Source organism: Sturnus vulgaris, unplaced genomic scaffold (assembly GCF_052056855.1).
Source record: "Sturnus vulgaris isolate bStuVul1 unplaced genomic scaffold, bStuVul1.hap1 Scaffold_609, whole genome shotgun sequence".
Classification (NCBI taxonomy): Eukaryota; Metazoa; Chordata; class Aves; order Passeriformes; family Sturnidae; genus Sturnus; species Sturnus vulgaris.
Genome location: NW_028276585.1, coordinates 51,592 through 121,061, shown reverse-complemented (window position 1 = coordinate 121,061; position 69,470 = coordinate 51,592).

Below are 69,470 nucleotides of genomic sequence, written 5' to 3'. Positions count from 1 at the left end.
ACGTGGTGCACACAAGCACGGCTCATGTGCCGCTTCGTTCACCGCCCTCTCCCTCGCCCTCGCCTGGCGCCGCTTTCACTTCCCGGCGGCCAGAAGCCCCTGCAGGGGCGCCACATAGCCAGCAGTGTGCTGGCAGCCAAGAGCTCGAGAACGCTGCTTCTGCCCAAGCCCGCCGAGGGGGTGCATCTTTGTTCTCAGAGCTCCGTGCAACAGTCTGCCTCTCTCGCACTTCGAACGGAAAACGAAAGCTTTTCGCCTACGCCCTTCACAGAGATCCGTTGCCAGGACGAGAATGACTTGTAGCCGGAGCTCGCCCCCGCCGCGAGGAAGCTGCTCTTAGCACCGCATTGCAGGGACACGTCTCGCTTCTTGACTACGTGCTTAGCGCTCTCCGAATTCGCTGCTAGCCCCACGGCCCTTCTCAGCTGCAAGTAGCAGCGCTCGCAGTACATAGAGCTTCGCAAGGACCGAAGACCCGGAGGGACATATCTCACACGAAAATGTGGCAGGACAGAGACGTGTTCTACATTGTCCCTTCTCGTCATCCACTTTGTGTTTCTGCTGCTTCTGCTGTTAGGAATTGCTCCTTGAAAGACGAGCGAGAGCGTCTTTCTGGGTGCATTGCACTGAGTGAGTGCTCGCTTGGGACTTTGCACTCGGAGCCAAGGCAAGAGGGCGTGCTTGCCAGCAGAACTGAGAACACGCTTTTGGGCAGAGCTGAAACTGACCGCTGGAGTTCAGCTCTCTCCGGACGGCAGACGCCGAAGAACGAAGCCGCTTGCGAGCGGCGCAGTGCAGCGAAGAGCGCACGAGCAGCCAAAGAGCTCCTTCACAATCGCTTTCATTTCTCTGTGCTCTTGCTGCTTGGAAAAGCAGCTCACAACCTTTGCACGCCAGGGCAAAAGCTGGGGCAGTGCCCGTCCTCACTCCTTCGCGGTGCTGTACTCCATGCAGCTAGAGCGAAGCGAGAAGGACGCGAGGAAGAAGAAAGCGTTCTTAAAGTAGCCCCCTGGCAGCAGCCCTGAAAGGGCGCATAACATACGGCATCTCGCTGCCCTCCGTTCTACATACTCGCGGCTCCCTCTGCCGACTCGCAAAAGTTGCTACCAGAGCAGAGGCGGCCAGATTGAAAAGGCAGTGCCTAGGTTCACCTTCTCCTTAGTAACTGCACGTAAGCCACGACCAGCTCCTCGCTGCACTCTGGATTTCCCCTCTCCGCGGCACTTACCGTGGTGCTGTGTGCAACTCGGCGCCTAGAAGCGACCGCCAATGCTTTCCCAGCTGGCTGCAAGGGAACCAAGGAGCAGCACAAGCAGCAGTGCTTCAGCTTGCTCCTTCCGACTGCTAAAAGCACGTGGGATGGCAAGCGAGAGTCAACCACCTTCCTCTCCTAGTAGCCTCTAACGTGGTGCACACAAGCACGGCGCTTGTGCCGCTTCGTTCACCGCCCTCGCCCTCGCCCACGACTGGCTCCGCTTTCACTTGCCGGCGGCCAGAGGCCGGCTGCAGGGGCGCCACAGAGCCAGCAGTGTGCCGGCAGCCAAGAGCTCGAGAACGCTGCTTCTGCCCAAGCCCGCCTAGGGCGTGCCCCTTTGTTCACAGAGCTCCGTGCAACAGTCTGCCTCTCTCGCAGTTCGAATGAAAAACGAAAGCTTTTCGCCTACGCCCTTCACAGAGATCCGTTGCCAGGACGAGAATGACCTGTAGCCGGAGCTCGCCCCCGCCGCGAGGAAGCTGCTCTTAGCACCGCATTGCAGGGACACGTCTCGCTTCTTGACTACGTGCTTAGCGCTCTCCGAATTCGCTGCTAGCCCCACGGTCCTTCTCAGCTGCAAGTAGCTGCGCTCGCAGTACATAGATCTTCGCAAGGACCGAAGACACGGAGGGATGTATCGTACACGAAAATGTGGCAGGACAGAGACGTGTTCTACATTGTCCCTTCTCGTCATCCACTTTGTGTTTCTGCTGCTTCTGCTGTTAGGAATTGCTCCTTGAAAGACGAGCGAGAGCGTCTTTCTGGGTGCATTGCACTGAGTGAGTGCTTGCTAGTGACTTTGCACTCGGAGCCAAGGCAAGAGGGCGTGCTTGCTCGCAGAACTGAGAACACGCTTTTGGGCAGAGCTGAAACTGACCGCTGGAGTTCAGCTCCTTCCTACTGCTAAGGGCACTTGCGAAGGAAAGCGAGAGTCAACCACCTTCCTCTCCTAGTAGCCTGTAACGTGGGGCACACAAGCACGGCTCTTGTGCCGCTTCGTTCACCGCCCTCTCCCTCGCCCTCGCCTGGCGCCGCTTTCACTTGCCGGCAGCTAGAAGCCGCTGCAGGGGCGCCACATAGCCAGCAGTGTGCCGGCAGCCAAGAGCTCGAGAACGCTGCTTCTGCCCAAGCCCGCCTAGGCGCGTGCACCTTTGTTCTCAGAGCTTCGTGCAACAGTCTGCCTCTCTCGCAGTTCGAATGGAAAACGAAAGCTTTTCGCCTACGCCCTTCACAGAGATCCGTTGCCAGGACGAGAATGACTTGTAGCCGGAGCTCGCCCCCGCCGCGAGGAAGCTGCTCTTAGCACCGCATTGCAGGGACACGTCTCGCTTCTTGACTACGTGCTTAGCGCTCTCCGAATTCGCTGCTAGCCCCACGGTCTTTCTCAGCTGCAAGTAGCAGCGCTCGCAGTACATAGATCTTCGCAAGGACCGAAGACCCGGAGGGACATATCTCACACGAAAATGTACGAGGACAGAGACGTGTTCTACATTGTCCTGCCTCGTCATCCAGTTTGTACATCTGCTTCCTTTGCTGTTAGGAATCGCTCCTTGAAAGACGAGCGAGAGCATCTTTCTGGGTGCATTGCACTGAGTGAGTGCTCGCTAGGGTCTTTGCACTCGGAGCCAAGGCAAGAGGGCGTGCTTGCTCGCAGAACTGAGAACAAGCTTTTGGGCAGAGCTGAAACTGACCGCTGGAGTTCAGCTCTCTCCGGACGGCAGAAGGCGAAGAACGAAGCCGCTTGCGAGCGGCGCAGTGCAGCGAAGAGCACACGAGCAGCCAAAGAGCTCCTTCACAATCGCTTTCACTTCTCAGTGCTCTTGCTGCTTGGAAAAGCAGCACACAGCCTTTGCACGCCCGGGCAAAAGCTGGGGCAGACCCCGTCCTCACTCCTTCGCGGTGCTGTACTCCATGCAGCTAGAGCGAAGCGAGAAGGACGCGAGGAAGAAGAAAGCGTTCTTAAAGTAGCCCCCTGGCAGCAGCCCTGAAAGGGCGCATAGCACACGACGTCTCGCTGCCCGCCGTTCTACATACTCTTTGCTCCCTCTGCCGACTCGCAAAAGTTGCTACCAGAGCAGAGGCGGCCAGATTGAAGAGGCAGTGCCTAGGTTCACCTTCTCCATAGTAACTGCACGTAAGCCACGTCCAGCTCCTCGCTGCACTCTGGATTTCCCTTCTCCGAGGCACTTACCGTGGTGCTGTGGGCAACTCGGCGCCTAGAAGCGACCGCCAATGCTTTCCCAGCTGGCTGCAAGGGAACCAAGGAGCAGCACAAGCAGCAGTGCTTCAGCTTGCTCCTTCCGACTGCTAAGGGCACGTGGGATGGCAAGCGAGAGTCAACCACCTTCCTCTCCTAGTAGCCTCTAACGTGGTGCACACAAGCACGGCGCTTGTGCCGCTTCGTTCACCGCCCTCGCCCTCGCCCACGACTGGCTCCGCTTTCACTTGCCGGCGGCCAGAGGCCGGCTGCAGGGGCGCCACATAGCCAGCAGTGTGCCGGCAGCCAAGAGCTCGAGAACGCTGCTTCTGCCCAAGCCCGCCTAGGGCGTGCACCTTTGTTCTCAGAGCTCCGTGCAACAGTCTGCCTCTCTCGCAGTTCGAATGGAAAACGAAAGCTTTTCGCCTACGCCCTTCACAGAGATCCGTTGCCAGGACGAGAATGACCTGTAGCCTGAGCTCGCCCCCGCCGCGAGGAAGCTGCTCTTAGCACCGCATTGCAGGGACACGTCTCGCTTCTTGACTACGTGCTTAGCGCTCTCCGAATTCGATGCTAGCTCCACGGTCCTTCTCAGCTGCAAGTAGCAGCTCTCGCAGTACATAGATCTTCACAAGGACCGAAGACCCGGAGGGACATATCGCACACGAAAATGTACGAGGACAGAGACGTGTTCTACATTGTCCTTTCTCGTCATCCAGTTTGTACATCTGCTTCCTTTGCTGTTAGGAATCGCTCCTTGAAAGACGAGCGAGAGCGTCTTTCTGGGTGCATTGCACTGAGTGAGTGCTCGCTAGGGTCTTTGCACTCGGAGCCAAGGCAACGGGGCGTGCTTGCCAGCAGAACTGAGAACACGCTTTTGGGCAGAGCTGAAACTGACCGCTGGAGTTCAGCTCTCTCCGGACGGCAGAAGGCGAAGAACGAAGCCGCTTGCGAGCGGAGCAGTGCAGCGAAGAGCACACGAGTGAGTGCTCGCTAGTAACTTTGCACTCGGAGCCAAGGCAAGAGGGCGTGCTTGCTCGCAGAACTGAGAACACGCTTTTGGGCAGAGCTGAAAATGACCGCTGGAGTTCAGCTCCTTCCGACTGCTAATGGCACTTGCGAAGGAAAGCGAGAGTCAACCACCTTCCTCTCCTAGTAGCCTGTAACGTTGTGCACACAAGCACGGCTCTTGTGCCGCTTCGTTCACCGCCCTCTCCCTCGCCCTCGCCTGGCGCCGCTTTCACTTGCCGGCGGCCAGAAGCCGCCGCAGGGGCGCCCCACCGCAAGTAGTGTGACGGCAGCCAAGAGCTAGAGAACGCTGCTTCTGCCCAAGCCCGCCTAGGGCGTGCACCTTTGTTCTCAGAGCTCCGTGCAACAGTCTGCCTCTCTCGCAGTTCAAACGGAAAACGAAAGCTTTTCGCCTACGCCCTTCACAGAGATCCGTTGCCAGGACGAGAATGACCTGTAGCTTGAGCTCGCCCCCGCCGCGAGGAAGCTGCTCTTAGCACCGCATTGCAGGGACACGTCTCGCTTCTTGACTACGTGCTTAGCGCTCTCCGAATTCGATGCTAGCTCCACGGTCCTTCTCAGCTGCAAGTAGCAGCTCTCGCAGTACATAGATCTTCACAAGGACCGAAGACCCGGAGGGACATATCTCACACGAAAATGTGGCAGGACAGAGACGTGTTCTACATTGTCCTTTCTCGTCATCCAGTTTGTACATCTGCTTCCTTTGCTGTTAGGAATCGCTCCTTGAAAGACGAGCGAGAGCGTCTTTCTGGGTGCATTGCACTGAGTGAGTGCTTGCTAGTGACTTTGCACTCGGAGCCAAGGCAAGAGGGCGTGCTTGCCAGCAGAACTGAGAACACGCTTTTGGGCAGAGCTGAAACTGACCGCTGGAGTTCAGCTCTCTCCGGACGGCAGAAGGCGAAGAACGAAGCCGCTTGCGAGCGGCGCAGTGCAGCGAAGAGCACACGAGCAGCCAAAGAGCTCCTTCACAATCGCTTTCACTTCTCAGTGCTCTTGCTGCTTGGAAAAGCAGCACACAGCGTTTTCACACCAGGGCAAAAGCTGGGGCAGTGCTCGTCCTCACTCCTTCGCGGTGCTGTACTCCATGCAGCTAGAGCGAAGCGAGAAGGACGCGAGGAAGAAGAAAGCGTTCTTAAAGTAGCCCCCTGGCAGCAGCCCTGAAAGGGCGCATAACATACGGCATCTCGCTGCCCTCCGTTCTACATACTCGCGGCTCCCTCTGCCGACTCGCAAAAGTTGCTACCAGAGCAGAGGCGGCCAGATTGAAAAGGCAGTGCCTAGGTTCACCTTCTCCTTAGTAACTGCACGTAAGCCACGACCAGCTCCTCGCTGCACTCTGGATTTCCCCTCTCCGCGGCACTTACCGTGGTGCTGTGTGCAACTCGGCGCCTAGAAGCGACCGCCAATGCTTTCCCAGCAGGCTGCAAGGGAACCAAGGAGCAGCACAAGCAGCAGTGCTTCAGCTTGCTCCTTCCGACTGCTAAGGGCACTTGGGAAGGCAAGCGAGAGTCAACCACCTTCCTCTCCTAGTAGCCTGTAACGTGGTGCACACAAGCACGGCTCTTGTGCCGCTTCGTTCACCGCCCTCTCCCTCGCCCTCGCCTGGCGCCGCTTTCACTTGCCGGAGGACAGAAGACGCTGCAGGGGTGCCCCACCGCCAGCAGTGTGCCGGCAGCCAAGAGCACGAAAACGCTGCTTCTGCCCAAGCCCGCCTAGGCGCGTGCACCTTTGTTCTCAGAGCTCCGTGCAACAGTCTGCCTCTCTCGCACTTCGAACGGAAAACGAAAGCTTTTCGCCTACGCCCTTCACAGAGATCCGTTGCCAGGACGAGAATGACTTGTAGCCGGAGCTCGCCCCCGCCGCGAGGAAGCTGCTCTTAGCACCGCATTGCAGGGACACGTCTCGCTTCTTGACTTCGTGCTTAGCGCTCTCCGAATTCGCTGCTAGCCCCACGGTCCTTCTCAGCTGCAAGTAGCAGCGCTCGCAGGACATAGAGCTTCGCAAAGAACGAAGACCCGGAGGGAAGTATCGCACACGAAAATGTACGAGGACAGAGACGTGTTCTACTTTATCATTTCTCGTCATCCAGTTTGTACATCTGCTTCCTTTGCTGTTAGGAATCGCTCCTTGAAAGACAAGCGAGAGCGTCTTTCTGGGTGCACTGCACTGAGTGAGTGCTCGCTAGGGTCTTTGCACTCGGAGCCAAGGCAAGAGGGCGTGCTTGCTCGCAGAACTGAGAACACGCTTTTGGGCAGAGCTTAAACTGACCGCTAGAGTTCAGCTCTCTCCGTACGGCAGAAGGCGAAGAACGAAGCCGCTTGCGAGCGGCGCTGTGCAGCGAAGAGCACACGAGTGAGTGCTCGCTAGGGTCTTTGCACTCGGAGCCAAGGCAAGAGGGCGTGCTTGCTCGCAGAACTGAGAACACGCTTTTGGGCAGAGCTTAAACTGACCGCTGGAGTTCAGCTCTCCCCGGACGGCAGAAGGCGAAGAACGAAGCCGCTTGCGAGCGGCGCAGTGCAGCGAAGAGCACACGAGTGAGTGCTCGCTAGTGACTATGCACTCGGAGCCAAGGCAACAGGGCGTGCTTGCCAGCTGAACTGAGAACACGCTGTTGGGCAGAGCTGAAACTGACCGCTGGAGTTCAGCTCCTTCCGACTGCTAAGGGCACTTGCGAAGGCAAGCGAGAGTCAACCACCTTCCTCTCCTAGTAGCCTGTAACGTGGTGCACACAAACACGGCTCTTGTGCCGCTTCGTTCACCGCCCTCTCCCTCGCCCTCGCCTGGCGCCGCTTTCACTTCCCGGCGGCCAGAAGCCGCCGCAGGGGCGCCCCATAGCCAGCAGTGTGCCGGCAGCTAAGAGCTCGAGAACGCTGCTTCTGCCCAAGCCCGCCTAGGGCGTTCACCTTTGTTCTCAGAGCTCCGTGCAACAGTCTGCCTCTCTCGCACTTCGAACGGAAAACGAAAGCTTTTCGCCTACGCCCTTCACAGAGATCCGTTGCCAGGACGAGAATGACTTGTAGCCGGAGCTCGCCCCCGCCGCGAGGAAGCTGCTCTTAGCACCGCATTCCAGGGACACGTCTCGCTTCTTGACTACGTGCTTAGCGCTCTCCGAATTCGCTGCTAGCCCCACGGTCCTTCTCAGTTGCAAGTAGCTGCGCTCGCAGTACATAGATCTTCGCAAGGACCGAAGACCCGGAGGGACATATCGCACACGAAAATGTGGCAGGACAGAGACGTGTTCTACATTGTCCCTTCTCGTCATCCAGTTTGTGCCTCTGCTGCTTGTGCTGTTAGGAATCGCTCCTTGAAAGACGAGCGAGAGCGTCTTTCTGGGTGCATTGCACTGAGTGAGTGCTCGCTAGTGACTATGCACTCGGAGCCAAGGCAAGAGGGCGTGCTTGCCAGCAGAACTGAGAACACGCTGTTGGGCAGAGCTGAAACTGACCGCTGGACTTCAGCTCCTTCCGAATGCAAAGGGCACTTGCGAAGGAAAGCGAGAGTCAACCACCTTCCTCTCCTAGTAGCCTGTATCGTGGTGCACACAAGCACGGCTCTTGTGCCGCTTCGTTCACCGCCCTCTCCCTCGCCCTCGCCTGGCGCCGCTTTCACTTGCCGGAGGACAGAAGACGCTGCAGGGGTGTCCCACCGCCAGCAGTGTGCCGGCAGCCAAGAGCACGAAAACGCTGCTTCTGCCCAAGCCCGCCTAGGCGCGTGCAACTTTGTTCTCAGAGCTCCGTGCAACAGTCTGCCTCTCTCGCACTTCGAACGGAAAACGAAAGCTTTTCGCCTACGCCCTTCACAGAGATCCGTTGCCAGGACGAGAATGACTTGTAGCCGGAGCTCGCCCCCGCCGCGAGGAAGCTGCTCTTAGCACCGCATTGCAGGGACACGTCTCGCTTCTTGACTACGTGCTTAGCGCTCTCCGAATTCGCTGCTAGCCCCACGGTCCTTCTCAGCTGCAAGTAGCAGCGCTCGCAGTACATAGAGCTTCGCAAGGACCGAAGATCCGGAGGGACATATCTCACACGAAAATGTGACAGGACAGAGACGTGTTCTACATTGTCCCTTCTCGTCATCCAGTTTGTGTTTCTGCTGCTTCTGCTGTTAGGAATTGCTCCTTGAAAGACGAGCGAGAGCGTCTTTCTGGGTGCATTGCACTGAGTGAGTGCTCGCTTGGGACTTTGCACTCGGAGCCAAGGCAAGAGGGCGTGCTTGCCAGCAGAACTGAGAACACGCTTTTGGGCAGAGCTGAAACTGACCGCTGGAGTTCAGCTCTCTCCGGACGGCAGACGCCGAAGAACGAAGCCGCTTGCGAGCGGCGCAGTGCAGCGAAGAGCACACGAGCAGCCAAAGAGCTCCTTCACAATCGCTTTCATTTCTCTGTGCTCTTGCTGCTTGGAAAAGCAGCTCACAACCTTTGCACGCCAGGGCAAAAGCTGGGGCAGTGCCCGTCCTCACTCCTTCGCGGTGCTTTACTCCATGCAGCTAGAGCGAAGCGAGAAGGACGCGAGGAAGAAGAAAGCGTTCTTAAAGTAGCCCCCTGGCAGCAGCCCTGAAAGGGCGCATAACATACGGCATCTCGCTGCCCTCCGTTCTACATACTCGCGGCTCCCTCTGCCGACTCGCAAAAGTTGCTACCAGAGCAGAGGCGGCCAGATTGAAAAGGCAGTGCCTAGGTTCACCTTCTCCTTAGTAACTGCACGTAAGCCACGACCAGCTCCTCGCTGCACTCTGGATTTCCCCTCTCCGCGGCACTTACCGTGGTGCTGTGTGCAACTCGGCGCCTAGAAGCGACCGCCAATGCTTTCCCAGCTGGCTGCAAGGGAACCAAGGAGCAGCACAAGCAGCAGTGCTTCAGCTTGCTCCTTCCGACTGCTAAAAGCACGTGGGATGGCAAGCGAGAGTCAACCACCTTCCTCTCCTAGTAGCCTCTAACGTGGTGCACACAAGCACGGCGCTTGTGCCGCTTCGTTCACCGCCCTCGCCCTCGCCCACGACTGGCTCCGCTTTCACTTGCCGGCGGCCAGAGGCCGGCTGCAGGGGCGCCACAGAGCCAGCAGTGTGCCGGCAGCCAAGAGCTCGAGAACGCTGCTTCTGCCCAAGCCCGCCTAGGGCGTGCCCCTTTGTTCACAGAGCTCCGTGCAACAGTCTGCCTCTCTCGCAGTTCGAATGGAAAACGAAAGCTTTTCGCCTACGCCCTTCACAGAGATCCGTTGCCAGGACGAGAATGACCTGTAGCCGGAGCTCGCCCCCGCCGCGAGGAAGCTGCTCTTAGCACCGCATTGCAGGGACACGTCTCGCTTCTTGACTACGTGCTTAGCGCTCTCCGAATTCGCTGCTAGCCCCACGGTCCTTCTCAGCTGCAAGTAGCTGCGCTCGCAGTACATAGATCTTCGCAAGGACCGAAGACACGGAGGGATGTATCGTACACGAAAATGTGGCAGGACAGAGACGTGTTCTACATTGTCCCTTCTCGTCATCCACTTTGTGTTTCTGCTGCTTCTGCTGTTAGGAATTGCTCCTTGAAAGACGAGCGAGAGCGTCTTTCTGGGTGCATTGCACTGAGTGAGTGCTTGCTAGTGACTTTGCACTCGGAGCCAAGGCAAGAGGGCGTGCTTGCTCGCAGAACTGAGAACACGCTTTTGGGCAGAGCTGAAACTGACCGCTGGAGTTCAGCTCCTTCCTACTGCTAAGGGCACTTGCGAAGGAAAGCGAGAGTCAACCACCTTCCTCTCCTAGTAGCCTGTAACGTGGGGCACACAAGCACGGCTCTTGTGCCGCTTCGTTCACCGCCCTCTCCCTCGCCCTCGCCTGGCGCCGCTTTCACTTGCCGGCAGCTAGAAGCCGCTGCAGGGGCGCCACATAGCCAGCAGTGTGCCGGCAGCCAAGAGCTCGAGAACGCTGCTTCTGCCCAAGCCCGCCTAGGCGCGTGCACCTTTGTTCTCAGAGCTTCGTGCAACAGTCTGCCTCTCTCGCAGTTCGAATGGAAAACGAAAGCTTTTCGCCTACGCCCTTCACAGAGATCCGTTGCCAGGACGAGAATGACTTGTAGCCGGAGCTCGCCCCCGCCGCGAGGAAGCTGCTCTTAGCACCGCATTGCAGGGACACGTCTCGCTTCTTGACTACGTGCTTAGCGCTCTCCGAATTCGCTGCTAGCCCCACGGTCTTTCTCAGCTGCAAGTAGCAGCGCTCGCAGTACATAGATCTTCGCAAGGACCGAAGACCCGGAGGGACATATCTCACACGAAAATGTACGAGGACAGAGACGTGTTCTACATTGTCCTGCCTCGTCATCCAGTTTGTACATCTGCTTCCTTTGCTGTTAGGAATCGCTCCTTGAAAGACGAGCGAGAGCATCTTTCTGGGTGCATTGCACTGAGTGAGTGCTCGCTAGGGTCTTTGCACTCGGAGCCAAGGCAAGAGGGCGTGCTTGCTCGCAGAACTGAGAACAAGCTTTTGGGCAGAGCTGAAACTGACCGCTGCAGTTCAGCTCTCTCCGGACGGCAGAAGGCGAAGAACGAAGCCGCTTGCGAGCGGCGCAGTGCAGCGAAGAGCACACGAGCAGCCAAAGAGCTCCTTCACAATCGCTTTCACTTCTCAGTGCTCTTGCTGCTTGGAAAAGCAGCACACAGCCTTTGCACGCCCGGGCAAAAGCTGGGGCAGACCCCGTCCTCACTCCTTCGCGGTGCTGTACTCCATGCAGCTAGAGCGAAGCGAGAAGGACGCGAGGAAGAAGAAAGCGTTCTTAAAGTAGCCCCCTGGCAGCAGCCCTGAAAGGGCGCATAGCACACGACGTCTCGCTGCCCGCCGTTCTACATACTCTTTGCTCCCTCTGCCGACTCGCAAAAGTTGCTACCAGAGCAGAGGCGGCCAGATTGAAGAGGCAGTGCCTAGGTTCACCTTCTCCATAGTAACTGCACGTAAGCCACGTCCAGCTCCTCGCTGCACTCTGGATTTCCCTTCTCCGAGGCACTTACCGTGGTGCTGTGGGCAACTCGGCGCCTAGAAGCGACCGCCAATGCTTTCCCAGCTGGCTGCAAGGGAACCAAGGAGCAGCACAAGCAGCAGTGCTTCAGCTTGCTCCTTCCGACTGCTAAGGGCACGTGGGATGGCAAGCGAGAGTCAACCACCTTCCTCTCCTAGTAGCCTCTAACGTGGTGCACACAAGCACGGCGCTTGTGCCGCTTCGTTCACCGCCCTCGCCCTCGCCCACGACTGGCTCCGCTTTCACTTGCCGGCGGCCAGAGGCCGGCTGCAGGGGCGCCACATAGCCAGCAGTGTGCCGGCAGCCAAGAGCTCGAGAACGCTGCTTCTGCCCAAGCCCGCCTAGGGCGTGCACCTTTGTTCTCAGAGCTCCGTGCAACAGTCTGCCTCTCTCGCAGTTCGAATGGAAAACGAAAGCTTTTCGCCTACGCCCTTCACAGAGATCCGTTGCCAGGACGAGAATGACCTGTAGCCTGAGCTCGCCCCCGCCGCGAGGAAGCTGCTCTTAGCACCGCATTGCAGGGACACGTCTCGCTTCTTGACTACGTGCTTAGCGCTCTCCGAATTCGATGCTAGCTCCACGGTCCTTCTCAGCTGCAAGTAGCAGCTCTCGCAGTACATAGATCTTCACAAGGACCGAAGACCCGGAGGGACATATCGCACACGAAAATGTACGAGGACAGAGACGTGTTCTACATTGTCCTTTCTCGTCATCCAGTTTGTACATCTGCTTCCTTTGCTGTTAGGAATCGCTCCTTGAAAGACGAGCGAGAGCGTCTTTCTGGGTGCATTGCACTGAGTGAGTGCTCGCTAGGGTCTTTGCACTCGGAGCCAAGGCAACGGGGCGTGCTTGCCAGCAGAACTGAGAACACGCTTTTGGGCAGAGCTGAAACTGACCGCTGGAGTTCAGCTCTCTCCGGACGGCAGAAGGCGAAGAACGAAGCCGCTTGAGAGCGGAGCAGTGCAGCGAAGAGCACACGAGTGAGTGCTCGCTAGTAACTTTGCACTCGGAGCCAAGGCAAGAGGGCGTGCTTGCTCGCAGAACTGAGAACACGCTTTTGGGCAGAGCTGAAAATGACCGCTGGAGTTCAGCTCCTTCCGACTGCTAATGGCACTTGCGAAGGAAAGCGAGAGTCAACCACCTTCCTCTCCTAGTAGCCTGTAACGTTGTGCACACAAGCACGGCTCTTGTGCCGCTTCGTTCACCGCCCTCTCCCTCGCCCTCGCCTGGCGCCGCTTTCACTTGCCGGCGGCCAGAAGCCGCCGCAGGGGCGCCCCACCGCAAGTAGTGTGACGGCAGCCAAGAGCTAGAGAACGCTGCTTCTGCCCAAGCCCGCCTAGGGCGTGCACCTTTGTTCTCAGAGCTCCGTGCAACAGTCTGCCTCTCTCGCAGTTCAAACGGAAAACGAAAGCTTTTCGCCTACGCCCTTCACAGAGATCCGTTGCCAGGACGAGAATGACCTGTAGCTTGAGCTCGCCCCCGCCGCGAGGAAGCTGCTCTTAGCACCGCATTGCAGGGACACGTCTCGCTTCTTGACTACGTGCTTAGCGCTCTCCGAATTCGATGCTAGCTCCACGGTCCTTCTCAGCTGCAAGTAGCAGCTCTCGCAGTACATAGATCTTCACAAGGACCGAAGACCCGGAGGGACATATCGCACACGAAAATGTGGCAGGACAGAGACGTGTTCTACATTGTCCTTTCTCGTCATCCAGTTTGTACATCTGCTTCCTTTGCTGTTAGGAATCGCTCCTTGAAAGACGAGCGAGAGCGTCTTTCTGGGTGCATTGCACTGAGTGAGTGCTTGCTAGTGACTTTGCACTCGGAGCCAAGGCAAGAGGGCGTGCTTGCCAGCAGAACTGAGAACACGCTTTTGGGCAGAGCTGAAACTGACCGCTGGAGTTCAGCTCTCTCCGGACGGCAGAAGGCGAAGAACGAAGCCGCTTGCGAGCGGCGCAGTGCAGCGAAGAGCACACGAGCAGCCAAAGAGCTCCTTCACAATCGCTTTCACTTCTCAGTGCTCTTGCTGCTTGGAAAAGCAGCACACAGCGTTTTCACACCAGGGCAAAAGCTGGGGCAGTGCCCGTCCTCACTCCTTCGCGGTGCTGTACTCCATGCAGCTAGAGCGAAGCGAGAAGGACGCGAGGAAGAAGAAAGCGTTCTTAAAGTAGCCCCCTGGCAGCAGCCCTGAAAGGGCGCATAACATACGGCATCTCGCTGCCCTCCGTTCTACATACTCGCGGCTCCCTCTGCCGACTCGCAAAAGTTGCTACCAGAGCAGAGGCGGCCAGATTGAAAAGGCAGTGCCTAGGTTCACCTTCTCCTTAGTAACTGCACGTAAGCCACGACCAGCTCCTCGCTGCACTCTGGATTTCCCCTCTCCGCGGCACTTACCGTGGTGCTGTGTGCAACTCGGCGCCTAGAAGCGACCGCCAATGCTTTCCCAGCAGGCTGCAAGGGAACCAAGGAGCAGCACAAGCAGCAGTGCTTCAGCTTGCTCCTTCCGACTGCTAAGGGCACTTGGGAAGGCAAGCGAGAGTCAACCACCTTCCTCTCCTAGTAGCCTGTAACGTGGTGCACACAAGCACGGCTCTTGTGCCGCTTCGTTCACCGCCCTCTCCCTCGCCCTCGCCTGGCGCCGCTTTCACTTGCCGGAGGACAGAAGACGCTGCAGGGGTGCCCCACCGCCAGCAGTGTGCCGGCAGCCAAGAGCACGAAAACGCTGCTTCTGCCCAAGCCCGCCTAGGCGCGTGCACCTTTGTTCTCAGAGCTCCGTGCAACAGTCTGCCTCTCTCGCACTTCGAACGGAAAACGAAAGCTTTTCGCCTACGCCCTTCACAGAGATCCGTTGCCAGGACGAGAATGACTTGTAGCCGGAGCTCGCCCCCGCCGCGAGGAAGCTGCTCTTAGCACCGCATTGCAGGGACACGTCTCGCTTCTTGACTTCGTGCTTAGCGCTCTCCGAATTCGCTGCTAGCCCCACGGTCCTTCTCAGCTGCAAGTAGCAGCGCTCGCAGGACATAGAGCTTCGCAAAGAACGAAGACCCGGAGGGAAGTATCGCACACGAAAATGTACGAGGACAGAGACGTGTTCTACTTTATCATTTCTCGTCATCCAGTTTGTACATCTGCTTCCTTTGCTGTTAGGAATCGCTCCTTGAAAGACAAGCGAGAGCGTCTTTCTGGGTGCACTGCACTGAGTGAGTGCTGGCTAGGGTCTTTGCACTCGGAGCCAAGGCAAGAGGGCGTGCTTGCTCGCAGAACTGAGAACACGCTTTTGGGCAGAGCTTAAACTGACCGCTAGAGTTCAGCTCTCTCCGTACGGCAGAAGGCGAAGAACGAAGCCGCTTGCGAGCGGCGCTGTGCAGCGAAGAGCACACGAGTGAGTGCTCGCTAGGGTCTTTGCACTCGGAGCCAAGGCAAGAGGGCGTGCTTGCTCGCAGAACTGAGAACACGCTGTTGGGCAGAGCTTAAACTGACCGCTGGAGTTCAGCTCTCCCCGGACGGCAGAAGGCGAAGAACGAAGCCGCTTGCGAGCGGCGCAGTGCAGCGAAGAGCACACGAGTGAGTGCTCGCTAGTGACTATGCACTCGGAGCCAAGGCAACAGGGCGTGCTTGCCAGCTGAACTGAGAACACGCTGTTGGGCAGAGCTGAAACTGACCGCTGGAGTTCAGCTCCTTCCGACTGCTAAGGGCACTTGCGAAGGCAAGCGAGAGTCAACCACCTTCCTCTCCTAGTAGCCTGTAACGTGGTGCACACAAGCACGGCTCTTGTGCCGCTTCGTTCACCGCCCTCTCCCTCGCCCTCGCCTGGCGCCGCTTTCACTTCCCGGCGGCCAGAAGCCGCCGCAGGGGCGCCCCATAGCCAGCAGTGTGCCGGCAGCCAAGAGCTCGAGAACGCTGCTTCTGCCCAAGCCCGCCTAGGGCGTTCACCTTTGTTCTCAGAGCTCCGTGCAACAGTCTGCCTCTCTCGCACTTCGAACGGAAAACGAAAGCTTTTCGCCTACGCCCTTCACAGAGATCCGTTGCCAGGACGAGAATGACTTGTAGCCGGAGCTCGCCCCCGCCGCGAGGAAGCTGCTCTTAGCACCGCATTGCAGGGACACGTCTCGCTTCTTGACTACGTGCTTAGCGCTCTCCGAATTCGCTGCTAGCCCCACGGTCCTTCTCAGCTGCAACCAGCAGCGCTCGCAGTACATAGATCTTCGCAAGGACCGAAGACCCGGAGGGACATATCGCACACGAAAATGTGGCAGGACAGAGACGTGTTCTACATTGTCCCTTCTCGTCATCCACTTTGTGCTTCTGCTGCTTCTGCTGTTAGGAATCGCTCCTTGAAAGACGAGCGAGAGCGTCTTTCTGGGTGCATTGCACTGAGTGAGTGCTTGCTAGTGACTTTGCACTCGGAGCCAAGGCAAGAGGGCGTGCTTGCCAGCAGAACTGAGAACACGCTTTTGGGCAGAGCTGAAACTGACCGCTGGAGTTCAGCTCTCTCCGGACGGCAGAAGGCGAAGAACGAAGCCGCTTGCGAGCGGCGCAGTGCAGCGAAGAGCACACGAGCAGCCAAAGAGCTCCTTCACAATCGCTTTCAGTTCTCAGTGCTCTTGCTGCTTGGAAAAGCAGCACACAGCGTTTTCACACCAGGGCAAAAGCTGGGGCAGACCCCGTCCTCACTCCTTCGCGGTGCTGTACTCCATGCAGCTAGAGCGAAGCGAGAAGGACGCGAGGAAGAAGAAAGCGTTCTTAAAGTAGCCCCCTGGCAGCAGCCCTGAAAGGGCGCATAACATACGGCATCTCGCTGCCCTCCGTTCTACATACTCGCGGCTCCCTCTGCCGACTCGCAAAAGTTGCTACCAGAGCAGAGGCGGCCAGATTGAAAAGGCAGTGCCTAGGTTCACCTTCTCCTTAGTAACTGCACGTAAGCCACGACCAGCTCCTCGCTGCACTCTGGATTTCCCCTCTCCGCGGCACTTACCGTGGTGCTGTGTGCAACTCGGCGCCTAGAAGCGACCGCCAATGCTTTCCCAGCTGGCTGCAAGGGAACCAAGGAGCAGCACAAGCAGCAGTGCTTCAGCTTGCTCCTTCCGACTGCTAAAAGCACGTGGGATGGCAAGCGAGAGTCAACCACCTTCCTCTCCTAGTAGCCTCTAACGTGGTGCACACAAGCACGGCGCTTGTGCCGCTTCGTTCACCGCCCTCGCCCTCGCCCACGACTGGCTCCGCTTTCACTTGCCGGCGGCCAGAGGCCGGCTGCAGGGGCGCCACAGAGCCAGCAGTGTGCCGGCAGCCAAGAGCTCGAGAACGCTGCTTCTGCCCAAGCCCGCCTAGGGCGTGCCCCTTTGTTCACAGAGCTCCGTGCAACAGTCTGCCTCTCTCGCCGTTCGAATGGAAAACGAAAGCTTTTCGCCTACGCCCTTCACAGAGATCCGTTGCCAGGACGAGAATGACCTGTAGCCGGAGCTCGCCCCCGCCGCGAGGAAGCTGCTCTTAGCACCGCATTGCAGGGACACGTCTCGCTTCTTGACTACGTGCTTAGCGCTCTCCGAATTCGCTGCTAGCCCCACGGTCCTTCTCAGCTGCAAGTAGCTGCGCTCGCAGTACATAGATCTTCGCAAGGACCGAAGACACGGAGGGATGTATCGTACACGAAAATGTGGCAGGACAGAGACGTGTTCTACATTGTCCCTTCTCGTCATCCACTTTGTGTTTCTGCTGCTTCTGCTGTTAGGAATTGCTCCTTGAAAGACGAGCGAGAGCGTCTTTCTGGGTGCATTGCACTGAGTGAGTGCTTGCTAGTGACTTTGCACTCGGAGCCAAGGCAAGAGGGCGTGCTTGCTCGCAGAACTGAGAACACGCTTTTGGGCAGAGCTGAAACTGACCGCTGGAGTTCAGCTCCTTCCTACTGCTAAGGGCACTTGCGAAGGAAAGCGAGAGTCAACCACCTTCCTCTCCTAGTAGCCTGTAACGTGGGGCACACAAGCACGGCTCTTGTGCCGCTTCGTTCACCGCCCTCTCCCTCGCCCTCGCCTGGCGCCGCTTTCACTTGCCGGCAGCTAGAAGCCGCTGCAGGGGCGCCACATAGCCAGCAGTGTGCCGGCAGCCAAGAGCTCGAGAACGCTGCTTCTGCCCAAGCCCGCCTAGGCGCGTGCACCTTTGTTCTCAGAGCTTCGTGCAACAGTCTGCCTCTCTCGCACTTCGAACGGAAAACGAAAGCTTTTCGCCTACGCCCTTCACAGAGATCCGTTGCCAGGACGAGAATGACTTGTAGCCGGAGCTCGCCCCCGCCGCGAGGAAGCTGCTCTTAGCACCGCATTGCAGGGACACGTCTCGCTTCTTGACTACGTGCTTAGCGCTCTCCGAATTCGCTGCTAGCCCCACGGTCTTTCTCAGCTGCAAGTAGCAGCGCTCGCAGTACATAGATCTTCGCAAGGACCGAAGACCCGGAGGGACATATCTCACACGAAAATGTACGAGGACAGAGACGTGTTCTACATTGTCCTGCCTCGTCATCCAGTTTGTACATCTGCTTCCTTTGCTGTTAGGAATCGCTCCTTGAAAGACGAGCGAGAGCATCTTTCTGGGTGCATTGCACTGAGTGAGTGCTCGCTAGGGTCTTTGCACTCGGAGCCAAGGCAAGAGGGCGTGCTTGCTCGCAGAACTGAGAACAAGCTTTTGGGCAGAGCTGAAACTGACCGCTGCAGTTCAGCTCTCTCCGGACGGCAGAAGGCGAAGAACGAAGCCGCTTGCGAGCGGCGCAGTGCAGCGAAGAGCACACGAGCAGCCAAAGAGCTCCTTCACAATCGCTTTCACTTCTCAGTGCTCTTGCTGCTTGGAAAAGCAGCACACAGCCTTTGCACGCCCGGGCAAAAGCTGGGGCAGACCCCGTCCTCACTCCTTCGCGGTGCTGTACTCCATGCAGCTAGAGCGAAGCGAGAAGGACGCGAGGAAGAAGAAAGCGTTCTTAAAGTAGCCCCCTGGCAGCAGCCCTGAAAGGGCGCATAGCACACGACGTCTCGCTGCCCGCCGTTCTACATACTCTTTGCTCCCTCTGCCGACTCGCAAAAGTTGCTACCAGAGCAGAGGCGGCCAGATTGAAGAGGCAGTGCCTAGGTTCACCTTCTCCATAGTAACTGCACGTAAGCCACGTCCAGCTCCTCGCTGCACTCTGGATTTCCCTTCTCCGAGGCACTTACCGTGGTGCTGTGGGCAACTCGGCGCCTAGAAGCGACCGCCAATGCTTTCCCAGCTGGCTGCAAGGGAACCAAGGAGCAGCACAAGCAGCAGTGCTTCAGCTTGCTCCTTCCGACTGCTAAGGGCACGTGGGATGGCAAGCGAGAGTCAACCACCTTCCTCTCCTAGTAGCCTCTAACGTGGTGCACACAAGCACGGCGCTTGTGCCGCTTCGTTCACCGCCCTCGCCCTCGCCCACGACTGGCTCCGCTTTCACTTGCCGGCGGCCAGAGGCCGGCTGCAGGGGCGCCACATAGCCAGCAGTGTGCCGGCAGCCAAGAGCTCGAGAACGCTGCTTCTGCCCAAGCCCGCCTAGGGCGTGCACCTTTGTTCTCAGAGCTCCGTGCAACAGTCTGCCTCTCTCGCAGTTCGAATGGAAAACGAAAGCTTTTCGCCTACGCCCTTCACAGAGATCCGTTGCCAGGACGAGAATGACCTGTAGCCTGAGCTCGCCCCCGCCGCGAGGAAGCTGCTCTTAGCACCGCATTGCAGGGACACGTCTCGCTTCTTGACTACGTGCTTAGCGCTCTCCGAATTCGATGCTAGCTCCACGGTCCTTCTCAGCTGCAAGTAGCAGCTCTCGCAGTACATAGATCTTCACAAGGACCGAAGACCCGGAGGGACATATCGCACACGAAAATGTACGAGGACAGAGACGTGTTCTACATTGTCCTTTCTCGTCATCCAGTTTGTACATCTGCTTCCTTTGCTGTTAGGAATCGCTCCTTGAAAGACGAGCGAGAGCGTCTTTCTGGGTGCATTGCACTGAGTGAGTGCTCGCTAGGGTCTTTGCACTCGGAGCCAAGGCAACGGGGCGTGCTTGCCAGCAGAACTGAGAACACGCTTTTGGGCAGAGCTGAAACTGACCGCTGGAGTTCAGCTCTCTCCGGACGGCAGAAGGCGAAGAACGAAGCCGCTTGAGAGCGGAGCAGTGCAGCGAAGAGCACACGAGTGAGTGCTCGCTAGTAACTTTGCACTCGGAGCCAAGGCAAGAGGGCGTGCTTGCTCGCAGAACTGAGAACACGCTTTTGGGCAGAGCTGAAAATGACCGCTGGAGTTCAGCTCCTTCCGACTGCTAATGGCACTTGCGAAGGAAAGCGAGAGTCAACCACCTTCCTCTCCTAGTAGCCTGTAACGTTGTGCACACAAGCACGGCTCTTGTGCCGCTTCGTTCACCGCCCTCTCCCTCGCCCTCGCCTGGCGCCGCTTTCACTTGCCGGCGGCCAGAAGCCGCCGCAGGGGCGCCCCACCGCAAGTAGTGTGACGGCAGCCAAGAGCTAGAGAACGCTGCTTCTGCCCAAGCCCGCCTAGGGCGTGCACCTTTGTTCTCAGAGCTCCGTGCAACAGTCTGCCTCTCTCGCAGTTCAAACGGAAAACGAAAGCTTTTCGCCTACGCCCTTCACAGAGATCCGTTGCCAGGACGAGAATGACCTGTAGCTTGAGCTCGCCCCCGCCGCGAGGAAGCTGCTCTTAGCACCGCATTGCAGGGACACGTCTCGCTTCTTGACTACGTGCTTAGCGCTCTCCGAATTCGATGCTAGCTCCACGGTCCTTCTCAGCTGCAAGTAGCAGCGCTCGCAGGACATAGAGCTTCGCAAAGAACGAAGACCCGGAGGGAAGTATCGCACACGAAAATGTACGAGGACAGAGACGTGTTCTACTTTATCATTTCTCGTCATCCAGTTTGTACATCTGCTTCCTTTGCTGTTAGGAATCGCTCCTTGAAAGACAAGCGAGAGCGTCTTTCTGGGTGCACTGCACTGAGTGAGTGCTGGCTAGGGTCTTTGCACTCGGAGCCAAGGCAAGAGGGCGTGCTTGCTCGCAGAACTGAGAACACGCTTTTGGGCAGAGCTTAAACTGACCGCTAGAGTTCAGCTCTCTCCGTACGGCAGAAGGCGAAGAACGAAGCCGCTTGCGAGCGGCGCTGTGCAGCGAAGAGCACACGAGTGAGTGCTCGCTAGGGTCTTTGCACTCGGAGCCAAGGCAAGAGGGCGTGCTTGCTCGCAGAACTGAGAACACGCTGTTGGGCAGAGCTTAAACTGACCGATGGAGTTCAGCTCTCCCCGGACGGCAGAAGGCGAAGAACGAAGCCGCTTGCGAGCGGCGCAGTGCAGCGAAGAGCACACGAGTGAGTGCTCGCTAGTGACTATGCACTCGGAGCCAAGGCAACAGGGCGTGCTTGCCAGCTGAACTGAGAACACGCTGTTGGGCAGAGCTGAAACTGACCGCTGGAGTTCAGCTCCTTCCGACTGCTAAGGGCACTTGCGAAGGCAAGCGAGAGTCAACCACCTTCCTCTCCTAGTAGCCTGTAACGTGGTGCACACAAGCACGGCTCTTGTGCCGCTTCGTTCACCGCCCTCTCCCTCGCCCTCGCCTGGCGCCGCTTTCACTTCCCGGCGGCCAGAAGCCGCCGCAGGGGCGCCCCATAGCCAGCAGTGTGCCGGCAGCCAAGAGCTCGAGAACGCTGCTTCTGCCCAAGCCCGCCTAGGGCGTTCACCTTTGTTCTCAGAGCTCCGTGCAACAGTCTGCCTCTCTCGCACTTCGAACGGAAAACGAAAGCTTTTCGCCTACGCCCTTCACAGAGATCCGTTGCCAGGACGAGAATGACTTGTAGCCGGAGCTCGCCCCCGCCGCGAGGAAGCTGCTCTTAGCACCGCATTGCAGGGACACGTCTCGCTTCTTGACTACGTGCTTAGCGCTCTCCGAATTCGCTGCTAGCCCCACGGTCCTTCTCAGCTGCAACCAGCAGCGCTCGCAGTACATAGATCTTCGCAAGGACCGAAGACCCGGAGGGACATATCGCACACGAAAATGTGGCAGGACAGAGACGTGTTCTACATTGTCCCTTCTCGTCATCCACTTTGTGCTTCTGCTGCTTCTGCTGTTAGGAATCGCTCCTTGAAAGACGAGCGAGAGCGTCTTTCTGGGTGCATTGCACTGAGTGAGTGCTTGCTAGTGACTTTGCACTCGGAGCCAAGGCAAGAGGGCGTGCTTGCCAGCAGAACTGAGAACACGCTTTTGGGCAGAGCTGAAACTGACCGCTGGAGTTCAGCTCTCTCCGGACGGCAGAAGGCGAAGAACGAAGCCGCTTGCGAGCGGCGCAGTGCAGCGAAGAGCACACGAGCAGCCAAAGAGCTCCTTCACAATCGCTTTCACTTCTCAGTGCTCTTGCTGCTTGGAAAAGCAGCACACAGCGTTTTCACACCAGGGCAAAAGCTGGGGCAGACCCCGTCCTCACTCCTTCGCGGTGCTGTACTCCATGCAGCTAGAGCGAAGCGAGAAGGACGCGAGGAAGAAGAAAGCGTTCTTAAAGTAGCCCCCTGGCAGCAGCCCTGAAAGGGCGCATAACATACGGCATCTCGCTGCCCTCCGTTCTACATACTCGCGGCTCCCTCTGCCGACTCGCAAAAGTTGCTACCAGAGCAGAGGCGGCCAGATTGAAAAGGCAGTGCCTAGGTTCACCTTCTCCTTAGTAACTGCACGTAAGCCACGACCAGCTCCTCGCTGCACTCTGGATTTCCCCTCTCCGCGGCACTTACCGTGGTGCTGTGTGCAACTCGGCGCCTAGAAGCGACCGCCAATGCTTTCCCAGCAGTTTGCAAGGGAACCAAGGAGCAGCACAAGCAGCAGTGCTTCAGCTTGCTTCTTCCTACTCCTAAGGGCACTTGGGAAGGCAAGCGAGAGTCAACCACCTTCCTCTCCTAGTAGCCTGTAACGTGGTGCACACAAACACGGCTCTTGTGCCGCTTCGTTCACCGCTCTCTCCCTCGCCCACGCCTGGGGCCGCTTTCATTTCCCTTCGGCCAGAAGCCCCTACAGGGGCGCCACATAGCCAGCAGTGTGCCGGCAGCCAAGAGCTAGAGAACGCTGCTTCTGCCCAAGCCCGCCTAGAACGTTCACCTTTGTTCTCAGAGCTCCGTGCAACAGTCTGCCTCTCACGCACTTCAAATGGAAAACGAAAGCTTTTCGCCTACGCCCTTCACAGAGATCCGTTGCCAGGACGAGAATGACTTGTAGCCGGAGCTCGCCCCCGCCGCGAGGAAGCTGCTCTTAGCACCGCATTGCAGGGACACGTCTCGCTTCTTGACTACGTGCTTAGCGCTCTCCGAATTCGCTGCTAGCCCCACGGTCCTTCTCAGCTGCAACCAGCAGCGCTCGCAGTACATAGAGCTTCGCAAGGACCGAAGACCCGGAGGGAAGTATTGCGCACGAAAATGTACGAGGACAGAGTCGTGTTCTACATTTTCCCTACTCGTCATCCACTTTGTGTTTCTGATGCTTCTGCTGTTAGGAATTGCTCCCTGAAAGACGAGCGAGAGCGTCTTTCTGGGTGCATTGCACTGAGTGAGTGCTCGCTAGTAACTTTGCACTCGGAGCCAAGGCAAGAGGGCGTGCTTGCCAGCAGAACTGAGAACACGCTGTTGGGCAGAGCTGAAACTGACCGCTGGAGTTCAGCTCCTTCCGACTGCTAAGGGCACTTGCGAAGGCAAGCGAGAGTCAACCACCTTCCTCTCCTAGTAGCCTGTAACGTGGTGCACACAAGCACGGCTCTTGTGCCGCTTCGTTCACCAACCTCTCCCTCGCCCTCGCCTGGCGCCGCTTTCACTTGACGGCGGAAAGAAGCCGCTGCAGGGGCGCCACATAGCCAGCAGTGTGCCGGCAGCCAAGAGCTCGAGAACGCTGCTTCTGCCCAAGCCCGCCTAGGGCGTGCACCTTTGTTCTCAGAGCTCCGTGCAACAGTCTGCCTCTCTCGCACTTCGAACGGAAAACGAAAGCTTTTCGCCTACGCCCTTCACAGAGATCCGTTGCCAGGACGAGAATGACTTGTAGCCGGAGCTCGCCCCCGCCGCGAGGAAGCTGCTCTTAGCACCGCATTGCAGGGACACGTCTCGCTTCTTGACTACGTGCTTAGCGCTCTCCGAATTCGCTGCTAGCCCCACGGTCCTTCTCAGCTGGAAGTAGCAGCGCTCGCAGTACATAGATCTTCGCAAGGACCGAAGACCCGGAGGGACATATCGCACAGGAAAATGTGGCAGGACAGAGACGTGTTCTACATTGTCCCTTCTCGTCATCCACTTTGTGCTTCTGCTGCTTCTGCTGTTAGGAATCGCTCCTTGAAAGACGAGCGAGAGCGTCTTTCTGGGTGCATTGCACTGAGTGAGTGCTTGCTAGTGACTTTGCACTCGGAGCCAAGGCAAGAGGGCGTGCTTGCCAGCAGAACTGAGAACACGCTTTTGGGCAGAGCTGAAACTGACCGCTGCAGTTCAGCTCTCTCCGGACGGCAGAAGGCGAAGAACGAAGCCGCTTGCGAGCGGCGCAGTGCAGCGAAGAGCACACGAGCAGCCAAAGAGCTCCTTCACAATCGCTTTCACTTCTCAGTGCTCTTGCTGCTTGGAAAAGCAGCACACAGCGTTTTCACACCAGGGCAAAAGCTGGGGCAGACCCCGTCCTCACTCCTTCGCGGTGCTGTACTCCATGCAGCTAGAGCGAAGCGAGAAGGACGCGAGGAAGAAGAAAGCGTTCTTAAAGTAGCCCCCTGGCAGCAGCCCTGAAAGGGCGCATAACATACGGCATCTCGCTGCCCTCCGTTCTACATACTCGCGGCTCCCTCTGCCGACTCGCAAAAGTTGCTACCAGAGCAGAGGCGGCCAGATTGAAAAGGCAGTGCCTAGGTTCACCTTCTCCTTAGTAACTGCACGTAAGCCACGACCAGCTCCTCGCTGCACTCTGGATTTCCCCTCTCCGCGGCACTTACCGTGGTGCTGTGTGCAACTCGGCGCCTAGAAGCGACCGCCAATGCTTTCCCAGCAGTTTGCAAGGGAACCAAGGAGCAGCACAAGCAGCAGTGCTTCAGCTTGCTCCTTCCGACTGCTAAGGGCACTTGGGAAGGCAAGCGAGAGTCAACCACCTTCCTCTCCTAGTAGCCTGTAACGTGGTGCACACAAGCACGGCTCTTGTGCCGCTTCGTTCACCGCCCTCTCCCTCGCCCTCGCCTGGCGCCGCTTTCACTTGCCGGAGGACAGAAGACGCTGCAGGGGTGCCCCACCGCCAGCAGTGTGCCGGCAGCCAAGAGCACGAAAACGCTGCTTCTGCCCAAGCCCGCCTAGGCGCGTGCAACTTTGTTCTCAGAGCTCCGTGCAACAGTCTGCCTCTCTCGCACTTCGAACGGAAAACGAAAGCTTTTCGCCTACGCCCTTCACAGAGATCCGTTGCCAGGACGAGAATGACTTGTAGCCGGAGCTCGCCCCCGCCGCGAGGAAGCTGCTCTTAGCACCGCATTGCAGGGACACGTCTCGCTTCTTGACTTCGTGCTTAGCGCTCTCCGAATTCGCTGCTAGCCCCACGGTCCTTCTCAGCTGCAAGTAGCAGCGCTCGCAGTACATAGAGCTTCGCAAAGAACGAAGACCCGGAGGGAAGTATCGCACACGAAAATGTACGAGGACAGAGACGTGTTCTACTTTATCATTTCTCGTCATCCAGTTTGTACATCTGCTTCCTTTGCTGTTAGGAATCGCTCCTTGAAAGACAAGCGAGAGCGTCTTTCTGGGTGCACTGCACTGAGTGAGTGCTCGCTAGGGTCTTTGCACTCGGAGCCAAGGCAAGAGGGCGTGCTTGCTCGCAGAACTGAGAACACGCTTTTGGGCAGAGCTTAAACTGACCGCTAGAGTTCAGCTCTCCCCGGACGGCAGAAGGCGAAGAACGAAGCCGCTTGCGAGCGGCGCAGTGCAGCGAAGAGCACACGAGTGAGTGCTCGCTAGTGACTATGCATTCGGAGCCAAGGCAACAGGGCGTGCTTGCCAGCTGAACTGAGAACACGCTGTTGGGCAGAGCTGAAACTGACCGCTGGAGTTCAGCTCCTTCCGACTGCTAAGGGCACTTGCGAAGGAAAGCGAGAGTCAACCACCTTCCTCTCCTAGTAGCCTGTAACGTGGTGCACACAAGCACGGCTCTTGTGCCGCTTCGTTCACCGCCCTCTCCCTCGCCCTCGCCTGGCGCCGCTTTCACTTCCCGGCGGCCAGAAGCCGCCGCAGGGGCGCCCCATAGCCAGCAGTGTGCCGGCAGCCAAGAGCTCGAGAACGCTGCTTCTGCCCAAGCCCGCCTAGGGCGTTCACCTTTGTTCTCAGAGCTCCGTGCAACAGTCTGCCTCTCTCGCACTTCGAACGGAAAACGAAAGCTTTTCGCCTACGCCCGTCACAGAGATCCGTTGCCAGGACGAGAATGACTTGTAGCCGGAGCTCGCCCCCGCCGCGAGGAAGCTGCTCTTAGCACCGCATTGCAGGGACACGTCTCGCTTCTTGACTACGTGCTTAGCGCTCTCCGAATTCGCTGCTAGCCCCACGGTCCTTCTCAGCTGCAACCAGCAGCGCTCGCAGTACATAGATCTTCGCAAGGACCGAAGACCCGGAGGGACATATCGCACAGGAAAATGTGGCAGGACAGAGACGTGTTCTACATTTTCCCTTCTCGTCATCCACTTTGTGCTTCTGCTGCTTCTGCTGTTAGGAATCGCTCCTTGAAAGACGAGCGAGAGCGTCTTTCTGGGTGCATTGCACTGAGTGAGTGCTTGCTAGTGACTTTGCACTCGGAGCCAAGGCAAGAGGGCGTGCTTGCCAGCAGAACTGAGAACACGCTTTTGGGCAGAGCTGAAACTGACCGCTGCAGTTCAGCTCTCTCCGGACGGCAGAAGGCGAAGAACGAAGCCGCTTGCGAGCGGCGCAGTGCAGCGAAGAGCACACGAGCAGCCAAAGAGCTCCTTCACAATCGCTTTCACTTCTCAGTGCTCTTGCTGCTTGGAAAAGCAGCACACAGCGTTTTCACACCAGGGCAAAAGCTGGGGCAGTGCCCGTCCTCACTCCTTCGCGGTGCTGTACTCCATGCAGCTAGAGCGAAGCGAGAAGGACGCGAGGAAGAAGAAAGCGTTCTTAAAGTAGCCCCCTGGCAGCAGCCCTGAAAGGGCGCATAACATACGGCATCTCGCTGCCCTCCGTTCTACATACTCGCGGCTCCCTCTGCCGACTCGCAAAAGTTGCTACCAGAGCAGAGGCGGCCAGATTGAAAAGGCAGTGCCTAGGTTCACCTTCTCCTTAGTAACTGCACGTAAGCCACGACCAGCTCCTCGCTGCACTCTGGATTTCCCCTCTCCGCGGCACTTACCGTGGTGCTGTGTGCAACTCGGCGCCTAGAAGCGACCGCCAATGCTTTCCCAGCAGGCTGCAAGGGAACCAAGGAGCAGCACAAGCAGCAGTGCTTCAGCTTGCTCCTTCCGACTGCTAAGGGCACTTGCGAAGGCAAGCGAGAGTCAACCACCTTCCTCTCCTAGTAGCCTGTAACGTGGTGCACACAAGCACGGCTCTTGTGCCGCTTCGTTCACCGCCCTCTCCCTCGCCCTCGCCTGGCGCCGCTTTCACTTGCCGGAGGACAGAAGACGCTGCAGGGGTGCCCCACCGCCAGCAGTGTGCCGGCAGCCAAGAGCACGAAAACGCTGCTTCTGCCCAAGCCCGCCTAGGCGCGTGCAACTTTGTTCTCAGAGCTCCGTGCAACAGTCTGCCTCTCTCGCACTTCGAACGGAAAACGAAAGCTTTTCGCCTACGCCCTTCACAGAGATCCGTTGCCAGGACGAGAATGACTTGTAGCCGGAGCTCGCCCCCGCCGCGAGGAAGCTGCTCTTAGCACCGCATTGCAGGGACACGTCTCGCTTCTTGACTTCGTGCTTAGCGCTCTCCGAATTCGCTGCTAGCCCCACGGTCCTTCTCAGCTGCAAGTAGCAGCGCTCGCAGTACATAGAGCTTCGCAAAGAACGAAGACCCGGAGGGAAGTATCGCACACGAAAATGTACGAGGACAGAGACGTGTTCTACTTTATCATTTCTCGTCATCCAGTTTGTACATCTGCTTCCTTTGCTGTTAGGAATCGCTCCTTGAAAGACAAGCGAGAGCGTCTTTCTGGGTGCACTGCACTGAGTGAGTGCTCGCTAGGGTCTTTGCACTCGGAGCCAAGGCAAGAGGGCGTGCTTGCTCGCAGAACTGAGAACACGCTTTTGGGCAGAGCTTAAACTGACCGCTAGAGTTCAGCTCTCCCCGGACGGCAGAAGGCGAAGAACGAAGCCGCTTGCGAGCGGCGCAGTGCAGCGAAGAGCACACGAGTGAGTGCTCGCTAGTGACTATGCACTCGGAGCCAAGGCAACAGGGCGTGCTTGCCAGCTGAACTGAGAACACGCTGTTGGGCAGAGCTGAAACTGACCGCTGGAGTTCAGCTCCTTCCGACTGCTAAGGGCACTTGCGAAGGCAAGCGAGAGTCAACCACCTTCCTCTCCTAGTAGCCTGTAACGTGGTGCACACAAGCACGGCTCTTGTGCCGCTTCGTTCACCGCCCTCTCCCTCGCCCTCGCCTGGCGCCGCTTTCACTTCCCGGCGGCCAGAAGCCGCCGCAGGGGCGCCCCATAGCCAGCAGTGTGCCGGCAGCCAAGAGCTCGAGAACGCTGCTTCTGCCCAAGCCCGCCTAGGGCGTTCACCTTTGTTCTCAGAGCTCCGTGCAACAGTCTGCCTCTCTCGCACTTCGAACGGAAAACGAAAGCTTTTCGCCTACGCCCTTCACAGAGATCCGTTGCCAGGACGAGAATGACTTGTAGCCGGAGCTCGCCCCCGCCGCGAGGAAGCTGCTCTTAGCACCGCATTGCAGGGACACGTCTCGCTTCTTGACTACGTGCTTAGCGCTCTCCGAATTCGCTGCTAGCCCCACGGTCCTTCTCAGCTGCAACCAGCAGCGCTCGCAGTACATAGATCTTCGCAAGGACCGAAGACCCGGAGGGACATATCGCACACGAAAATGTGGCAGGACAGAGACGTGTTCTACATTTTCCCTTCTCGTCATCCACTTTGTGCTTCTGCTGTTTCTGCTGTTAGGAATCGCTCCTTGAAAGACGAGCGAGAGCGTCTTTCTGGGTGCATTGCACTGAGTGAGTGCTTGCTAGTGACTTTGCACTCGGAGCCAAGGCAAGAGGGCGTGCTTGCCAGCAGAACTGAGAACACGCTTTTGGGCAGAGCTGAAACTGACCGCTGCAGTTCAGCTCTCTCCGGACGGCAGAAGGCGAAGAACGAAGCCGCTTGCGAGCGGCGCAGTGCAGCGAAGAGCACACGAGCAGCCAAAGAGCTCCTTCACAATCGCTTTCACTTCTCAGTGCTCTTGCTGCTTGGAAAAGCAGCACACAGCGTTTTCACACCAGGGCAAAAGCTGGGGCAGTGCCCGTCCTCACTCCTTCGCGGTGCTGTACTCCATGCAGCTAGAGCGAAGCGAGAAGGACGCGAGGAAGAAGAAAGCGTTCTTAAAGTAGCCCCCTGGCAGCAGCCCTGAAAGGGCGCATAACATACGGCATCTCGCTGCCCTCCGTTCTACATACTCGCGGCTCCCTCTGCCGACTCGCAAAAGTTGCTACCAGAGCAGAGGCGGCCAGATTGAAAAGGCAGTGCCTAGGTTCACCTTCTCCTTAGTAACTGCACGTAAGCCACGACCAGCTCCTCGCTGCACTCTGGATTTCCCCTCTCCGCGGCACTTACCGTGGTGCTGTGTGCAACTCGGCGCCTAGAAGCGACCGCCAATGCTTTCCCAGCAGGCTGCAAGGGAACCAAGGAGCAGCACAAGCAGCAGTGCTTCAGCTTGCTCCTTCCGACTGCTAAGGGCACTTGCGAAGGCAAGCGAGAGTCAACCACCTTCCTCTCCTAGTAGCCTGTAACGTGGTGCACACAAGCACGGCTCTTGTGCCGCTTCGTTCACCGCCCTCTCCCTCGCCCTCGCCTGGCGCCGCTTTCACTTGCCGGAGGACAGAAGACGCTGCAGGGGTGCCCCACCGCCAGCAGTGTGCCGGCAGCCAAGAGCACGAAAACGCTGCTTCTGCCCAAGCCCGCCTAGGCGCGTGCAACTTTGTTCTCAGAGCTCCGTGCAACAGTCTGCCTCTCTCGCACTTCGAACGGAAAACGAAAGCTTTTCGCCTACGCCCTTCACAGAGATCCGTTGCCAGGACGAGAATGACTTGTAGCTGGAGCTCGCCCCCGCCGCGAGGAAGCTGCTCTTAGCACCGCATTGCAGGGACACGTCTCGCTTCTTGACTTCGTGCTTAGCGCTCTCCGAATTCGCTGCTAGCCCCACGGTCCTTCTCAGCTGCAAGTAGCAGCGCTCGCAGTACATAGAGCTTCGCAAAGAACGAAGACCCGGAGGGAAGTATCGCACACGAAAATGTACGAGGACAGAGACGTGTTCTACTTTATCATTTCTCGTCATCCAGTTTGTACATCTGCTTCCTTTGCTGTTAGGAATCGCTCCTTGAAAGACAAGCGAGAGCGTCTTTCTGGGTGCACTGCACTGAGTGAGTGCTCGCTAGGGTCTTTGCACTCGGAGCCAAGGCAAGAGGGCGTGCTTGCTCGCAGAACTGAGAACACGCTTTTGGGCAGAGCTTAAACTGACCGCTAGAGTTCAGCTCTCCCCGGACGGCAGAAGGCGAAGAACGAAGCCGCTTGCGAGCGGCGCAGTGCAGCGAAGAGCACACGAGTGAGTGCTCGCTAGTGACTATGCACTCGGAGCCAAGGCAACAGGGCGTGCTTGCCAGCTGAACTGAGAACACGCTGTTGGGCAGAGCTGAAACTGACCGCTGGAGTTCAGCTCCTTCCGACTGCTAAGGGCACTTGCGAAGGCAAGCGAGAGTCAACCACCTTCCTCTCCTAGTAGCCTGTAACGTGGTGCACACAAGCACGGCTCTTGTGCCGCTTCGTTCACCGCCCTCTCCCTCGCCCTCGCCTGGCGCCGCTTTCACTTCCCGGCGGCCAGAAGCCGCCGCAGGGGCGCCCCATAGCCAGCAGTGTGCCGGCAGCCAAGAGCTCGAGAACGCTGCTTCCACCCAAGCCCGCCTAGGGCGTTCACCTTTGTTCTCAGAGCTCCGTGCAACAGTCTGCCTCTCTCGCACTTCGAACGGAAAACGAAAGCTTTTCGCCTACGCCCGTCACAGAGATCCGTTGCCAGGACGAGAATGACTTGTAGCCGGAGCTCGCCCCCGCCGCGAGGAAGCTGCTCTTAGCACCGCATTGCAGGGACACGTCTCGCTTCTTGACTACGTGCTTAGCGCTCTCCGAATTCGCTGCTAGCCCCACGGTCCTTCTCAGCTGCAACCAGCAGCGCTCGCAGTACATAGATCTTCGCAAGGACCGAAGACCCGGAGGGACATATCGCACACGAAAATGTGGCAGGACAGAGACGTGTTCTACATTTTCCCTTCTCGTCATCCACTTTGTGCTTCTGCTGCTTCTGCTGTTAGGAATCGCTCCTTGAAAGACGAGCGAGAGCGTCTTTCTGGGTGCATTGCACTGAGTGAGTGCTTGCTAGTGACTTTGCACTCGGAGCCAAGGCAAGAGGGCGTGCTTGCCAGCAGAACTGAGAACACGCTTTTGGGCAGAGCTGAAACTGACCGCTGCAGTTCAGCTCTCTCCGGACGGCAGAAGGCGAAGAACGAAGCCGCTTGCGAGCGGCGCAGTGCAGCGAAGAGCACACGAGCAGCCAAAGAGCTCCTTCACAATCGCTTTCACTTCTCAGTGCTCTTGCTGCTTGGAAAAGCAGCACACAGCGTTTTCACACCAGGGCAAAAGCTGGGGCAGACCCCGTCCTCACTCCTTCGCGGTGCTGTACTCCATGCAGCTAGAGCGAAGCGAGAAGGACGCGAGGAAGAAGAAAGCGTTCTTAAAGTAGCCCCCTGGCAGCAGCCCTGAAAGGGCGCATAACATACGGCATCTCGCTGCCCTCCGTTCTACATACTCGCGGCTCCCTCTGCCGACTCGCAAAAGTTGCTACCAGAGCAGAGGCGGCCAGATTGAAAAGGCAGTGCCTAGGTTCACCTTCTCCTTAGTAACTGCACGTAAGCCACGACCAGCTCCTCGCTGCACTCTGGATTTCCCCTCTCCGCGGCACTTACCGTGGTGCTGTGTGCAACTCGGCGCCTAGAAGCGACCGCCAATGCTTTCCCAGCAGGCTGCAAGGGAACCAAGGAGCAGCACAAGCAGCAGTGCTTCAGCTTGCTCCTTCCGACTGCTAAGGGCACTTGCGAAGGCAAGCGAGAGTCAACCACCTTCCTCTCCTAGTAGCCTGTAACGTGGTGCACACAAGCACGGCTCTTGTGCCGCTTCGTTCACCGCCCTCTCCCTCGCCCTCGCCTGGCGCCGCTTTCACTTCCCGGCGGCCAGAAGCCGCCGCAGGGGCGCCCCATAGCCAGCAGTGTGCCGGCAGCCAAGAGCTCGAGAACGCTGCTTCTGCCCAAGCCCGCCTAGGGCGTTCACCTTTGTTCTCAGAGCTCCGTGCAACAGTCTGCCTCTCTCGCACTTCGAACGGAAAACGAAAGCTTTTCGCCTACGCCCTTCACAGAGATCCGTTGCCAGGACGAGAATGACTTGTAGCCGGAGCTCGCCCCCGCCGCGAGGAAGCTGCTCTTAGCACCGCATTGCAGGGACACGTCTCGCTTCTTGACTACGTGCTTAGCGCTCTCCGAATTCGCTGCTAGCCCCACGGTCCTTCTCAGCTGCAACCAGCAGCGCTCGCAGTACATAGATCTTCGCAAGGACCGAAGACCCGGAGGGACATATCGCACACGAAAATGTGGCAGGACAGAGACGTGTTCTACATTGTCCCTTCTCGTCATCCACTTTGTGCTTCTGCTGCTTCTGCTGTTAGGAATCGCTCCTTGAAAGACGAGCGAGAGCGTCTTTCTGGGTGCATTGCACTGAGTGAGTGCTTGCTAGTGACTTTGCACTCGGAGCCAAGGCAAGAGGGCGTGCTTGCCAGCAGAACTGAGAACACGCTTTTGGGCAGAGCTGAAACTGACCGCTGGAGTTCAGCTCTCTCCGGACGGCAGAAGGCGAAGAACGAAGCCGCTTGCGAGCGGCGCAGTGCAGCGAAGAGCACACGAGCAGCCAAAGAGCTCCTTCACAATCGCTTTCACTTCTCAGTGCTCTTGCTGCTTGGAAAAGCAGCACACAGCGTTTTCACACCAGGGCAAAAGCTGGGGCAGACCCCGTCCTCACTCCTTCGCGGTGCTGTACTCCATGCAGCTAGAGCGAAGCGAGAAGGACGCGAGGAAGAAGAAAGCGTTCTTAAAGTAGCCCCCTGGCAGCAGCCCTGAAAGGGCGCATAACATACGGCATCTCGCTGCCCTCCGTTCTACATACTCGCGGCTCCCTCTGCCGACTCGCAAAAGTTGCTACCAGAGCAGAGGCGGCCAGATTGAAAAGGCAGTGCCTAGGTTCACCTTCTCCTTAGTAACTGCACGTAAGCCACGACCAGCTCCTCGCTGCACTCTGGATTTCCCCTCTCCGCGGCACTTACCGTGGTGCTGTGTGCAACTCGGCGCCTAGAAGCGACCGCCAATGCTTTCCCAGCAGTTTGCAAGGGAACCAAGGAGCAGCACAAGCAGCAGTGCTTCAGCTTGCTTCTTCCTACTCCTAAGGGCACTTGGGAAGGCAAGCGAGAGTCAACCACCTTCCTCTCCTAGTAGCCTGTAACGTGGTGCACACAAACACGGCTCTTGTGCCGCTTCGTTCACCGCTCTCTCCCTCGCCCACGCCTGGGGCCGCTTTCATTTCCCTTCGGCCAGAAGCCCCTACAGGGGCGCCACATAGCCAGCAGTGTGCCGGCAGCCAAGAGCTAGAGAACGCTGCTTCTGCCCAAGCCCGCCTAGAACGTTCACCTTTGTTCTCAGAGCTCCGTGCAACAGTCTGCCTCTCACGCACTTCAAATGGAAAACGAAAGCTTTTCGCCTACGCCCTTCACAGAGATCCGTTGCCAGGACGAGAATGACTTGTAGCCGGAGCTCGCCCCCGCCGCGAGGAAGCTGCTCTTAGCACCGCATTGCAGGGACACGTCTCGCTTCTTGACTACGTGCTTAGCGCTCTCCGAATTCGCTGCTAGCCCCACGGTCCTTCTCAGCTGCAACCAGCAGCGCTCGCAGTACATAGAGCTTCGCAAGGACCGAAGACCCGGAGGGAAGTATTGCGCACGAAAATGTACGAGGACAGAGACGTGTTCTACATTTTCCCTACTCGTCATCCACTTTGTGTTTCTGATGCTTCTGCTGTTAGGAATTGCTCCCTGAAAGACGAGCGAGAGCGTCTTTCTGGGTGCATTGCACTGAGTGAGTGCTCGCTAGTAACTTTGCACTCGGAGCCAAGGCAAGAGGGCGTGCTTGCCAGCAGAACTGAGAACACGCTGTTGGGCAGAGCTGAAACTGACCGCTGGAGTTCAGCTCCTTCCGACTGCTAAGGGCACTTGCGAAGGCAAGCGAGAGTCAACCACCTTCCTCTCCTAGTAGCCTGTAACGTGGTGCACACAAGCACGGCTCTTGTGCCGCTTCGTTCACCAACCTCTCCCTCGCCCTCGCCTGGCGCCGCTTTCACTTGACGGCGGAAAGAAGCCGCTGCAGGGGCGCCACATAGCCAGCAGTGTGCCGGCAGCCAAGAGCTCGAGAACGCTGCTTCTGCCCAAGCCCGCCTAGGGCGTGCACCTTTGTTCTCAGAGCTCCGTGCAACAGTCTGCCTCTCTCGCACTTCGAACGGAAAACGAAAGCTTTTCGCCTACGCCCTTCACAGAGATCCGTTGTCAGGACGAGAATGACTTGTAGCCGGAGCTCGCCCCCGCCGCGAGGAAGCTGCTCTTAGCACCGCATTGCAGGGACACGTCTCGCTTCTTGACTACGTGCTTAGCGCTCTCCGAATTCGCTGCTAGCCCCACGGTCCTTCTCAGCTGGAAGTAGCAGCGCTCGCAGTACATAGATCTTCGCAAGGACCGAAGACCCGGAGGGACATATCGCACAGGAAAATGTGGCAGGACAGAGACGTGTTCTACATTTTCCCTTCTCGTCATCCACTTTGTGCTTCTGCTGCTTCTGCTGTTAGGAATCGCTCCTTGAAAGACGAGCGAGAGCGTCTTTCTGGGTGCATTGCACTGAGTGAGTGCTTGCTAGTGACTTTGCACTCGGAGCCAAGGCAAGAGGGCGTGCTTGCCAGCAGAACTGAGAACACGCTTTTGGGCAGAGCTGAAACTGACCGCTGCAGTTCAGCTCTCTCCGGACGGCAGAAGGCGAAGAACGAAGCCGCTTGCGAGCGGCGCAGTGCAGCGAAGAGCACACGAGCAGCCAAAGAGCTCCTTCACAATCGCTTTCACTTCTCAGTGCTCTTGCTGCTTGGAAAAGCAGCACACAGCGTTTTCACACCAGGGCAAAAGCTGGGGCAGACCCCGTCCTCACTCCTTCGCGGTGCTGTACTCCATGCAGCTAGAGCGAAGCGAGAAGGACGCGAGGAAGAAGAAAGCGTTCTTAAAGTAGCCCCCTGGCAGCAGCCCTGAAAGGGCGCATAACATACGGCATCTCGCTGCCCTCCGTTCTACATACTCGCGGCTCCCTCTGCCGACTCGCAAAAGTTGCTACCAGAGCAGAGGCGGCCAGATTGAAAAGGCAGTGCCTAGGTTCACCTTCTCCTTAGTAACTGCACGTAAGCCACGACCAGCTCCTCGCTGCACTCTGGATTTCCCCTCTCCGCGGCACTTACCGTGGTGCTGTGTGCAACTCGGCGCCTAGAAGCGACCGCCAATGCTTTCCCAGCAGGCTGCAAGGGAACCAAGGAGCAGCACAAGCAGCAGTGCTTCAGCTTGCTCCTTCCGACTGCTAAGGGCACTTGCGAAGGCAAGCGAGAGTCAACCACCTTCCTCTCCTAGTAGCCTGTAACGTGGTGCACACAAGCACGGCTCTTGTGCCGCTTCGTTCACCGCCCTCTCCCTCGCCCTCGCCTGGCGCCGCTTTCACTTGCCGGAGGACAGAAGACGCTGCAGGGGTGCCCCACCGCCAGCAGTGTGCCGGCAGCCAAGAGCTAGAGAACGCTGCTTCTGCCCAAGCCCGCCTAGGCGCGTGCAACTTTGTTCTCAGAGCTCCGTGCAACAGTCTGCCTCTCTCGCACTTCGAACGGAAAACGAAAGCTTTTCGCCTACGCCCTTCACAGAGATCCGTTGCCAGGACGAGAATGACTTGTAGCCGGAGCTCGCCCCCGCCGCGAGGAAGCTGCTCTTAGCACCGCATTGCAGGGACACGTCTCGCTTCTTGACTTCGTGCTTAGCGCTCTCCGAATTCGCTGCTAGCCCCACGGTCCTTCTCAGCTGCAAGTAGCTGCGCTCGCAGTACATAGAGCTTCGCAAAGAACGAAGACCCGGAGGGAAGTATCGCACACGAAAATGTACGAGGACAGAGACGTGTTCTACTTTATCATTTCTCGTCATCCAGTTTGTACATCTGCTTCCTTTGCTGTTAGGAATCGCTCCTTGAAAGACAAGCGAGAGCGTCTTTCTGGGTGCACTGCACTGAGTGAGTGCTCGCTAGGGTCTTTGCACTCGGAGCCAAGGCAAGAGGGCGTGCTTGCTCGCAGAACTGAGAACACGCTTTTGGGCAGAGCTTAAACTGACCGCTGGAGTTCAGCTCTCCCCGGACGGCAGAAGGCGAAGAACGAAGCCGCTTGCGAGCGGCGCAGTGCAGCGAAGAGCACACGAGTGAGTGCTCGCTAGTGACTATGCACTCGGAGCCAAGGCAACAGGGCGTGCTTGCCAGCTGAACTGAGAACACGCTGTTGGGCAGAGCTGAAACTGACCGCTGGAGTTCAGCTCCTTCCTACTGCTAAGGGCACTTGCGAAGGCAAGCGAGAGTCAACCACCTTCCTCTCCTAGTAGCCTGTAACGTGGTGCACACAAGCACGGCTCTTGTGCCGCTTCGTTCACCGCCCTCTCCCTCGCCCTCGCCTGGCGCCGCTTTCACTTCCCGGCGGCCAGAAGCCGCCGCAGGGGCGCCCCATAGCCAGCAGTGTGCCGGCAGCTAAGAGCTCGAGAACGCTGCTTCTGCCCAAGCCCGCCTAGGGCGTTCACCTTTGTTCTCAGAGCTCCGTGCAACAGTCTGCCTCTCTCGCACTTCGAACGGAAAACGAAAGCTTTTCGCCTACGCCCTTCACAGAGATCCGTTGCCAGGACGAGAATGACTTGTAGCCGGAGCTCGCCCCCGCCGCGAGGAAGCTGCTCTTAGCACCGCATTGCAGGGACACGTCTCGCTTCTTGACTACGTGCTTAGCGCTCTCCGAATTCGCTGCTAGCCCCACGGTCTTTCTCAGCTGCAAGTAGCTGCGCTCGCAGTACATAGATCTTCGCAAGGACCGAAGACCCGGAGGGACATATCGCACACGAAAATGTGGCAGGACAGAGACGTGTTCTACATTGTCCCTTCTCGTCATCCAGTTTGTGCCTCTGCTGCTTGTGCTGTTAGGAATCGCTCCTTGAAAGACGAGCGAGAGCGTCTTTCTGGGTGCATTGCACTGAGTGAGTGCTCGCTAGTGACTATGCACTCGGAGCCAAGGCAACAGGGCGTGCTTGCCAGCAGAACTGAGAACACGCTGTTGGGCAGAGCTGAAACTGACCGCTGGACTTCAGCTCCTTCCGAATGCAAAGGGCAGTTGCGAAGGAAAGCGAGAGTCAACCACCTTCCTCTCCTAGTAGCCTGTATCGTGGTGCACACAAGCACGGCTCTTGTGCCGCTTCGTTCACCGCCCTCTCCCTCGCCCTCGCCTGGCGCCGCTTTCACTTGCCGGAGGACAGAAGACGCTGCAGGGGTGTCCCACCGCCAGCAGTGTGCCGGCAGCCAAGAGCACGAAAACGCTGCTTCTGCCCAAGCCCGCCTAGGCGCGTGCAACTTTGTTCTCAGAGCTCCGTGCAACAGTCTGCCTCTCTCGCACTTCGAACGGAAAACGAAAGCTTTTCGCCTACGCCCTTCACAGAGATCCGTTGTCAGGACGAGAATGACTTGTAGCCGGAGCTCGCCCCCGCCGCGAGGAAGCTGCTCTTAGCACCGCATTGCAGGGACACGTCTCGCTTCTTGACTACGTGCTTAGCGCTCTCCGAATTCGCTGCTAGCCCCACGGCCCTTCTCAGCTGCAACCAGCAGCGCTCGCAGTACATAGAGCTTCGCAAGGACCGAAGATCCGGAGGGACATATCTCACACGAAAATGTGACAGGACAGAGACGTGTTCTACATTGTCCCTTCTCGTCATCCAGTTTGTGTTTCTGCTGCTTCTGCTGTTAGGAATTGCTCCTTGAAAGACGAGCGAGAGCGTCTTTCTGGGTGCATTGCACTGAGTGAGTGCTCGCTTGGGACTTTGCACTCGGAGCCAAGGCAAGAGGGCGTGCTTGCCAGCAGAACTGAGAACACGCTTTTGGGCAGAGCTGAAACTGACCGCTGGAGTTCAGCTCTCTCCGGACGGCAGACGCCGAAGAACGAAGCCGCTTGCGAGCGGCGCAGTGCAGCGAAGAGCACACGAGCAGCCAAAGAGCTCCTTCACAATCGCTTTCATTTCTCTGTGCTCTTGCTGCTTGGAAAAGCAGCTCACAACCTTTGCACGCCAGGGCAAAAGCTGGGGCAGTGCCCGTCCTCACTCCTTCGCGGTGCTTTACTCCATGCAGCTAGAGCGAAGCGAGAAGGACGCGAGGAAGAAGAAAGCGTTCTTAAAGTAGCCCCCTGGCAGCAGCCCTGAAAGGGCGCATAACATACGGCATCTCGCTGCCCTCCGTTCTACATACTCGCGGCTCCCTCTGCCGACTCGCAAAAGTTGCTACCAGAGCAGAGGCGGCCAGATTGAAAAGGCAGTGCCTAGGTTCACCTTCTCCTTAGTAACTGCACGTAAGCCACGACCAGCTCCTCGCTGCACTCTGGATTTCCCCTCTCCGCGGCACTTACCGTGGTGCTGTGTGCAACTCGGCGCCTAGAAGCGACCGCCAATGCTTTCCCAGCTGGCTGCAAGGGAACCAAGGAGCAGCACAAGCAGCAGTGCTTCAGCTTGCTCCTTCCGACTGCTAAAAGCACGTGGGATGGCAAGCGAGAGTCAACCACCTTCCTCTCCTAGTAGCCTCTAACGTGGTGCACACAAGCACGGCGCTTGTGCCGCTTCGTTCACCGCCCTCGCCCTCGCCCACGACTGGCTCCGCTTTCACTTGCCGGCGGCCAGAGGCCGGCTGCAGGGGCGCCACAGAGCCAGCAGTGTGCCGGCAGCCAAGAGCTCGAGAACGCTGCTTCTGCCCAAGCCCGCCTAGGGCGTGCCCCTTTGTTCACAGAGCTCCGTGCAACAGTCTGCCTCTCTCGCAGTTCGAATGGAAAACGAAAGCTTTTCGCCTACGCCCTTCACAGAGATCCGTTGCCAGGACGAGAATGACCTGTAGCCGGAGCTCGCCCCCGCCGCGAGGAAGCTGCTCTTAGCACCGCATTGCAGGGACACGTCTCGCTTCTTGACTACGTGCTTAGCGCTCTCCGAATTCGCTGCTAGCCCCACGGTCCTTCTCAGCTGCAAGTAGCTGCGCTCGCAGTACATAGATCTTCGCAAGGACCGAAGACACGGAGGGATGTATCGTACACGAAAATGTGGCAGGACAGAGACGTGTTCTACATTGTCCCTTCTCGTCATCCACTTTGTGTTTCTGCTGCTTCTGCTGTTAGGAATTGCTCCTTGAAAGACGAGCGAGAGCGTCTTTCTGGGTGCATTGCACTGAGTGAGTGCTTGCTAGTGACTTTGCACTCGGAGCCAAGGCAAGAGGGCGTGCTTGCTCGCAGAACTGAGAACACGCTGTTGGGCAGAGCTGAAACTGACCGCTGGAGTTCAGCTCCTTCCTACTGCTAAGGGCACTTGCGAAGGAAAGCGAGAGTCAACCACCTTCCTCTCCTAGTAGCCTGTAACGTGGGGCACACAAGCACGGCTCTTGTGCCGCTTCGTTCACCGCCCTCTCCCTCGCCCTCGCCTGGCGCCGCTTTCACTTGCCGGCAGCTAGAAGCCGCTGCAGGGGCGCCACATAGCCAGCAGTGTGCCGGCAGCCAAGAGCTCGAGAACGCTGCTTCTGCCCAAGCCCGCCTAGGCGCGTGCACCTTTGTTCTCAGAGCTTCGTGCAACAGTCTGCCTCTCTCGCAGTTCGAATGGAAAACGAAAGCTTTTCGCCTACGCCCTTCACAGAGATCCGTTGCCAGGACGAGAATGACTTGTAGCCGGAGCTCGCCCCCGCCGCGAGGAAGCTGCTCTTAGCACCGCATTGCAGGGACACGTCTCGCTTCTTGACTACGTGCTTAGCGCTCTCCGAATTCGCTGCTAGCCCCACGGTCTTTCTCAGCTGCAAGTAGCAGCGCTCGCAGTACATAGATCTTCGCAAGGACCGAAGACCCGGAGGGACATATCTCACACGAAAATGTACGAGGACAGAGACGTGTTCTACATTGTCCTGCCTCGTCATCCAGTTTGTACATCTGCTTCCTTTGCTGTTAGGAATCGCTCCTTGAAAGACGAGCGAGAGCATCTTTCTGGGTGCATTGCACTGAGTGAGTGCTCGCTAGGGTCTTTGCACTCGGAGCCAAGGCAAGAGGGCGTGCTTGCTCGCAGAACTGAGAACAAGCTTTTGGGCAGAGCTGAAACTGACCGCTGGAGTTCAGCTCTCTCCGGACGGCAGAAGGCGAAGAACGAAGCCGCTTGCGAGCGGCGCAGTGCAGCGAAGAGCACACGAGCAGCCAAAGAGCTCCTTCACAATCGCTTTCACTTCTCAGTGCTCTTGCTGCTTGGAAAAGCAGCACACAGCCTTTGCACGCCCGGGCAAAAGCTGGGGCAGACCCCGTCCTCACTCCTTCGCGGTGCTGTACTCCATGCAGCTAGAGCGAAGCGAGAAGGACGCGAGGAAGAAGAAAGCGTTCTTAAAGTAGCCCCCTGGCAGCAGCCCTGAAAGGGCGCATAGCACACGACGTCTCGCTGCCCGCCGTTCTACATACTCTTTGCTCCCTCTGCCGACTCGCAAAAGTTGCTACCAGAGCAGAGGCGGCCAGATTGAAGAGGCAGTGCCTAGGTTCACCTTCTCCATAGTAACTGCACGTAAGCCACGTCCAGCTCCTCGCTGCACTCTGGATTTCCCTTCTCCGAGGCACTTACCGTGGTGCTGTGGGCAACTCGGCGCCTAGAAGCGACCGCCAATGCTTTCCCAGCTGGCTGCAAGGGAACCAAGGAGCAGCACAAGCAGCAGTGCTTCAGCTTGCTCCTTCCGACTGCTAAGGGCACGTGGGATGGCAAGCGAGAGTCAACCACCTTCCTCTCCTAGTAGCCTCTAACGTGGTGCACACAAGCACGGCGCTTGTGCCGCTTCGTTCACCGCCCTCGCCCTCGCCCACGACTGGCTCCGCTTTCACTTGCCGGCGGCCAGAGGCCGGCTGCAGGGGCGCCACATAGCCAGCAGTGTGCCGGCAGCCAAGAGCTCGAGAACGCTGCTTCTGCCCAAGCCCGCCTAGGGCGTGCACCTTTGTTCTCAGAGCTCCGTGCAACAGTCTGCCTCTCTCGCAGTTCGAATGGAAAACGAAAGCTTTTCGCCTACGCCCTTCACAGAGATCCGTTGCCAGGACGAGAATGACCTGTAGCCTGAGCTCGCCCCCGCCGCGAGGAAGCTGCTCTTAGCACCGCATTGCAGGGACACGTCTCGCTTCTTGACTACGTGCTTAGCGCTCTCCGAATTCGATGCTAGCTCCACGGTCCTTCTCAGCTGCAAGTAGCAGCTCTCGCAGTACATAGATCTTCGCAAGGACCGAAGACACGGAGGGATGTATCGTACACGAAAATGTGGCAGGACAGAGACGTGTTCTACATTGTCCCTTCTCGTCATCCACTTTGTGTTTCTGCTGCTTCTGCTGTTAGGAATTGCTCCTTGAAAGACGAGCGAGAGCGTCTTTCTGGGTGCATTGCACTGAGTGAGTGCTTGCTAGTGACTTTGCACTCGGAGCCAAGGCAAGAGGGCGTGCTTGCTCGCAGAACTGAGAACACGCTTTTGGGCAGAGCTGAAACTGACCGCTGGAGTTCAGCTCCTTCCTACTGCTAAGGGCACTTGCGAAGGAAAGCGAGAGTCAACCACCTTCCTCTCCTAGTAGCCTGTAACGTGGGGCACACAAGCACGGCTCTTGTGCCGCTTCGTTCACCGCCCTCTCCCTCGCCCTCGCCTGGCGCCGCTTTCACTTGCCGGCAGCTAGAAGCCGCTGCAGGGGCGCCACATAGCCAGCAGTGTGCCGGCAGCCAAGAGCTCGAGAACGCTGCTTCTGCCCAAGCCCGCCTAGGCGCGTGCACCTTTGTTCTCAGAGCTTCGTGCAACAGTCTGCCTCTCTCGCAGTTCGAATGGAAAACGAAAGCTTTTCGCCTACGCCCTTCACAGAGATCCGTTGCCAGGACGAGAATGACTTGTAGCCGGAGCTCGCCCCCGCCGCGAGGAAGCTGCTCTTAGCACCGCATTGCAGGGACACGTCTCGCTTCTTGACTACGTGCTTAGCGCTCTCCGAATTCGCTGCTAGCCCCACGGTCTTTCTCAGCTGCAAGTAGCAGCGCTCGCAGTACATAGATCTTCGCAAGGACCGAAGACCCGGAGGGACATATCTCACACGAAAATGTACGAGGACAGAGACGTGTTCTACATTGTCCTGCCTCGTCATCCAGTTTGTACATCTGCTTCCTTTGCTGTTAGGAATCGCTCCTTGAAAGACGAGCGAGAGCATCTTTCTGGGTGCATTGCACTGAGTGAGTGCTCGCTAGGGTCTTTGCACTCGGAGCCAAGGCAAGAGGGCGTGCTTGCTCGCAGAACTGAGAACAAGCTTTTGGGCAGAGCTGAAACTGACCGCTGGAGTTCAGCTCTCTCCGGACGGCAGAAGGCGAAGAACGAAGCCGCTTGCGAGCGGCGCAGTGCAGCGAAGAGCACACGAGCAGCCAAAGAGCTCCTTCACAATCGCTTTCACTTCTCAGTGCTCTTGCTGCTTGGAAAAGCAGCACACAGCCTTTGCACGCCCGGGCAAAAGCTGGGGCAGACCCCGTCCTCACTCCTTCGCGGTGCTGTACTCCATGCAGCTAGAGCGAAGCGAGAAGGACGCGAGGAAGAAGAAAGCGTTCTTAAAGTAGCCCCCTGGCAGCAGCCCTGAAAGGGCGCATAGCACACGACGTCTCGCTGCCCGCCGTTCTACATACTCTTTGCTCCCTCTGCCGACTCGCAAAAGTTGCTACCAGAGCAGAGGCGGCCAGATTGAAGAGGCAGTGCCTAGGTTCACCTTCTCCATAGTAACTGCACGTAAGCCACGTCCAGCTCCTCGCTGCACTCTGGATTTCCCTTCTCCGAGGCACTTACCGTGGTGCTGTGGGCAACTCGGCGCCTAGAAGCGACCGCCAATGCTTTCCCAGCAGGCTGCAAGGGAACCAAGGAGCAGCACAAGCAGCAGTGCTTCAGCTTGCTCCTTCCGACTGCTAAGGGCACGTGGGATGGCAAGCGAGAGTCAACCACCTTCCTCTCCTAGTAGCCTCTAACGTGGTGCACACAAGCACGGCGCTTGTGCCGCTTCGTTCACCGCCCTCGCCCTCGCCCACGACTGGCTCCGCTTTCACTTGCCGGCGGCCAGAGGCCGGCTGCAGGGGCGCCACATAGCCAGCAGTGTGCCGGCAGCCAAGAGCTCGAGAACGCTGCTTCTGCCCAAGCCCGCCTAGGGCGTGCACCTTTGTTCTCAGAGCTCCGTGCAACAGTCTGCCTCTCTCGCAGTTCGAATGGAAAACGAAAGCTTTTCGCCTACGCCCTTCACAGAGATCCGTTGCCAGGACGAGAATGACCTGTAGCCTGAGCTCGCCCCCGCCGCGAGGAAGCTGCTCTTAGCACCGCATTGCAGGGACACGTCTCGCTTCTTGACTACGTGCTTAGCGCTCTCCGAATTCGATGCTAGCTCCACGGTCCTTCTCAGCTGCAAGTAGCAGCTCTCGCAGTACATAGATCTTCACAAGGACCGAAGACCCGGAGGGACATATCGCACACGAAAATGTACGAGGACAGAGACGTGTTCTACATTGTCCTTTCTCGTCATCCAGTTTGTACATCTGCTTCCTTTGCTGTTAGGAATCGCTCCTTGAAAGACGAGCGAGAGCGTCTTTCTGGGTGCATTGCACTGAGTGAGTGCTCGCTAGGGTCTTTGCACTCGGAGCCAAGGCAACGGGGCGTGCTTGCCAGCAGAACTGAGAACACGCTTTTGGGCAGAGCTGAAACTGACCGCTGGAGTTCAGCTCTCTCCGGACGGCAGAAGGCGAAGAACGAAGCCGCTTGAGAGCGGAGCAGTGCAGCGAAGAGCACACGAGTGAGTGCTCGCTAGGGTCTTTGCACTCGGAGCCAAGGCAAGAGGGCGTGCTTGCTCGCAGAACTGAGAACACGCTGTTGGGCAGAGCTTAAACTGACCGCTGGAGTTCAGCTCTCCCCGGACGGCAGAAGGCGAAGAACGAAGCCGCTTGCGAGCGGCGCAGTGCAGCGAAGAGCACACGAGTGAGTGCTCGCTAGTGACTATGCACTCGGAGCCAAGGCAACAGGGCGTGCTTGCCAGCTGAACTGAGAACACGCTGTTGGGCAGAGCTGAAACTGACCGCTGGAGTTCAGCTCCTTCCGACTGCTAAGGGCACTTGCGAAGGCAAGCGAGAGTCAACCACCTTCCTCTCCTAGTAGCCTGTAACGTGGTGCACACAAGCACGGCTCTTGTGCCGCTTCGTTCACCGCCCTCTCCCTCGCCCTCGCCTGGCGCCGCTTTCACTTCCCGGCGGCCAGAAGCCGCCGCAGGGGCGCCCCATAGCCAGCAGTGTGCCGGCAGCCAAGAGCTCGAGAACGCTGCTTCTGCCCAAGCCCGCCTAGGGCGTTCACCTTTGTTCTCAGAGCTCCGTGCAACAGTCTGCCTCTCTCGCACTTCGAACGGAAAACGAAAGCTTTTCGCCTACGCCCTTCACAGAGATCCGTTGCCAGGACGAGAATGACTTGTAGCCGGAGCTCGCCCCCGCCGCGAGGAAGCTGCTCTTAGCACCGGATTGCAGGGACACGTCTCGCTTCTTGACTACGTGCTTAGCGCTCTCCGAATTCGCTGCTAGCCCCACGGTCCTTCTCAGCTGCAACCAGCAGCGCTCGCAGTACATAGATCTTCGCAAGGACCGAAGACCCGGAGGGACATATCGCACACGAAAATGTGGCAGGACAGAGACGTGTTCTACATTGTCCCTTCTCGTCATCCAGTTTGTGCCTCTGCTGCTTGTGCTGTTAGGAATCGCTCCTTGAAAGACGAGCGAGAGCGTCTTTCTGGGTGCATTGCACTGAGTGAGGGCTCGCTAGTGACTATGCACTCGGAGCCAAGGCAAGAGGGCGTGCTTGCCAGCAGAACTGAGAACACGCTGTTGGGCAGAGCTGAAACTGACCGCTGGACTTCAGCTCCTTCCGAATGCAAAGGGCACTTGCGAAGGCAAGCGAGAGTCAACCACCTTCCTCTCCTAGTAGCCTGTATCGTGGTGCACACAAGCACGGCTCTTGTGCCGCTTCGTTCACCGCCCTCTCCCTCGCCCTCGCCTGGCGCCGCTTTCACTTGCCGGAGGACAGAAGACGCTGCAGGGGTGCCCCACCGCCAGCAGTGTGCCGGCAGCCAAGAGCACGAAAACGCTGCTTCTGCCCAAGCCCGCCTAGGCGCGTGCAACTTTGTTCTCAGAGCTCCGTGCAACAGTCTGCCTCTCTCGCACTTCGAACGGAAAACGAAAGCTATTCGCCTACGCCCTTCACAGAGATCCGTTGCCAGAACGAGAATGACTTGTAGCCGGAGCTCGCCCCCGCCGCGAGGAAGCTGCTCTTAGCACCGCATTGCAGGGACACGTCTCGCTTCTTGACTACGTGCTTAGCGCTCTCCGAATTCGCTGCTAGCCCCACGGTCCTTCTCAGCTGCAAGTAGCAGCGCTCGCAGTACATAGAGCTTCGCAAGGACCGAAGACCCGGAGGGAAGTATCGCACACGAAAATGTACGAGGACAGAGACGTGTTCTACTTTATCCTTTCTCGTCATCCAGTTTGTACATCTGCTTCCTTTGCTGTTAGGAATCGCTCCTTGAAAGACAAGCGAGAGCGTCTTTCTGGGTGCACTGCACTGAGTGAGTGCTCGCTAGGGTCTTTGCACTCGGAGCCAAGGCAAGAGGGCGTGCTTGCTCGCAGAACTGAGAACACGCTTTTGGGCAGAGCTGAAACTGACCGCTGCAGTTCAGCTCTCTCCGGAGAGCAGAAGGCTAAGATCGATGACGCTTGCGAGGGGCGCAGTGCAGCGAAGAGCACACGAGTGAGTGCTCGCTAGTGACTATGCACTCGGAGCCAAGGCAACAGGGCGTGCTTGCCAGGTGAACTGAGAACACGCTGTTGGGCAGAGCTGAAACTGACCGCTGGAGTTCAGCTCCTTCCTACTGCTAAGGGCACTTGCGAAAGAAAGCGAGAGTCAACCACCTTCCTCTCCTAGTAGCCTGTAACGTGGTGCACACAAGCACGGCTCATGTGCCGCTTCGTTCACCGCCCTCTCCCTCGCCCTCGCCTGGCGCCGCTTTCACTTCCCGGCGGCCAGAAGCCCCTGCAGGGGCGCCACATAGCCAGCAGTGTGCTGGCATCCAAGAGCTCGAGAACGCTGCTTCTGCCCAAGCCCGCCGAGGGGGTGCATCTTTGTTCTCAGAGCTCCGTGCAACAGTCTGCCTCTCTCGCACTTCGAACGGAAAACGAAAGCTTTTCGCCTACGCCCTTCACAGAGATCCGTTGCCAGGACGAGAATGACTTGTAGCCGGAGCTCGCCACCGCCGCGAGGAAGCTGCTCTTAGCACCGCATTGCAGGGACACGTCTCGCTTCTTGACTACGTGCTTAGCGCTCTCCGAATTCGCTGCTAGCCCCACGGCCCTTCTCAGCTGCAAGTAGCAGCGCTCGCAGTACATAGAGCTTCGCAAGGACCGAAGATCCGGAGGGACATATCTCACACGAAAATGTGACAGGACAGAGACGTGTTCTACATTGTCCCTTCTCGTCATCCACTTTGTGTTTCTGCTGCTTCTGCTGTTAGGAATTGCTCCTTGAAAGACGAGCGAGAGCGTCTTTCTGGGTGCATTGCACTGAGTGAGTGCTCGCTTGGGACTTTGCACTCGGAGCCAAGGCAAGAGGGCGTGCTTGCCAGCAGAACTGAGAACACGCTTTTGGGCAGAGCTGAAACTGACCGCTGCAGTTCAGCTCTCTCCGGACGGCAGAAGGCGAAGAACGAAGCCGCTTGCGAGCGGCGCAGTGCAGCGAAGAGCGCACGAGCAGCCAAAGAGCTCCTTCACAATCGCTTTCATTTCTCTGTGCTCTTGCTGCTTGGAAAAGCAGCTCACAACCTTTGCACGCCAGGGCAAAAGCTGGGGCAGTGCCCGTCCTCACTCCTTCGCGGTGCTGTACTCCATGCAGCTAGAGCGAAGCGAGAAGGACGCGAGGAAGAAGAAAGCGTTCTTAAAGTAGCCCCCTGGCAGCAGCCCTGAAAGGGCGCATAACATACGGCATCTCGCTGCCCTCCGTTCTACATACTCGCGGCTCCCTCTGCCGACTCGCAAAAGTTGCTACCAGAGCAGAGGCGGCCAGATTGAAAAGGCAGTGCCTAGGTTCACCTTCTCCTTAGTAACTGCACGTAAGCCACGACCAGCTCCTCGCTGCACTCTGGATTTCCCCTCTCCGCGGCACTTAGCGTGGTGCTGTGTGCAACTCGGCGCCTAGAAGCGACCGCCAATGCTTTCCCAGCAGGCTGCAAGGGAACCAAGGAGCAGCACAAGCAGCAGTGCTTCAGCTTGCTCCTTCCGACTGCTAAGGGCACTTGCGAAGGCAAGCGAGAGTCAACCACCTTCCTCTCCTAGTAGCCTGTAACGTGGTGCACACAAGCACGGCTCTTGTGCCGCTTCGTTCACCGCCCTCTCCCTCGCCCTCGCCTGGCGCCGCTTTCACTTGCCGGAGGACAGAAGACGCTGCAGGGGTGCCCCACCGCCAGCAGTGTGCCGGCAGCCAAGAGCACGAAAACGCTGCTTCTGCCCAAGCCCGCCTAGGCGCGTGCAACTTTGTTCTCAGAGCTCCGTGCAACAGTCTGCCTCTCTCGCACTTCGAACGGAAAACGAAAGCTTTTCGCCTACGCCCTTCACAGAGATCCGTTGCCAGGACGAGAATGACTTGTAGCCGGAGCTCGCCCCCGCCGCGAGGAAGCTGCTCTTAGCACCGCATTGCAGGGACACGTCTCGCTTCTTGACTTCGTGCTTAGCGCTCTCCGAATTCGCTGCTAGCCCCACGGTCCTTCTCAGCTGCAAGTAGCAGCGCTCGCAGTACATAGAGCTTCGCAAAGAACGAAGACCCGGAGGGAAGTATCGCACACGAAAATGTACGAGGACAGAGACGTGTTCTACTTTATCATTTCTCGTCATCCAGTTTGTACATCTGCTTCCTTTGCTGTTAGGAATCGCTCCTTGAAAGACAAGCGAGAGCGTCTTTCTGGGTGCACTGCACTGAGTGAGTGCTCGCTAGGGTCTTTGCACTCGGAGCCAAGGCAAGAGGGCGTGCTTGCTCGCAGAACTGAGAACACGCTTTTGGGCAGAGCTTAAACTGACCGCTAGAGTTCAGCTCTCCCCGGACGGCAGAAGGCGAAGAACGAAGCCGCTTGCGAGCGGCGCAGTGCAGCGAAGAGCACACGAGTGAGTGCTCGCTAGTGACTATGCACTCGGAGCCAAGGCAACAGGGCGTGCTTGCCAGCTGAACTGAGAACACGCTGTTGGGCAGAGCTGAAACTGACCGCTGGAGTTCAGCTCCTTCCGACTGCTAAGGGCACTTGCGAAGGCAAGCGAGAGTCAACCACCTTCCTCTCCTAGTAGCCTGTAACGTGGTGCACACAAGCACGGCTCTTGTGCCGCTTCGTTCACCGCCCTCTCCCTCGCCCTCGCCTGGCGCCGCTTTCACTTCCCGGCGGCCAGAAGCCGCCGCAGGGGCGCCCCATAGCCAGCAGTGTGCCGGCAGCCAAGAGCTCGAGAACGCTGCTTCTGCCCAAGCCCGCCTAGGGCGTTCACCTTTGTTCTCAGAGCTCCGTGCAACAGTCTGCCTCTCTCGCACTTCGAACGGAAAACGAAAGCTTTTCGCCTACGCCCTTCACAGAGATCCGTTGCCAGGACGAGAATGACTTGTAGCCGGAGCTCGCCCCCGCCGCGAGGAAGCTGCTCTTAGCACCGCATTGCAGGGACACGTCTCGCTTCTTGACTACGTGCTTAGCGCTCTCCGAATTCGCTGCTAGCCCCACGGTCCTTCTCAGCTGCAACCAGCAGCGCTCGCAGTACATAGATCTTCGCAAGGACCGAAGACCCGGAGGGACATATCGCACACGAAAATGTGGCAGGACAGAGACGTGTTCTACATTTTCCCTTCTCGTCATCCACTTTGTGCTTCTGCTGTTTCTGCTGTTAGGAATCGCTCCTTGAAAGACGAGCGAGAGCGTCTTTCTGGGTGCATTGCACTGAGTGAGTGCTTGCTAGTGACTTTGCACTCGGAGCCAAGGCAAGAGGGCGTGCTTGCCAGCAGAACTGAGAACACGCTTTTGGGCAGAGCTGAAACTGACCGCTGGAGTTCAGCTCTCTCCGGACGGCAGAAGGCGAAGAACGAAGCCGCTTGCGAGCGGCGCAGTGCAGCGAAGAGCACACGAGCAGCCAAAGAGCTCCTTCACAATCGCTTTCACTTCTCAGTGCTCTTGCTGCTTGGAAAAGCAGCACACAGCGTTTTCACACCAGGGCAAAAGCTGGGGCAGTGCCCGTCCTCACTCCTTCGCGGTGCTGTACTCCATGCAGCTAGAGCGAAGCGAGAAGGACGCGAGGAAGAAGAAAGCGTTCTTAAAGTAGCCCCCTGGCAGCAGCCCTGAAAGGGCGCATAACATACGGCATCTCGCTGCCCTCCGTTCTACATACTCGCGGCTCCCTCTGCCGACTCGCAAAAGTTGCTACCAGAGCAGAGGCGGCCAGATTGAAAAGGCAGTGCCTAGGTTCACCTTCTCCTTAGTAACTGCACGTAAGCCACGACCAGCTCCTCGCTGCACTCTGGATTTCCCCTCTCCGCGGCACTTACCGTGGTGCTGTGTGCAACTCGGCGCCTAGAAGCGACCGCCAATGCTTTCCCAGCAGGCTGCAAGGGAACCAAGGAGCAGCACAAGCAGCAGTGCTTCAGCTTGCTCCTTCCGACTGCTAAGGGCACTTGCGAAGGCAAGCGAGAGTCAACCACCTTCCTCTCCTAGTAGCCTGTAACGTGGTGCACACAAGCACGGCTCTTGTGCCGCTTCGTTCACCGCCCTCTCCCTCGCCCTCGCCTGGCGCCGCTTTCACTTGCCGGAGGACAGAAGACGCTGCAGGGGTGCCCCACCGCCAGCAGTGTGCCGGCAGCCAAGAGCACGAAAACGCTGCTTCTGCCCAAGCCCGCCTAGGCGCGTGCAACTTTGTTCTCAGAGCTCCGTGCAACAGTCTGCCTCTCTCGCACTTCGAACGGAAAACGAAAGCTTTTCGCCTACGCCCTTCACAGAGATCCGTTGCCAGGACGAGAATGACTTGTAGCCGGAGCACGCCCCCGCCGCGAGGAAGCTGCTCTTAGCACCGCATTGCAGGGACACGTCTCGCTTCTTGACTTCGTGCTTAGCGCTCTCCGAATTCGCTGCTAGCCCCACGGTCCTTCTCAGCTGCAAGTAGCAGCGCTCGCAGTACATAGAGCTTCGCAAACAACGAAGACCCGGAGGGAAGTATCGCACACGAAAATGTACGAGGACAGAGACGTGTTCTACTTTATCATTTCTCGTCATCCAGTTTGTACATCTGCTTCCTTTGCTGTTAGGAATCGCTCCTTGAAAGACAAGCGAGAGCGTCTTTCTGGGTGCACTGCACTGAGTGAGTGCTCGCTAGGGTCTTTGCACTCGGAGCCAAGGCAAGAGGGCGTGCTTGCTCGCAGAACTGAGAACACGCTTTTGGGCAGAGCTTAAACTGACCGCTAGAGTTCAGCTCTCCCCGGACGGCAGAAGGCGAAGAACGAAGCCGCTTGCGAGCGGCGCAGTGCAGCGAAGAGCACACGAGTGAGTGCTCGCTAGTGACTATGCACTCGGAGCCAAGGCAACAGGGCGTGCTTGCCAGCTGAACTGAGAACACGCTGTTGGGCAGAGCTGAAACTGACCGCTGGACTTCAGCTCCTTCCGAATGCAAAGGGCACTTGCGAAGGAAAGCGAGAGTCAACCACCTTCCTCTCCTAGTAGCCTGTATCGTGGTGCACACAAGCACGGCTCTTGTGCCGCTTCGTTCACCGCCCTCTCCCTCGCCCTCGCCTGGCGCCGCTTTCACTTGCCGGAGGACAGAAGACGCTGCAGGGGTGTCCCACCGCCAGCAGTGTGCCGGCAGCCAAGAGCACGAAAACGCTGCTTCTGCCCAAGCCCGCCTAGGCGCGTGCAACTTTGTTCTCAGAGCTCCGTGCAACAGTCTGCCTCTCTCGCACTTCGAACGGAAAACGAAAGCTTTTCGCCTACGCCCTTCACAGAGATCCGTTGCCAGGACGAGAATGACTTGTAGCCGGAGCTCGCCCCCGCCGCGAGGAAGCTGCTCTTAGCACCGCATTGCAGGGACACGTCTCGCTTCTTGACTACGTGCTTAGCGCTCTCCGAATTCGCTGCTAGCCCCACGGCCCTTCTCAGCTGCAAGTAGCAGCGCTCGCAGTACATAGAGCTTCGCAAGGACCGAAGATCCGGAGGGACATATCTCACACGAAAATGTGACAGGACAGAGACGTGTTCTACATTGTCCCTTCTCGTCATCCAGTTTGTGTTTCTGCTGCTTCTGCTGTTAGGAATTGCTCCTTGAAAGACGAGCGAGAGCGTCTTTCTGGGTGCATTGCACTGAGTGAGTGCTCGCTTGGGACTTTGCACTCGGAGCCAAGGCAAGAGGGCGTGCTTGCCAGCAGAACTGAGAACACGCTTTTGGGCAGAGCTGAAACTGACCGCTGGAGTTCAGCTCTCTCCGGACGGCAGACGCCGAAGAACGAAGCCGCTTGCGAGCGGCGCAGTGCAGCGAAGAGCACACGAGCAGCCAAAGAGCTCCGTCACAATCGCTTTCATTTCTCTGTGCTCTTGCTGCTTGGAAAAGCAGCTCACAACCTTTGCACGCCAGGGCAAAAGCTGGGGCAGTGCCCGTCCTCACTCCTTCGCGGTGCTTTACTCCATGCAGCTAGAGCGAAGCGAGAAGGACGCGAGGAAGAAGAAAGCGTTCTTAAAGTAGCCCCCTGGCAGCAGCCCTGAAAGGGCGCATAACATACGGCATCTCGCTGCCCTCCGTTCTACATACTCGCGGCTCCCTCTGCCGACTCGCAAAAGTTGCTACCAGAGCAGAGGCGGCCAGATTGAAAAGGCAGTGCCTAGGTTCACCTTCTCCTTAGTAACTGCACGTAAGCCACGACCAGCTCCTCGCTGCACTCTGGATTTCCCCTCTCCGCGGCACTTACCGTGGTGCTGTGTGCAACTCGGCGCCTAGAAGCGACCGCCAATGCTTTCCCAGCTGGCTGCAAGGGAACCAAGGAGCAGCACAAGCAGCAGTGCTTCAGCTTGCTCCTTCCGACTGCTAAAAGCACGTGGGATGGCAAGCGAGAGTCAACCACCTTCCTCTCCTAGTAGCCTCTAACGTGGTGCACACAAGCACGGCGCTTGTGCCGCTTCGTTCACCGCCCTCGCCCTCGCCCACGACTGGCTCCGCTTTCACTTGCCGGCGGCCAGAGGCCGGCTGCAGGGGCGCCACAGAGCCAGCAGTGTGCCGGCAGCCAAGAGCTCGAGAACGCTGCTTCTGCCCAAGCCCGCCTAGGGCGTGCCCCTTTGTTCACAGAGCTCCGTGCAACAGTCTGCCTCTCTCGCAGTTCGAATGGAAAACGAAAGCTTTTCGCCTACGCCCTTCACAGAGATCCGTTGCCAGGACGAGAATGACCTGTAGCCGGAGCTCGCCCCCGCCGCGAGGAAGCTGCTCTTAGCACCGCATTGCAGGGACACGTCTCGCTTCTTGACTACGTGCTTAGCGCTCTCCGAATTCGCTGCTAGCCCCACGGTCCTTCTCAGCTGCAAGTAGCTGCGCTCGCAGTACATAGATCTTCGCAAGGACCGAAGACACGGAGGGATGTATCGTACACGAAAATGTGGCAGGACAGAGACGTGTTCTACATTGTCCCTTCTCGTCATCCACTTTGTGTTTCTGCTGCTTCTGCTGTTAGGAATTGCTCCTTGAAAGACGAGCGAGAGCGTCTTTCTGGGTGCATTGCACTGAGTGAGTGCTTGCTAGTGACTTTGCACTCGGAGCCAAGGCAAGAGGGCGTGCTTGCTCGCAGAACTGAGAACACGCTTTTGGGCAGAGCTGAAACTGACCGCTGGAGTTCAGCTCCTTCCTACTGCTAAGGGCACTTGCGAAGGAAAGCGAGAGTCAACCACCTTCCTCTCCTAGTAGCCTGTAACGTGGGGCACACAAGCACGGCTCTTGTGCCGCTTCGTTCACCGCCCTCTCCCTCGCCCTCGCCTGGCGCCGCTTTCACTTGCCGGCAGCTAGAAGCCGCTGCAGGGGCGCCACATAGCCAGCAGTGTGCCGGCAGCCAAGAGCTCGAGAACGCTGCTTCTGCCCAAGCCCGCCTAGGCGCGTGCACCTTTGTTCTCAGAGCTTCGTGCAACAGTCTGCCTCTCTCGCAGTTCGAATGGAAAACGAAAGCTTTTCGCCTACGCCCTTCACAGAGATCCGTTGCCAGGACGAGAATGACTTGTAGCCGGAGCTCGCCCCCGCCGCGAGGAAGCTGCTCTTAGCACCGCATTGCAGGGACACGTCTCGCTTCTTGACTACGTGCTTAGCGCTCTCCGAATTCGCTGCTAGCCCCACGGTCTTTCTCAGCTGCAAGTAGCAGCGCTCGCAGTACATAGATCTTCGCAAGGACCGAAGACCCGGAGGGACATATCTCACACGAAAATGTACGAGGACAGAGACGTGTTCTACATTGTCCTGCCTCGTCATCCAGTTTGTACATCTGCTTCCTTTGCTGTTAGGAATCGCTCCTTGAAAGACGAGCGAGAGCATCTTTCTGGGTGCATTGCACTGAGTGAGTGCTCGCTAGGGTCTTTGCACTCGGAGCCAAGGCAAGAGGGCGTGCTTGCTCGCAGAACTGAGAACAAGCTTTTGGGCAGAGCTGAAACTGACCGCTGGAGTTCAGCTCTCTCCGGACGGCAGAAGGCGAAGAACGAAGCCGCTTGCGAGCGGCGCAGTGCAGCGAAGAGCACACGAGCAGCCAAAGAGCTCCTTCACAATCGCTTTCACTTCTCAGTGCTCTTGCTGCTTGGAAAAGCAGCACACAGCCTTTTCACACCAGGGCAAAAGCTGGGGCAGACCCCGTCCTCACTCCTTCGCGGTGCTGTACTCCATGCAGCTAGAGCGAAGCGAGAAGGACGCGAGGAAGAAGAAAGCGTTCTTAAAGTAGCCCCCTGGCAGCAGCCCTGAAAGGGCGCATAGCACACGACGTCTCGCTGCCCGCCGTTCTACATACTCTTTGCTCCCTCTGCCGACTCGCAAAAGTTGCTACCAGAGCAGAGGCGGCCAGATTGAAGAGGCAGTGCCTAGGTTCACCTTCTCCATAGTAACTGCACGTAAGCCACGTCCAGCTCCTCGCTGCACTCTGGATTTCCCTTCTCCGAGGCACTTACCGTGGTGCTGTGGGCAACTCGGCGCCTAGAAGCGACCGCCAATGCTTTCCCAGCTGGCTGCAAGGGAACCAAGGAGCAGCACAAGCAGCAGTGCTTCAGCTTGCTCCTTCCGACTGCTAAGGGCACGTGGGATGGCAAGCGAGAGTCAACCACCTTCCTCTCCTAGTAGCCTCTAACGTGGTGCACACAAGCACGGCGCTTGTGCCGCTTCGTTCACCGCCCTCGCCCTCGCCCACGACTGGCTCCGCTTTCACTTGCCGGCGGCCAGAGGCCGGCTGCAGGGGCGCCACATAGCCAGCAGTGTGCCGGCAGCCAAGAGCTCGAGAACGCTGCTTCTGCCCAAGCCCGCCTAGGGCGTGCACCTTTGTTCTCAGAGCTCCGTGCAACAGTCTGCCTCTCTCGCAGTTCGAATGGAAAACGAAAGCTTTTCGCCTACGCCCTTCACAGAGATCCGTTGCCAGGACGAGAATGACCTGTAGCCTGAGCTCGCCCCCGCCGCGAGGAAGCTGCTCTTAGCACCGCATTGCAGGGACACGTCTCGCTTCTTGACTACGTGCTTAGCGCTCTCCGAATTCGATGCTAGCTCCACGGTCCTTCTCAGCTGCAAGTAGCAGCTCTCGCAGTACATAGATCTTCACAAGGACCGAAGACCCGGAGGGACATATCGCACACGAAAATGTACGAGGACAGAGACGTGTTCTACATTGTCCTTTCTCGTCATCCAGTTTGTACATCTGCTTCCTTTGCTGTTAGGAATCGCTCCTTGAAAGACGAGCGAGAGCGTCTTTCTGGGTGCATTGCACTGAGTGAGTGCTCGCTAGGGTCTTTGCACTCGGAGCCAAGGCAACGGGGCGTGCTTGCCAGCAGAACTGAGAACACGCTTTTGGGCAGAGCTGAAACTGACCGCTGCAGTTCAGCTCTCTCCGGACGGCAGAAGGCGAAGAACGAAGCCGCTTGAGAGCGGAGCAGTGCAGCGAAGAGCACACGAGTGAGTGCTCGCTAGTAACTTTGCACTCGGAGCCAAGGCAAGAGGGCGTGCTTGCTCGCAGAACTGAGAACACGCTTTTGGGCAGAGCTGAAAATGACCGCTGGAGTTCAGCTCCTTCCGACTGCTAATGGCACTTGCGAAGGAAAGCGAGAGTCAACCACCTTCCTCTCCTAGTAGCCTGTAACGTTGTGCACACAAGCACGGCTCTTGTGCCGCTTCGTTCACCGCCCTCTCCCTCGCCCTCGCCTGGCGCCGCTTTCACTTGCCGGCGGCCAGAAGCCGCCGCAGGGGCGCCCCACCGCAAGTAGTGTGACGGCAGCCAAGAGCTAGAGAACGCTGCTTCTGCCCAAGCCCGCCTAGGGCGTGCACCTTTGTTCTCAGAGCTCCGTGCAACAGTCTGCCTCTCTCGCAGTTCAAACGGAAAACGAAAGCTTTTCGCCTACGGCCTTCACAGAGATCCGTTGCCAGGACGAGAATGACCTGTAGCTTGAGCTCGCCCCCGCCGCGAGGAAGCTGCTCTTAGCACCGCATTGCAGGGACACGTCTCGCTTCTTGACTACGTGCTTAGCGCTCTCCGAATTCGATGCTAGCTCCACGGTCCTTCTCAGCTGCAAGTAGCAGCTCTCGCAGTACATAGATCTTCACAAGGACCGAAGACCCGGAGGGACATATCGCACACGAAAATGTGGCAGGACAGAGACGTGTTCTACATTGTCCTTTCTCGTCATCCAGTTTGTACATCTGCTTCCTTTGCTGTTAGGAATCGCTCCTTGAAAGACGAGCGAGAGCGTCTTTCTGGGTGCATTGCACTGAGTGAGTGCTTGCTAGTGACTTTGCACTCGGAGCCAAGGCAAGAGGGCGTGCTTGCCAGCAGAACTGAGAACACGCTTTTGGGCAGAGCTGAAACTGACCGCTGGAGTTCAGCTCTCTCCGGACGGCAGAAGGCGAAGAACGAAGCCGCTTGCGAGCGGCGCAGTGCAGCGAAGAGCACACGAGCAGCCAAAGAGCTCCTTCACAATCGCTTTCACTTCTCAGTGCTCTTGCTGCTTGGAAAAGCAGCACACAGCGTTTTCACACCAGGGCAAAAGCTGGGGCAGTGCCCGTCCTCACTCCTTCGCGGTGCTGTACTCCATGCAGCTAGAGCGAAGCGAGAAGGACGCGAGGAAGAAGAAAGCGTTCTTAAAGTAGCCCCCTGGCAGCAGCCCTGAAAGGGCGCATAACATACGGCATCTCGCTGCCCTCCGTTCTACATACTCGCGGCTCCCTCTGCCGACTCGCAAAAGTTGCTACCAGAGCAGAGGCGGCCAGATTGAAAAGGCAGTGCCTAGGTTCACCTTCTCCTTAGTAACTGCACGTAAGCCACGACCAGCTCCTCGCTGCACTCTGGATTTCCCCTCTCCGCGGCACTTACCGTGGTGCTGTGTGCAACTCGGCGCCTAGAAGCGACCGCCAATGCTTTCCCAGCAGTTTGCAAGGGAACCAAGGAGCAGCACAAGCAGCAGTGCTTCAGCTTGCTTCTTCCTACTCCTAAGGGCACTTGGGAAGGCAAGCGAGAGTCAACCACCTTCCTCTCCTAGTAGCCTGTAACGTGGTGCACACAAACACGGCTCTTGTGCCGCTTCGTTCACCGCTCTCTCCCTCGCCCACGCCTGGGGCCGCTTTCATTTCCCTTCGGCCAGAAGCCCCTACAGGGGCGCCACATAGCCAGCAGTGTGCCGGCAGCCAAGAGCTAGAGAACGCTGCTTCTGCCCAAGCCCGCCTAGAACGTTCACCTTTGTTCTCAGAGCTCCGTGCAACAGTCTGCCTCTCACGCACTTCAAATGGAAAACGAAAGCTTTTCGCCTACGCCCTTCACAGAGATCCGTTGCCAGGACGAGAATGACTTGTAGCCGGAGCTCGCCCCCGCCGCGAGGAAGCTGCTCTTAGCACCGCATTGCAGGGACACGTCTCGCTTCTTGACTACGTGCTTAGCGCTCTCCGAATTCGCTGCTAGCCCCACGGTCCTTCTCAGCTGCAACCAGCAGCGCTCGCAGTACATAGAGCTTCGCAAGGACCGAAGACCCGGAGGGAAGTATTGCGCACGAAAATGTACGAGGACAGAGACGTGTTCTACATTTTCCCTACTCGTCATCCACTTTGTGTTTCTGATGCTTCTGCTGTTAGGAATTGCTCCCTGAAAGACGAGCGAGAGCGTCTTTCTGGGTGCATTGCACTGAGTGAGTGCTCGCTAGTAACTTTGCACTCGGAGCCAAGGCAAGAGGGCGTGCTTGCCAGCAGAACTGAGAACACGCTGTTGGGCAGAGCTGAAACTGACCGCTGGAGTTCAGCTCCTTCCGACTGCTAAGGGCACTTGCGAAGGCAAGCGAGAGTCAACCACCTTCCTCTCCTAGTAGCCTGTAACGTGGTGCACACAAGCACGGCTCTTGTGCCGCTTCGTTCACCAACCTCTCCCTCGCCCTCGCCTGGCGCCGCTTTCACTTGACGGCGGAAAGAAGCCGCTGCAGGGGCGCCACATAGCCAGCAGTGTGCCGGCAGCCAAGAGCTCGAGAACGCTGCTTCTGCCCAAGCCCGCCTAGGGCGTGCACCTTTGTTCTCAGAGCTCCGTGCAACAGTCTGCCTCTCTCGCACTTCGAACGGAAAACGAAAGCTTTTCGCCTACGCCCTTCACAGAGATCCGTTGTCAGGACGAGAATGACTTGTAGCCGGAGCTCGCCCCCGCCGCGAGGAAGCTGCTCTTAGCACCGCATTGCAGGGACACGTCTCGCTTCTTGACTACGTGCTTAGCGCTCTCCGAATTCGCTGCTAGCCCCACGGTCCTTCTCAGCTGGAAGTAGCAGCGCTCGCAGTACATAGATCTTCGCAAGGACCGAAGACCCGGAGGGACATATCGCACAGGAAAATGTGGCAGGACAGAGACGTGTTCTACATTTTCCCTTCTCGTCATCCACTTTGTGCTTCTGCTGCTTCTGCTGTTAGGAATCGCTCCTTGAAAGACGAGCGAGAGCGTCTTTCTGGGTGCATTGCACTGAGTGAGTGCTTGCTAGTGACTTTGCACTCGGAGCCAAGGCAAGAGGGCGTGCTTGCCAGCAGAACTGAGAACACGCTTTTGGGCAGAGCTGAAACTGACCGCTGCAGTTCAGCTCTCTCCGGACGGCAGAAGGCGAAGAACGAAGCCGCTTGCGAGCGGCGCAGTGCAGCGAAGAGCACACGAGCAGCCAAAGAGCTCCTTCACAATCGCTTTCACTTCTCAGTGCTCTTGCTGCTTGGAAAAGCAGCACACAGCGTTTTCACACCAGGGCAAAAGCTGGGGCAGACCCCGTCCTCACTCCTTCGCGGTGCTGTACTCCATGCAGCTAGAGCGAAGCGAGAAGGACGCGAGGAAGAAGAAAGCGTTCTTAAAGTAGCCCCCTGGCAGCAGCCCTGAAAGGGCGCATAACATACGGCATCTCGCTGCCCTCCGTTCTACATACTCGCGGCTCCCTCTGCCGACTCGCAAAAGTTGCTACCAGAGCAGAGGCGGCCAGATTGAAAAGGCAGTGCCTAGGTTCACCTTCTCCTTAGTAACTGCACGTAAGCCACGACCAGCTCCTCGCTGCACTCTGGATTTCCCCTCTCCGCGGCACTTACCGTGGTGCTGTGTGCAACTCGGCGCCTAGAAGCGACCGCCAATGCTTTCCCAGCAGGCTGCAAGGGAACCAAGGAGCAGCACAAGCAGCAGTGCTTCAGCTTGCTCCTTCCGACTGCTAAGGGCACTTGCGAAGGCAAGCGAGAGTCAACCACCTTCCTCTCCTAGTAGCCTGTAACGTGGTGCACACAAGCACGGCTCTTGTGCCGCTTCGTTCACCGCCCTCTCCCTCGCCCTCGCCTGGCGCCGCTTTCACTTGCCGGAGGACAGAAGACGCTGCAGGGGTGCCCCACCGCCAGCAGTGTGCCGGCAGCCAAGAGCTAGAGAACGCTGCTTCTGCCCAAGCCCGCCTAGGCGCGTGCAACTTTGTTCTCAGAGCTCCGTGCAACAGTCTGCCTCTCTCGCACTTCGAACGGAAAACGAAAGCTTTTCGCCTACGCCCTTCACAGAGATCCGTTGCCAGGACGAGAATGACTTGTAGCCGGAGCTCGCCCCCGCCGCGAGGAAGCTGCTCTTAGCACCGCATTGCAGGGACACGTCTCGCTTCTTGACTTCGTGCTTAGCGCTCTCCGAATTCGCTGCTAGCCCCACGGTCCTTCTCAGCTGCAAGTAGCTGCGCTCGCAGTACATAGAGCTTCGCAAAGAACGAAGACCCGGAGGGAAGTATCGCACACGAAAATGTACGAGGACAGAGACGTGTTCTACTTTATCATTTCTCGTCATCCAGTTTGTACATCTGCTTCCTTTGCTGTTAGGAATCGCTCCTTGAAAGACAAGCGAGAGCGTCTTTCTGGGTGCACTGCACTGAGTGAGTGCTCGCTAGGGTCTTTGCACTCGGAGCCAAGGCAAGAGGGCGTGCTTGCTCGCAGAACTGAGAACACGCTTTTGGGCAGAGCTTAAACTGACCGCTGGAGTTCAGCTCTCCCCGGACGGCAGAAGGCGAAGAACGAAGCCGCTTGCGAGCGGCGCAGTGCAGCGAAGAGCACACGAGTGAGTGCTCGCTAGTGACTATGCACTCGGAGCCAAGGCAACAGGGCGTGCTTGCCAGCTGAACTGAGAACACGCTGTTGGGCAGAGCTGAAACTGACCGCTGGAGTTCAGCTCCTTCCTACTGCTAAGGGCACTTGCGAAGGCAAGCGAGAGTCAACCACCTTCCTCTCCTAGTAGCCTGTAACGTGGTGCACACAAGCACGGCTCTTGTGCCGCTTCGTTCACCGCCCTCTCCCTCGCCCTCGCCTGGCGCCGCTTTCACTTCCCGGCGGCCAGAAGCCGCCGCAGGGGCGCCCCATAGCCAGCAGTGTGCCGGCAGCTAAGAGCTCGAGAACGCTGCTTCTGCCCAAGCCCGCCTAGGGCGTTCACCTTTGTTCTCAGAGCTCCGTGCAACAGTCTGCCTCTCTCGCACTTCAAACGGAAAACGAAAGCTTTTCGCCTACGCCCTTCACAGAGATCCGTTGCCAGGACGAGAATGACTTGTAGCCGGAGCTCGCCCCCGCCGCGAGGAAGCTGCTCTTAGCACCGCATTGCAGGGACACGTCTCGCTTCTTGACTACGTGCTTAGCGCTCTCCGAATTCGCTGCTAGCCCCACGGTCTTTCTCAGCTGCAAGTAGCTGCGCTCGCAGTACATAGATCTTCGCAAGGACCGAAGACCCGGAGGGACATATCGCACACGAAAATGTGGCAGGACAGAGACGTGTTCTACATTGTCCCTTCTCGTCATCCAGTTTGTGCCTCTGCTGCTTGTGCTGTTAGGAATCGCTCCTTGAAAGACGAGCGAGAGCGTCTTTCTGGGTGCATTGCACTGAGTGAGTGCTCGCTAGTGACTATGCACTCGGAGCCAAGGCAACAGGGCGTGCTTGCCAGCAGAACTGAGAACACGCTGTTGGGCAGAGCTGAAACTGACCGCTGGACTTCAGCTCCTTCCGAATGCAAAGGGCAGTTGCGAAGGAAAGCGAGAGTCAACCACCTTCCTCTCCTAGTAGCCTGTATCGTGGTGCACACAAGCACGGCTCTTGTGCCGCTTCGTTCACCGCCCTCTCCCTCGCCCTCGCCTGGCGCCGCTTTCACTTGCCGGAGGACAGAAGACGCTGCAGGGGTGTCCCACCGCCAGCAGTGTGCCGGCAGCCAAGAGCACGAAAACGCTGCTTCTGCCCAAGCCCGCCTAGGCGCGTGCAACTTTGTTCTCAGAGCTCCGTGCAACAGTCTGCCTCTCTCGCACTTCGAACGGAAAACGAAAGCTTTTCGCCTACGCCCTTCACAGAGATCCGTTGCCAGGACGAGAATGACTTGTAGCCGGAGCTCGCCCCCGCCGCGAGGAAGCTGCTCTTAGCACCGCATTGCAGGGACACGTCTCGCTTCTTGACTACGTGCTTAGCGCTCTCCGAATTCGCTGCTAGCCCCACGGCCCTTCTCAGCTGCAACCAGCAGCGCTCGCAGTACATAGAGCTTCGCAAGGACCGAAGATCCGGAGGGACATATCTCACACGAAAATGTGACAGGACAGAGACGTGTTCTACATTGTCCCTTCTCGTCATCCAGTTTGTGTTTCTGCTGCTTCTGCTGTTAGGAATTGCTCCTTGAAAGACGAGCGAGAGCGTCTTTCTGGGTGCATTGCACTGAGTGAGTGCTCGCTTGGGACTTTGCACTCGGAGCCAAGGCAAGAGGGCGTGCTTGCCAGCAGAACTGAGAACACGCTTTTGGGCAGAGCTGAAACTGACCGCTGGAGTTCAGCTCTCTCCGGACGGCAGACGCCGAAGAACGAAGCCGCTTGCGAGCGGCGCAGTGCAGCGAAGAGCACACGAGCAGCCAAAGAGCTCCTTCACAATCGCTTTCATTTCTCTGTGCTCTTGCTGCTTGGAAAAGCAGCTCACAACCTTTGCACGCCAGGGCAAAAGCTGGGGCAGTGCCCGTCCTCACTCCTTCGCGGTGCTTTACTCCATGCAGCTAGAGCGAAGCGAGAAGGACGCGAGGAAGAAGAAAGCGTTCTTAAAGTAGCCCCCTGGCAGCAGCCCTGAAAGGGCGCATAACATACGGCATCTCGCTGCCCTCCGTTCTACATACTCGCGGCTCCCTCTGCCGACTCGCAAAAGTTGCTACCAGAGCAGAGGCGGCCAGATTGAAAAGGCAGTGCCTAGGTTCACCTTCTCCTTAGTAACTGCACGTAAGCCACGACCAGCTCCTCGCTGCACTCTGGATTTCCCCTCTCCGCGGCACTTACCGTGGTGCTGTGTGCAACTCGGCGCCTAGAAGCGACCGCCAATGCTTTCCCAGCTGGCTGCAAGGGAACCAAGGAGCAGCACAAGCAGCAGTGCTTCAGCTTGCTCCTTCCGACTGCTAAAAGCACGTGGGATGGCAAGCGAGAGTCAACCACCTTCCTCTCCTAGTAGCCTCTAACGTGGTGCACACAAGCACGGCGCTTGTGCCGCTTCGTTCACCGCCCTCGCCCTCGCCCACGACTGGCTCCGCTTTCACTTGCCGGCGGCCAGAGGCCGGCTGCAGGGGCGCCACAGAGCCAGCAGTGTGCCGGCAGCCAAGAGCTCGAGAACGCTGCTTCTGCCCAAGCCCGCCTAGGGCGTGCCCCTTTGTTCACAGAGCTCCGTGCAACAGTCTGCCTCTCTCGCAGTTCGAATGGAAAACGAAAGCTTTTCGCCTACGCCCTTCACAGAGATCCGTTGCCAGGACGAGAATGACCTGTAGCCGGAGCTCGCCCCCGCCGCGAGGAAGCTGCTCTTAGCACCGCATTGCAGGGACACGTCTCGCTTCTTGACTACGTGCTTAGCGCTCTCCGAATTCGCTGCTAGCCCCACGGTCCTTCTCAGCTGCAAGTAGCTGCGCTCGCAGTACATAGATCTTCGCAAGGACCGAAGACACGGAGGGATGTATCGTACACGAAAATGTGGCAGGACAGAGACGTGTTCTACATTGTCCCTTCTCGTCATCCACTTTGTGTTTCTGCTGCTTCTGCTGTTAGGAATTGCTCCTTGAAAGACGAGCGAGAGCGTCTTTCTGGGTGCATTGCACTGAGTGAGTGCTTGCTAGTGACTTTGCACTCGGAGCCAAGGCAAGAGGGCGTGCTTGCTCGCAGAACTGAGAACACGCTGTTGGGCAGAGCTGAAACTGACCGCTGGAGTTCAGCTCCTTCCTACTGCTAAGGGCAGTTGCGAAGGAAAGCGAGAGTCAACCACCTTCCTCTCCTAGTAGCCTGTAACGTGGGGCACACAAGCACGGCTCTTGTGCCGCTTCGTTCACCGCCCTCTCCCTCGCCCTCGCCTGGCGCCGCTTTCACTTGCCGGCAGCTAGAAGCCGCTGCAGGGGCGCCACATAGCCAGCAGTGTGCCGGCAGCCAAGAGCTCGAGAACGCTGCTTCTGCCCAAGCCCGCCTAGGCGCGTGCACCTTTGTTCTCAGAGCTTCGTGCAACAGTCTGCCTCTCTCGCAGTTCGAATGGAAAACGAAAGCTTTTCGCCTACGCCCTTCACAGAGATCCGTTGCCAGGACGAGAATGACTTGTAGCCGGAGCTCGCCCCCGCCGCGAGGAAGCTGCTCTTAGCACCGCATTGCAGGGACACGTCTCGCTTCTTGACTACGTGCTTAGCGCTCTCCGAATTCGCTGCTAGCCCCACGGTCTTTCTCAGCTGCAAGTAGCAGCGCTCGCAGTACATAGATCTTCGCAAGGACCGAAGACCCGGAGGGACATATCTCACACGAAAATGTACGAGGACAGAGACGTGTTCTACATTGTCCTGCCTCGTCATCCAGTTTGTACATCTGCTTCCTTTGCTGTTAGGAATCGCTCCTTGAAAGACGAGCGAGAGCATCTTTCTGGGTGCATTGCACTGAGTGAGTGCTCGCTAGGGTCTTTGCACTCGGAGCCAAGGCAAGAGGGCGTGCTTGCTCGCAGAACTGAGAACAAGCTTTTGGGCAGAGCTGAAACTGACCGCTGGAGTTCAGCTCTCTCCGGACGGCAGAAGGCGAAGAACGAAGCCGCTTGCGAGCGGCGCAGTGCAGCGAAGAGCACACGAGCAGCCAAAGAGCTCCTTCACAATCGCTTTCACTTCTCAGTGCTCTTGCTGCTTGGAAAAGCAGCACACAGCCTTTGCACGCCCGGGCAAAAGCTGGGGCAGACCCCGTCCTCACTCCTTCGCGGTGCTGTACTCCATGCAGCTAGAGCGAAGCGAGAAGGACGCGAGGAAGAAGAAAGCGTTCTTAAAGTAGCCCCCTGGCAGCAGCCCTGAAAGGGCGCATAGCACACGACGTCTCGCTGCCCGCCGTTCTACATACTCTTTGCTCCCTCTGCCGACTCGCAAAAGTTGCTACCAGAGCAGAGGCGGCCAGATTGAAGAGGCAGTGCCTAGGTTCACCTTCTCCATAGTAACTGCACGTAAGCCACGTCCAGCTCCTCGCTGCACTCTGGATTTCCCTTCTCCGAGGCACTTACCGTGGTGCTGTGGGCAACTCGGCGCCTAGAAGCGACCGCCAATGCTTTCCCAGCTGGCTGCAAGGGAACCAAGGAGCAGCACAAGCAGCAGTGCTTCAGCTTGCTCCTTCCGACTGCTAAGGGCACGTGGGATGGCAAGCGAGAGTCAACCACCTTCCTCTCCTAGTAGCCTCTAACGTGGTGCACACAAGCACGGCGCTTGTGCCGCTTCGTTCACCGCCCTCGCCCTCGCCCACGACTGGCTCCGCTTTCACTTGCCGGCGGCCAGAGGCCGGCTGCAGGGGCGCCACATAGCCAGCAGTGTGCCGGCAGCCAAGAGCTCGAGAACGCTGCTTCTGCCCAAGCCCGCCTAGGGCGTGCACCTTTGTTCTCAGAGCTCCGTGCAACAGTCTGCCTCTCTCGCAGTTCGAATGGAAAACGAAAGCTTTTCGCCTACGCCCTTCACAGAGATCCGTTGCCAGGACGAGAATGACCTGTAGCCTGAGCTCGCCCCCGCCGCGAGGAAGCTGCTCTTAGCACCGCATTGCAGGGACACGTCTCGCTTCTTGACTACGTGCTTAGCGCTCTCCGAATTCGATGCTAGCTCCACGGTCCTTCTCAGCTGCAAGTAGCAGCTCTCGCAGTACATAGATCTTCGCAAGGACCGAAGACACGGAGGGATGTATCGTACACGAAAATGTGGCAGGACAGAGACGTGTTCTACATTGTCCCTTCTCGTCATCCACTTTGTGTTTCTGCTGCTTCTGCTGTTAGGAATTGCTCCTTGAAAGACGAGCGAGAGCGTCTTTCTGGGTGCATTGCACTGAGTGAGTGCTTGCTAGTGACTTTGCACTCGGAGCCAAGGCAAGAGGGCGTGCTTGCTCGCAGAACTGAGAACACGCTTTTGGGCAGAGCTGAAACTGACCGCTGGAGTTCAGCTCCTTCCTACTGCTAAGGGCACTTGCGAAGGAAAGCGAGAGTCAACCACCTTCCTCTCCTAGTAGCCTGTAACGTGGGGCACACAAGCACGGCTCTTGTGCCGCTTCGTTCACCGCCCTCTCCCTCGCCCTCGCCTGGCGCCGCTTTCACTTGCCGGCAGCTAGAAGCCGCTGCAGGGGCGCCACATAGCCAGCAGTGTGCCGGCAGCCAAGAGCTCGAGAACGCTGCTTCTGCCCAAGCCCGCCTAGGCGCGTGCACCTTTGTTCTCAGAGCTTCGTGCAACAGTCTGCCTCTCTCGCAGTTCGAATGGAAAACGAAAGCTTTTCGCCTACGCCCTTCACAGAGATCCGTTGCCAGGACGAGAATGACTTGTAGCCGGAGCTCGCCCCCGCCGCGAGGAAGCTGCTCTTAGCACCGCATTGCAGGGACACGTCTCGCTTCTTGACTACGTGCTTAGCGCTCTCCGAATTCGCTGCTAGCCCCACGGTCTTTCTCAGCTGCAAGTAGCAGCGCTCGCAGTACATAGATCTTCGCAAGGACCGAAGACCCGGAGGGACATATCTCACACGAAAATGTACGAGGACAGAGACGTGTTCTACATTGTCCTGCCTCGTCATCCAGTTTGTACATCTGCTTCCTTTGCTGTTAGGAATCGCTCCTTGAAAGACGAGCGAGAGCATCTTTCTGGGTGCATTGCACTGAGTGAGTGCTCGCTAGGGTCTTTGCACTCGGAGCCAAGGCAAGAGGGCGTGCTTGCTCGCAGAACTGAGAACAAGCTTTTGGGCAGAGCTGAAACTGACCGCTGGAGTTCAGCTCTCTCCGGACGGCAGAAGGCGAAGAACGAAGCCGCTTGCGAGCGGCGCAGTGCAGCGAAGAGCACACGAGCAGCCAAAGAGCTCCTTCACAATCGCTTTCACTTCTCAGTGCTCTTGCTGCTTGGAAAAGCAGCACACAGCCTTTGCACGCCCGGGCAAAAGCTGGGGCAGACCCCGTCCTCACTCCTTCGCGGTGCTGTACTCCATGCAGCTAGAGCGAAGCGAGAAGGACGCGAGGAAGAAGAAAGCGTTCTTAAAGTAGCCCCCTGGCAGCAGCCCTGAAAGGGCGCATAGCACACGACGTCTCGCTGCCCGCCGTTCTACATACTCTTTGCTCCCTCTGCCGACTCGCAAAAGTTGCTACCAGAGCAGAGGCGGCCAGATTGAAGAGGCAGTGCCTAGGTTCACCTTCTCCATAGTAACTGCACGTAAGCCACGTCCAGCTCCTCGCTGCACTCTGGATTTCCCTTCTCCGAGGCACTTACCGTGGTGCTGTGGGCAACTCGGCGCCTAGAAGCGACCGCCAATGCTTTCCCAGCAGGCTGCAAGGGAACCAAGGAGCAGCACAAGCAGCAGTGCTTCAGCTTGCTCCTTCCGACTGCTAAGGGCACGTGGGATGGCAAGCGAGAGTCAACCACCTTCCTCTCCTAGTAGCCTCTAACGTGGTGCACACAAGCACGGCGCTTGTGCCGCTTCGTTCACCGCCCTCGCCCTCGCCCACGACTGGCTCCGCTTTCACTTGCCGGCGGCCAGAGGCCGGCTGCAGGGGCGCCACATAGCCAGCAGTGTGCCGGCAGCCAAGAGCTCGAGAACGCTGCTTCTGCCCAAGCCCGCCTAGGGCGTGCACCTTTGTTCTCAGAGCTCCGTGCAACAGTCTGCCTCTCTCGCAGTTCGAATGGAAAACGAAAGCTTTTCGCCTACGCCCTTCACAGAGATCCGTTGCCAGGACGAGAATGACCTGTAGCCTGAGCTCGCCCCCGCCGCGAGGAAGCTGCTCTTAGCACCGCATTGCAGGGACACGTCTCGCTTCTTGACTACGTGCTTAGCGCTCTCCGAATTCGATGCTAGCTCCACGGTCCTTCTCAGCTGCAAGTAGCAGCTCTCGCAGTACATAGATCTTCACAAGGACCGAAGACCCGGAGGGACATATCGCACACGAAAATGTACGAGGACAGAGACGTGTTCTACATTGTCCTTTCTCGTCATCCAGTTTGTACATCTGCTTCCTTTGCTGTTAGGAATCGCTCCTTGAAAGACGAGCGAGAGCGTCTTTCTGGGTGCATTGCACTGAGTGAGTGCTCGCTAGGGTCTTTGCACTCGGAGCCAAGGCAACGGGGCGTGCTTGCCAGCAGAACTGAGAACACGCTTTTGGGCAGAGCTGAAACTGACCGCTGGAGTTCAGCTCTCTCCGGACGGCAGAAGGCGAAGAACGAAGCCGCTTGAGAGCGGAGCAGTGCAGCGAAGAGCACACGAGTGAGTGCTCGCTAGGGTCTTTGCACTCGGAGCCAAGGCAAGAGGGCGTGCTTGCTCGCAGAACTGAGAACACGCTGTTGGGCAGAGCTTAAACTGACCGCTGGAGTTCAGCTCTCCCCGGACGGCAGAAGGCGAAGAACGAAGCCGCTTGCGAGCGGCGCAGTGCAGCGAAGAGCACACGAGTGAGTGCTCGCTAGTGACTATGCACTCGGAGCCAAGGCAACAGGGCGTGCTTGCCAGCTGAACTGAGAACACGCTGTTGGGCAGAGCTGAAACTGACCGCTGGAGTTCAGCTCCTTCCGACTGCTAAGGGCACTTGCGAAGGCAAGCGAGAGTCAACCACCTTCCTCTCCTAGTAGCCTGTAACGTGGTGCACACAAGCACGGCTCTTGTGCCGCTTCGTTCACCGCCCTCTCCCTCGCCCTCGCCTGGCGCCGCTTTCACTTCCCGGCGGCCAGAAGCCGCCGCAGGGGCGCCCCATAGCCAGCAGTGTGCCGGCAGCCAAGAGCTCGAGAACGCTGCTTCTGCCCAAGCCCGCCTAGGGCGTTCACCTTTGTTCTCAGAGCTCCGTGCAACAGTCTGCCTCTCTCGCACTTCGAACGGAAAACGAAAGCTTTTCGCCTACGCCCTTCACAGAGATCCGTTGCCAGGACGAGAATGACTTGTAGCCGGAGCTCGCCCCCGCCGCGAGGAAGCTGCTCTTAGCACCGGATTGCAGGGACACGTCTCGCTTCTTGACTACGTGCTTAGCGCTCTCCGAATTCGCTGCTAGCCCCACGGTCCTTCTCAGCTGCAACCAGCAGCGCTCGCAGTACATAGATCTTCGCAAGGACCGAAGACCCGGAGGGACATATCGCACACGAAAATGTGGCAGGACAGAGACGTGTTCTACATTGTCCCTTCTCGTCATCCAGTTTGTGCCTCTGCTGCTTGTGCTGTTAGGAATCGCTCCTTGAAAGACGAGCGAGAGCGTCTTTCTGGGTGCATTGCACTGAGTGAGGGCTCGCTAGTGACTATGCACTCGGAGCCAAGGCAAGAGGGCGTGCTTGCCAGCAGAACTGAGAACACGCTGTTGGGCAGAGCTGAAACTGACCGCTGGACTTCAGCTCCTTCCGAATGCAAAGGGCACTTGCGAAGGCAAGCGAGAGTCAACCACCTTCCTCTCCTAGTAGCCTGTATCGTGGTGCACACAAGCACGGCTCTTGTGCCGCTTCGTTCACCGCCCTCTCCCTCGCCCTCGCCTGGCGCCGCTTTCACTTGCCGGAGGACAGAAGACGCTGCAGGGGTGCCCCACCGCCAGCAGTGTGCCGGCAGCCAAGAGCACGAAAACGCTGCTTCTGCCCAAGCCCGCCTAGGCGCGTGCAACTTTGTTCTCAGAGCTCCGTGCAACAGTCTGCCTCTCTCGCACTTCGAACGGAAAACGAAAGCTATTCGCCTACGCCCTTCACAGAGATCCGTTGCCAGAACGAGAATGACTTGTAGCCGGAGCTCGCCCCCGCCGCGAGGAAGCTGCTCTTAGCACCGCATTGCAGGGACACGTCTCGCTTCTTGACTACGTGCTTAGCGCTCTCCGAATTCGCTGCTAGCCCCACGGTCCTTCTCAGCTGCAAGTAGCAGCGCTCGCAGTACATAGAGCTTCGCAAGGACCGAAGACCCGGAGGGAAGTATCGCACACGAAAATGTACGAGGACAGAGACGTGTTCTACTTTATCCTTTCTCGTCATCCAGTTTGTACATCTGCTTCCTTTGCTGTTAGGAATCGCTCCTTGAAAGACAAGCGAGAGCGTCTTTCTGGGTGCACTGCACTGAGTGAGTGCTCGCTAGGGTCTTTGCACTCGGAGCCAAGGCAAGAGGGCGTGCTTGCTCGCAGAACTGAGAACACGCTTTTGGGCAGAGCT